Genomic DNA, 72,089 nt, shown 5'->3' on the forward strand with positions numbered 1-72,089 from the left:
GAGTCAAGCGCACATGCCTCAAGGCATACACTACACGGAAAGGTTCCCATTTTATGAAAAATACAGCAGAAATATACAGAAACAATTAATTATCCTTTTAAATATCCAAATATAATAAAACAAAATACACAGAAACAATTAATTATCCGTTTAAATATCAAATAATACGTATATCCAACACTACATGTTCAATTTTAAATATATTTATCAAACTTCTTCATTTTTGGACCAATTCCATTTAAATTTTAAATATAAACCGATGATAATGCCTTTTCAATATTTGTTCAACAAAAAAAAATTGTTAAAAATAAATGAGTTATGATTGGATTTCACGTCTGAAAAAGTGGATTTCACTTGTCAAAATGTGGATTTCACTTCGATTTCCGATCTTTTTTTCAAAATAGGTCTACAACTTTCTTATTTTTGGATCAATTTGGATAAAATTTGAAATATAAACCCATTATGAAGCCCTTTCAATTATTTGTTCTACAGAAAAATTAATTTGTTAAAAATAAATAAGTTATGAGTGGATTTCACGTCTGAAAAAGTGGATTTCACTTGTCAAAATGTGGATTTCACTTCGATTTCCGAAAAATTGGTCTAACTTCTTCATTTCATGATATATTTTAATAAAATTTGAAATATAAACTTTTCATTAGGCACTTTCCAAAATGTATACAAAAAATAAAAATAAATAATTAATAAAACTGAGTTGAGAGTGGATATCACTTCTCGAAAACTGGATTTCACCTCGATTTCCGATCTATTTTCGAAAAATTGCTCTAACTTCTTCATTTTTTGACCAATTTCAATAAAATTTGAAATATAAACCCTTTATGAGGCACTTTCTAATAAATATACAAAAACAGAAAATTATTTATTAAAATTAATGAGTTGCGAGTGGATTTCACTTCTCGAAAACTGGATTTCACCTCGATTTCCGATCTATTTTCGAAAAATTGCTCTAACTTCTTCATTTTTTGACCAATTTTAATAAAATTTGAAATATAAACCCTTTATGAGGCACTTTCTAATAAATATACAAAAACAGAAAATTATTTATTAAAATGAATGAGTTATGAGTGGATTTCACTTATCGGAATCTGGATTTCACCTCGATTTCCGATCTATTTTTGGAAAAAAATGAAAAATTGCTCTAACTTCTTTATTTTTTGACCAATTTCAATAAAATTTGAAATATAAACCCTTCACGAGGCACTTTCTAATATGTAGACAAAAAAAATAAATTATTAATTAAAATAACTGAGTTCTGAGTGGATTTCACGTTTTGAGTGGATTTCACGTGAAATCCACTGGATTCCTGTATCACCCCGCACCGTTAATTAAAGTGTAATCCGTTTTGACTAAAAACAAAATGGCAGCGCCCATGTGTCATGCTTAGATTATTATTATTTCTTAGAAAATCTGTTTAAACGTTCACGGAATAATTCACTATGGCTAAAACTAAGGGTAACGTATTAAACAAAAAGAAAAAGACACAATTACGTGGGAAATTTGGAAAGAAACCTCAGAAGGAATCTATTCTCAACAAAAAGGAGCCCAAATTATCGGGTAAATTTAGTAAAGATAAAAGTCAGCAATCTAAGAACGCAAAGAACACAAAGAAAGATGCTGGCAAAACGAAATTTAAGCGTAACTACAAAAAGAAAGATGTGGAAGGGTCTGACTCTTCAGACTTTGAGGAAGTAGAAGAGCGGTCATTGGTAGAATCAAAGACGAAGGTACGTGTGTCTTGTGTACTTGTCACAATACTACATAGTCTAAAATAATAGACGTGTTATACGGGATTCTTCCAATCCCTAACGTCTAAACGGGAATGTGCAAAAACAGGGGTGTTTTAAAAATATTGAAGTTGTTTTAAGTGAAGTATTTTATGGTTGAAATTGATCATAAAGAGTTATATTCATATTTTACCATGTAAGTGAAATGTTATTTTGCACTAAACAAGCATTTAGTGCATTAAAACAAGTTGTTTACCTTTCCAATAAAACGAAAGTTGACTGACACAGACAACAATTATGCGAAGGGGAACAACCCGATACAATCGTAATAGCTCGGCCTCCTCCAACAACGCTTCGAGATAGACCTAGTTATACAATCGTAGCAACTCGGCCATGGCCGAAATGTTCCGAGCGATTTAAAACTGTGCCCTAAAGCCTTGCAGGTGTCCTTCATGTATATATCGTTATGTTTTGACAGAATGAAATGAAAAAAAGCCGTCAAACTCATAATTATAAGTTAGATATTTATTTTTTTGTGTACGGAACTAATATAAAATAACATTATCTGGTAATATTTATTGTTTTTATGATATTTTATAGACGCTATATGCTTTAACCGGGAATCCTGATCGGAACAACTACCCACTTTTGATACTAAACAATTTGTACGTGAAGGATTTGCCATATCAAAAATCTAAAAAAAAATCCGTCAACGTACAATTATTTGGACTAAATACTACATTGCCATTTGACCGTAAAATTTGAAAATAAAATTAGATTTATTGTATGTATCCATGTAGTTATAAGCTACATATACTGTCGGCTGTTTTTGTGTGCATCCTTGAAAGATGCCCACATTTCTTACAGTAACAACTTATTTAAAAGTCAAATGTGCATCACCCAGGTGTAAAATCATCAATGTTAAAAACTCATATTGCAATTTGCACTTTAAAGTACTTTGACACCAGTATTTTAATATCATTTATGAGTTCTAATAATATATAAGAAAATAGTTCCCCAGTCATTGATGGTCAAGTGTTTAGTAAGGTAGTGTCTTTGCTATTGTTAACCTGGATAAAGGTCAGCCGCAATGTCACAGAAAAATCAAACCTTGCCCAAAATTTGCAAACCCTTTCATGTTTTTTTGGATGAATGCCCCACATCGATAAAGCGCTTCATGAGAATTGTGAGTTTGACCTAGGCTTTCAAGATCGCATAAATGCCCTAAAATTGTATTTATATCCTTAACGGATTTGTCAACTAACTCGGTCATCAATTATGGCAGCAATTATTGGCTTTGCTGACATATGAGAGTACAGACAGAAATTGATTCAACAAAATTTACTTTCGTCTTATTTTGTTATTTTATTTAACAAGTACTACACATGCTTTTTTATAATGAACTTCTTGGGACTCATTGTTTTAGCTAAGGACTCCTCCTTCCAAAATGGGCGAGTCTCATGAACTCATATCATCTGAGTTCAAAATGAATCATTGTACCTGACCTTTTTTGGTAGCACACTTCAGTCCTCATGGAGGGACACTTTTGAAGTCATAGAATTAAATGCTTAAGACTGTCAAATTATTCTTCAACTTATTATTTGATTTCAAATAATACAAACTCTACATATTTGACAGTTTAAACATATTAATTACTTTAAAAAAAACGTTAAAAATCAGAGAATGTCTTTTTAGAACAGCTACTTACATTGTGTGGCTTTTAAATATACTAAGATGTGATGGCTCTAGGTGGAGTCAAACCATAATGGAGTAATAGGACCCGCAAAGGCAGACCTGTGTATACTTTTGGAAACAAAAAAAAACGTGTGGTTTGTGGTACTATTAGTATTAAACATTACAAATTGCTCTTATATCTCCATCTATTTTCAAATCTGAACTTCTCTGTTTCAGGAGATTGAGATGGATTCTGGCAGTAGCAGTGAAGAGGAGGAAGGAGAAGTTCGCTCCCTTGTACAACAACAAAACAGGAAGAAGAAAAAGTCGGGAGGATTTCAGGCAATGGGTATACATTGAGATTATTCTGTTTTTATATTGATTTTACATCTACATAGGTAAAATTTGTGGGAGATTTAAAGCTTTGAGCACAAGGATTCATTAACGAATCAAATGCTGAAGTCCTGGTACTCCTGGTACATGTTTAGCTCTTCCATTCAGAATCTGAAATTGAAAGTATGAACTTCCTTGCCATTTTGATTTTTTTCCCCAAAACATGAAAGTTAATTAATTTTGTTGTATCTAGTGTTTAGTTGACCCAGGTGTTTTATAATGTATTACAGGTTTGTCCCATAATGTGTTCAAGGGCGTGCACAGGAAGGGCTACAAGATTCCAACACCAATACAGAGAAAGGTAATTTATTATTTTTTCAAATGTTATTTATCCTCCAGTGAACACGATTTATGAAAAACAAGACTAACTTGTATTTGGGTTGTAAACACAATTTACGAAAAAAAATGCATAATCATTATGATGTAAGTAATGGAATTTAGGATCATTATGATGAAAATGATTTTAATATAAATTTCTTTTGAAAGAAGTTTCAATAGCAAACTGCTTTTTTGAATTAAAATACGCAGGGAAGAGGCCTATTGCTGTTTGCTGAAAAAGTAATTAATATGCTTAATTAGTAAATAAGACATTCCACCCTGTTTCTTGTAGGCTATCCCTGTGATCATGGAAGGCCGTGATGTGGTTGCCATGGCTCGTACAGGAAGTGGAAAGACAGCTGCGTTTCTCATCCCAATGTTTGAACGCCTGCAGACACACAGCGGGCAGGCTGGAGCCCGTGCCCTCATTATGTCCCCTACACGAGAACTTGCGCTGCAGACTTTGAAGTTTGCTAAAGAGGTACACATTTTTGTCTATTGTTAGCTTGTTTGTTTTTCGAAGAAGGAAGTGTCGGTTTTGTTGTCATACTCATAGGCCGTGCCCTGCATAAACTTGAACATTTGGCATTAACTTTAAAAGCAGTTCAAAATATTTTCATGAAACTTACAAGTGTAGTACACTTTTTTCAGTAATGGTAAACATGATGTGTAGCCTTACTCTTAACTCTGGGCTAATAGTTGCCTTTTGACACTGGAAATGAATAGCAAATTCTTCTTGTGATAATTTTGTTTTCATCAGTTGATTGTGGCCATGCTACAGAGTATGCAAGATTTTGTTCAAATATTTAAGAGGTTACATACTACTATATTTGTTTGCATTATGTTAAATGTACACATTGTACAAAGTATGAGGAAGGCGATTTATGTGATTATCTATGAGCCTACAAGTACAAGTTAAACTTTAGAAAGATTTTAAAATCAACTTTAAAATTGAACTGCAACTTGAACGTGTACATGTAGGGACATGTATGTGAAGCTACTAATACAATTACCTAAACAAATCATGTTTTGCACCAAATATATAATAAGTACTTACCACATTATTCTATGTTGCATAAATGCAGTGTCCCAGGCTGTCACATTTTTGCAATATCCTAATTTTGTACATACCGGCAAGGACCATCAATTGGAGTGGGTGGCATCCCCCATAACACTATCACATTTTTGTGGCATCAGCGCCAAAAGCTTTTATAGGACATACCAATGCTAGTATTCCCTCTAATTCCACCCTGATGTGTTTCAGCTGGGGAAGTATACAGGACTGAGGGCTGCCGTTGTACTTGGTGGGGACAGGTGGGTTATGGTTTATTGAGTAGCTCGTGTAACAGGCATGGATTGTAATTGAAACAATGCATAAATCGGACTATGAATGCCCTCAAATAAAGACCTCCTTTAAGTGACAAAGAATGTATTTAATAGTACTCATGCATTTGTTTATCAAGGGATATTATGTGACTAGCAGATTTTTCCATTGGTTAACCAGTTATAAAGTTAATATTTAAATCAGGGTGGTTCTGTGTCAGGTCAATTGAAATTGATTATATAACACAATAATCATATAAGGTTATTTTTTTAAAGCCCTAAAGGTTTATTTGTTATCATTGCTTTCAAGATAGGCTTTTTGATGAGTTAATTATAATTTGGTACAACACAGAGATATTTAAATTTTAGTAACATTTACATTATATTGATGGAATTTTTGTTATTCCAGCTCATGTTAATTAACTTTATAATAAAAATATGGCATGTATGACTTTATTCTGAGGTATTTTTTATATTATAATTATGTTGTAGAATGGAGGAACAGTTTTCAGCGCTGCATTCAAACCCTGATATGTAAGTAATGACACATCTTTTGTTAAATTCCGAAATTTTAAGTCCTCTGGCCAAAGGCCAGAAGAGCTTAACCCATGACGTAGTGTCCATCGTCCATGTGCCTGTAAACAATTGATTGTGAAGGCAATACAGAATTTAGTTATGATTGTATCTCAATCAAACTTCTACCGTAGTATGATATCCACAAGAGCTAGGTTCTTTCTTTAACCAGCTTGTTCCACCCATACATAACTGCCTTAGCAAAGTATTTTTTAAGGGAGACATCTTTATACAGAGAGATGTTATTGTAGTAGTTCTTTCCCTTGGCATTAGCATAAGTATTTTTCTAAGGGAGAAATCTTTGAACAGAGTGTTGTGTATTATTGCAGTAGTTCTTTCACTTTGCCTGAAGCTTAAGTATTTTCTAAAAGAGATAACTTTGTACAGAAAATTGTGTATTAATGGTTCAATGATTGCTTCCGTTTCGAATGTGAGTGAAGGTTAATACCAAAAAAGTCATAGGCCTTTATTTGCCTCTTGTTTTATTTTCTAGTCCTATGGAATCATTGAATATATATATCTTAAAACTATATAAGACAGGGTCTTTGTATTATTTTGTTGAAGTGCCCTTCTTTTAGCAGGAGTAATGATAATGTCGGGATTAGCAACATTGGGCCAAGATTTTTTCATGATAATATTACCGATATGATATTAATGCAAACACACAAGTAGTGCATACACGATAATTTCTTTATTAATGGCATACATAAACTTAGAATGAAATTATAGTATCATTTCCAAGCCATAATTAATTGCTTATTTTTTCAGCATTATCGCCACACCTGGTCGATTTATGCATGTTGCGGTTGAGATGGATTTGAAGCTGAAATCTGTACAGTATGCTGTCTTTGACGAGGCTGACAGGTGAGGTTCTGATAGTTGTGAGTGAAAATTAAATGTGACAATATTTTTTCCTTGCTTTATTTGTGGTATAAACCTACAATACCAAATTTCTTTCGTCCTTTAGTTACTAAACTACCTGTATCAGCTGTGTTATTTGTAGATTATTTCTTAAGGCTCCTTTTAAGCCAATTTTCGGAGGTTGAGTATTTGCAAGAACCTTCTTTATAATAAATGACCACAAATGAGAGAGTCTATTTATATATATTCTAATTACTTTATGGTGCATTATACATAGATCGTTGCTATATAACTTCTTACATTAACAATGCTATTTATTTATGGTGTCAAATCAAAAGTTTTTACGCTAATTATGTGTATATATATATATATATATATAAAATATTTTAAGATGTTATTTAATCCTGGAGACCTCATTTATGATACAAAAGAACATTTTTGAAATGAAATACTTTATTTGTTATTATTTCGTTTTGAAGATTACTACTTTAATTCTCTTGATCTTGACATTTGTATAAAAATTATATACCGGTAGGGAACAATTTCTTTGTTTAATTGGGATATCAAATTTATTCCAGCAACAAAAGCCACTTATGGAAATGTGAACTTTCAATGTTCAGAAGATTGAATAAGATTGAAACAAATAAGTTTTCATTGATATTTGTCTCAGTCTATCAAAATGTTACATCATATTTTTCTCAAATATAATTCACTGATAAATTACTATAACCATCAGGAAGCATATTATGAATGTAAATCCTGTACCCTATCTCTTGATCAGGTTGTTTGAGATGGGTTTCCAAGAGCATCTGAATGAAGTGTTAAACCGGCTTCCAGAGTCACGTCAGACCCTCCTGTTTTCTGCCACGTTGCCAAAACTGTTGGTGGAGTTTGCAAAAGCAGGGCTTCATGATCCGAGTCTAATACGGCTGGATGTGGAGACCAAACTTAGTGACCAGCTTAAGGTAATGAATTTGTAATGGGATAGAACTGAAAGCTTTATATTTGTATTAAACCTTACTCCTACAATAAATTTTGAGCATTCCAGGGATAGAATTCAATATAATTCTTATCCTTATCCTAAGATATGCCTCAGCGATTCCATTCAGTCTATTGGTCAGTTATTTTTACAGACCAATCAAAAGACTCAGATTTTACTCTTAAACCTAAGTGAGATCTAAATTGGTTATTGAAGCTGGCTTACATTGTTTAAGTGCTGAGCATGTGCTAATTTCGACCATTGTTTCTTATTGCAGCTGTATTTATACTGATAAGCCCTGTCTGTTTTCAGTTGTCTTTCCTGCAATGTCGGCTTGATGACAAAGTGGCCGTTCTCCTGTACTTGTTAAAGCATGTGATCTCCCGGGGTGAGCAGACGGTCGTGTTTGCTGCCACAAAACACCATGTGGAATATCTCAATATGGTAAGCATTTATGTTTTATAATATTGAATTTATGTTTTATAATATTGAATTTATGTTTTATAATATTGAATTTATGTTTTATAATATTGAATTTATGTTTTATAATATTGAATTATTGAATCTTTCTTGCTTATGAAATTACCCATTAAGCTCAAAACAATATCACTTGTTACCAAGGATTGAAAATCCTCAAATAATATATATCCATCATTCAATATAATTTGTGAAGTCATTTAAATCAAATTTCTATTGAACAATAGAAATTAAAACTATGAAATGTGGTATATCCAGTTTGGCATATATGATTGCTGATTGATTCCACGTGGCTATCTTGTTCGAAATTTAAAATGCTGTGAAGAATTAATGGGAAATTAAATTTCAATAAAACAAAAGAAGAAATAAAATTGGGACCAAAAAATAAATTCGAAATAGCGATAATTTCAGAAAAACATTCAGATTAACGGTGTCTAAATTATTTTAATGCGGTATGCAAAATATATATAATTTCTCATTTCAGATCCTTGAAAAAGCAAGCATCTCGTGCACGTACATATACAGCTCCCTAGATCCTACGGCTCGTAAGATCAGCATTGCCAAGTTCCAGCATCGTAAAGTGCTTGTGATGGTCGTGACGGACCTGGCTGCCCGTGGTATTGATATCCCGCTGCTGGACAATGTCATCAACTTTCACTTCCCCGCCAAACCTAAACTGTTTGTACATAGAGTTGGTACGTTAGCTCTACAATAACTGTGTACTTTTACGTGAGTTTATATAATATGCAGGTGTTTTTTTTGTGTGTGTTTTTTAAAATTGTGTTCAAATGAAGTGTCATGTGTATTAATCTGTCACAATGGTTCTCAGGCCTTTATATGATGGCTACTGTATTATACACTATCACATTGCGTGTAAGAAGAGCTACATGGTCTCTCCAGCCCAGATTTTCTTCTAGTACAACCTGCATATGATAGTTATATGCTTTCACATCGCAGGTCATGTGGCATGGCAGGAAAAAGCTGCTTGGCCCCAGGAAGAGCATTCCTATGTCTGCAACGTTTAATTAATAACTTATGTATATGTTTTTTAACCACAGGACGTGTGGCTCGTGCAGGAAGGAAAGGCGTGGCATATTCTCTCATCTCCCCAGACGAGATTTCCCACGTGTACGACCTTCACGTCTTCCTCGGGAGACCGCTCAATTTCGTCCCTATTGGAAAACAAGCTGAAGGTCAGTCATTAAAATCAGCCTTGTTGATCAACAAGCTTTAGTTCTTATGCTTCTGCCCAAATATACCAGGGATGAAAAATGTTTTGGTTCTTCATGTCACTAATGGTACTGAATTTTTACAGGGGTTAAACATACTACTGGCCCTAATTTCTCAAAACATCACAGGCTTAATACACATAAAGTCTCATATTTCATTTAACAAATTACTTCCCATCTAAATTAAGGCCCACAGGCTGTGCTTTTACGGTAAATGTTTTTCAACTTACATATATACCTGTAAACACACCAAGGTTTGTGTTCAAACATGAACAAGACAAATACTTTTGTAAAGCGAATATGATGAATATGAACAAACATCATTGTTTACGTCTGGTAATGATCTTGATCATATAGATGATAAAACGCTTGAAATTTCTTTGGTATTCTACTTGAGCCTATTAAAATTACTGATCCAATTTTGGAAATTACAAGTTTAGACGATATGCAGTTTATTTTGAGAATCTTGGTAGAACCCATGACATAACCTCACGCACGGGTAACAGTTCATACTGTTTACCGGCCAATTATTCAAAACATTGTAATATTGATTACTTTTTGTCAAACAGTCCAAAATAGTTGATTGATTACATTTATATAGGGCATTGGATAATACTTTTTACTGTTAATTTTTATTGTGTTTATTCATGTTTTCATCTACCTACAGGTAGCAGCAGGTCCTGTCACTCTGGTTTATAATTTCTTTAGCAAAAACCGACAACAGGTAGACATAATGTCTCCTTGTTTCCTTTCCAGATGACGATGGGTTGTATGGTCGTGTACCCCAGTCTGTCGTGGATGATAGTGCCGAGTCGCTCCGGTCCATGCACGAGGACTCCTATGATATTGTGAGCTTTTTTCACCTGAAATAGTTGTTGCACTGCCAAGATTTATTTTCCAAAATGACCTCTTTAAGTGTATATTTGGCCACGTCAAAATTGTCTGTTTGGAAAATCTGAAGAAATAAATGCTTCTGTAATAATGTAATAAGAAGATTGCTTGTAACGATAAAGTCTCCTTTCACGGCTGATTTAATCAAATGTACTTCACTGAATAAATTGAAAAACACATCAAGGTGATCAGTTTATTTTGTTAAAATGAATTTAATGCCATAAATATAATGATGAAAAAATTATTATTAGGAAACAAAAATATTAGAAAAATAATATTCTGTAGTCCGATAACTACCGTAATTCACCTAAGAGTTCGGACACCTTAAATTAATAATTTTTTTCGCTGTCCGAATACATAGAAAATTACCATTTTTACATATTATTTACATGTTTGTTTAACCGGCCTTTTTTCTTCATGTCTGCATTTTACCACTTATTAATTTATCCGTAGTAATAAATGGTCATAAACTTATTTATTACGCCCATAAGTGTAAATCCTTCATCAAGTTAATTAAAACACCATTTTATACATGCATTGAACTGAATAGACACATTCTATCGGCTTCAGATCAAAGAGTCACACTGTGTGACGTCACATAACTTACAGTTATACCCACGAGGATCTCGTGGAGAGCATGGACATTGCTATGCAGGATTAATGTATAACTGTATGATTATTGCTTCATACAGTCAATAAGTGTGGTACAAAGTTGAAAGTTTATTGGCAGATCGTTTTACAAACATGTCATGTCTATGTTTTCTTAATCCCTTGATTGCCCTTGTTGTTTCTTTAATCCTCCAATAAATATATCACACTTCCTTTTCAACAGGCAATAAATCGTTTAGGATGGGTTACTGTAAGTAACTAATTAACTTGTCACAGTGGTGTATACAGTTAGGTAATCTAGCCAGGCATTGTAAAGATAAAAATCAATAATCTTCATCTGTGAAACTTGGAAACTGTGAAAGTTATGATTGATGTCCTTTGGGTGTCCGAAAATTAGGTACGCAAAATAAATTATTTTGGAAAATAATTATGGGTGTCCGAATATTTAGAGTGTCCGAACTCTTAGGTGAATTACGGTACGTCCATTGCATCACAGTAGGCAGATTAAACTGGACAAGTAAAATACCAACAAATTTTCAATTCATGGTGTCATTTGTTGTCAGCGAAACTGTTGTTACTGTTTATGGTTGTTTGAACATATTGAAGAACAAAGCTATCCTTTTTGTTTACAGTTTTTTCTATCAGGCAGAAAGTGATGTTAAGTAAACAAGTGGCCATATTCAGCCTACTTTTAATTCATTTATTCTTAATTATAAACAATTATACTGACCAAAGACAGATTTTTTTCTTAATGACATTTTCTGACATTTAGGAATTCATGACATCTGTTGGTTAGTGCAATATAAATATAGAACAATGGTTTGGTTTTCCAGAAAGCAATGGTTAAGGTGGTTGAGAATGCGTACGGCCATTATCTGCGATCCCGACCGGCTCCTGCCCCAGAATCGGTCAAGCGTGTCAAGGAAAGTGAGAAATTAGGTCAACAGATTGGTGTCCATCCGATGTTTGGTGAGATAACTAATGCTAGATTAGGTTTCTTTATTATTTAAGTTGTATATGTATTCCGAAAACCTGTTACAGTAGATGGTTATTTTGTGAGGGTTTAATATTCACAATTTAAGTAGAATTTTTCACGAATCAAATTCAATCAGGTCTCATATTTAAAACCCAGGGAACAAATGTGCGTGCTATATTAATCATTGAAAAATGGCTTTGCAAATTTGAGAGCTCATAAAATTGACTAAAATAAAAGAATCATGAAAAAATGGCCTTACAAATTATAAACATTCTACAGACTTATAACATGGTAAAAATTGATGCTGCAGGTATTGAAGAAAACAGCTTGGAGGCAGAAAGGCTGAAACTTCTGGATGCCTTGAAATCCTACAGAGGCAATACTGTAAGTGAAACAGAATATAATGGTGTCTGCCATGCTTCGTGCACATTTCCACTCAATAACTTAAAAATGACTTTGTATGTACATTGCTCATGGTCAGAAGATTGATCCCTCTTGTATTTTGAGGTCAGTAGGTCCAAGGTCAAGGTTGAAGTGACCTTTACTAGAAGCATGATTTCTGATTTATAACTTGTTGTAGAGTCCTCAAACTTTGTATGAACATTGGTCATGGTCTGTAGATGACTCCCACTGATTTTCTATTATTTGCCTGAAACAGCCATCTTTGATGTTCTTGTCAGTGTTATTTTTCTTTTTTGGGTGCCAAATGTTACAAAACTACACAAATATTCTTTGTGCATCTGGTGGGGATCTAACCCATGACCCCTGACTCTGCATGTGGTTACTCGACTGTATTGCTGTACAAGCTAGCTCTGTAGCAAGACAGTACAAGTGTCGCTATATATTCAATACCTGGTTACCGAAGTAAAAACTAGTGTTTCGTCTTTTATTAGAAAGACAGCCTGTGGTTTGAACCTAGCTAACATTGATACCATTGGACTAGGAACTTTTACCCCAACAGAAGAATTGGTTTAATTTTCAGACAATATTTGAAGTGAATTCAACAGCTAAGAATACAAGCTTTGAGGTGATGAAAAAGAAGAGGGATTTCCATGGCAGAGTTGTGGAGAATCGACAACGAGAAGTGAATGTTAACCAGTCTGCTGTACAAACTGTTGACCGTGTAACTTCAGGGAGCAGTCAACAGGCAGAAGAATCAGATTTACGGGTATAAATGCTTAAAACGGTTTTAAATATGGTAATGTAGTAGAAAATTAATACTTTCTCAGTCAATCTTGTTGTACTTTCAAAATGTTGATAATTTTTTTATGCTTGGGCAAAAAGCTGAGTACAACCTCATTAAAGCGATTTTTAGGGTGTCTGTGTTTTGAAAAAAAATGTTGGAGTATTGTGATAGCCTCAGTGTAGTTGTAGTCAATGTTGTGCAAAAGCTTGTCCATTATTCAAATTCTCTGTTGAGGATCTTCAACTGATACTTGGTACAGATGTAACCAAAGACAATACATACATGTACAGCATGACCCATAACTCTGCCTTGAATAAATTTTGAGTTGTGCCCCTTTTTTATTGAAAATAACAAGAACATAGAAGTGTGTTGTTTGATCCATGATGTTCTTGCTTTCCATAAACTTTCTATGGATTCTCAGATTTCAGTCGGCAGTATATTATTGATTATGCTCAAATATTGTACTAATTAGTGGTTTTATATCTGCATTGAACCATATTATCTTTGCATTATTGTGTCTCTATGTCTGAGAATTTTTACCAATCGGTTGTCCGGTTAGCGCAGTGGTTAGCGCACTCGCTTCTCACCTAGGCGACCCGGGTTCGATTCCCGGCTTGGGCGCATGTGAGTTTGGTATGTGGTCACCAAGCCGGACAAGTAGGTTTTCTCCGGGATCTCCGGTTTCCCCCACAACACAAGACCACACTCTCGCGTAAAATCGTGCCAACGAAAGTGATTAATATAATGTTGTAGTAACTTGTTTCACAATCGTTGTAAAATAAATATGTTTAAACTAATTTTTACCAATCAAAAATAGTATTCAAATAACCTTCCAAATCTATATTACCTTAGTCCAAATTGTGGGTTGAGAGCCAAAAGGTTCTAAGTGGCATTTGATAAAGAAGCAGATGAAACATTTATGCTTTTATCACTTGAAATACTCATTATATTGACAAATTGTGCAGAGTAGGCAACTAAACTCTACTGGAAATGTTTATAACGTTATAATTATATAGGTACTAAACTTAAATTAACAGGAAGCATTCAGTGTTGTGATTGGTGGAAAGAAGTCCAAGAATGGCCAATCAGAAGACAAATTAAAAAAAGGAGGCAACCAATCAGTGCGCGATGAGGAACACTACGTTTCATACAGACCTGCCGACTACCAGACAGAGCAAGGGTTAGTTTTAGTTTTCAAAAAAAACACCAGAGCAAGGGTTGGCAAAAGAGCCTGTATTCAAGTTTGATCACAAATACAAAATATATGTATATCTGATATATTTCTTTGAAACACCTCCTTTGTTAAAAACACTGACTGGTTGTATTTGTTATGTATATTTGTAAGTGTTGCCAAGGGGTGCCCCGATCCCTTGTAGCACATATATTTCAAGGGAGATAAAAGGGACTTCATTGGAGTCTCAAAAGGAATCTCAAAAAGAAAAAAAAAGCTAGATTCAAAAGGAAATAGTCCAGTGCAGCAAATTTTACATGGTTATAAAAAGATAAGATAGTTTTATCAAGTGAGATAAAGATAAACGATATCAAGTATTTGACACATTTTATACACCCTTTGGAAAAAGCAGTTGGCTTTGCACATGTAGATCCATAGGACAGTTGGTTGACACACCCAGATCTGATTGATAACTAGAGAATGCTATTGTCTATGGTCCACAAATTCAGCAGTGCAGTTATTAATGAGGTTGGTCATTAGGAGCAAATGACCCCTAAAATTATATTAACTTTACACTTATAAAACTTTGATCTTGGTTACATACTAGGGATAAAACAAAGATCGAGTATTCTCGAACATCAATCATTTTAGACTTAGGTTGTTGATAATCAGTTTTATAATCTTGTTGCTATGTGGGGGTTGTATTTATGGTTTTGATTACATAATTGCAAATTAATTGATTAAGCTTGTATTTTTGATGATCAAAAACGATTTCAGATTGATTTCCAATCCATATTACAGGCTTTCAAGTACCAGCAATGCTTGCGTTATAACAATGTAAAATTTGTGTTTGTTACAGATTACGATTGGGCAGTGGTTTTGACCGTGAGGCTGCGAGTGCGCTATTGGACATGGCCGGTGATGACAATGCTGTTATTAAAAAATCCCAGAACACAGTCAAATGGTGAGTATACTAAACAATGTTGCTGCATCGAAATTGTTGTTTTAAGATTATTTGGCCATATAATAAACGAGCATACGAAAACATATTTGTAATTTTGTGAAATAAAGTTGAATACCTGGCAAGTTTCAGAAAATTATATTCAAACTTAAATGAGCAAATTCAACAACTTAGATTGAAATTTCCAGGTTAACTATGATTCAAACAAAAATAACATACACTGTGTTTGTTGATAAGATGAACTTTTTGACCTCCATGTCATTGGTGAACTGTTTTCAAATGAAGGTACTTCAAGGTATTGTCCTTTGTCATGACCTTGGTGTTAATGATGGCATTGTGGGTAACATGATTCAGAAAACTTGAAACATTGGCTTTAACTTAAGAAATAAATAAAAATATTCACATGAAATTTAAAACACAAGATATGACTGACACATACAGGTATGGGGAGGACCTTAGCCATGGATATTATAATTATTGAGTGATGCCTCTTGCTACATAACGAGGTTTGGCATTGCTCATGCATACCAAATCATTGTGTTTATATACAGTCAAAACCCGTTGACTCGATATCGCTTGACTCCATTTCCTCTTTGGCTTGAATTTGATGTAAAGGACAGAATTATTTTTACTCTATATAAGCATTCCCGCTTGGCTCGATATTCGAGAGGCTCAAAGTATTTTGGGCGGTCCCTTGGAAGTGGTGACTAGTTTGTATTTCAAAGAAAACAATGTCGGGGTTACATGCTAGCTTGCTGTTGTGTCCTAAAGGGACTTTGGAAAAATTATGACTAGATGCCTGATACACACTACGAATATTTCAATCCTCATGTTTAATTCTAACTTGATGAACATTTTTTTTCATTTCATATATTTTGATTCATAAAAAAAGTTTCTTGGATATTTTCAGGGACCGAAAGCGCAAAAAGTTTGTTCGTGAAAACAGCAATGACCCGAGGAAGAAAAAGATCCGCACAGAGAGTGGGGCTCTTATACCAGCCTCATACAAGTCACATGCATATCCTTTCTTGAAACTACATTGTTTTTCAGTTGTTTTGTCCTTGTTTTATCAAAACTTAAGTTATAGTGAGGAATGCATAAATTTGGGAAACCAGACTCTATGGCAATGCTCAGGCGTGTGACTGTTAGTTTATTTATACTCCCACGCGAGCCTTGCCCATTCGACCAGTGCTCCGATAAGATTGTAAGTCATTTAAGATTTTTGGAGCGAAGTGCATAAACAGAAAGTAACACTGGTTATAGAATCCCTTGTTCTTTAACGTGCACCAGTGTATAGCACTGTCACACAGGCCCCATTTTACATCCCTCCCTGAAGACGATTAATATTTTTGTAGTGGTGCGGCAGGGAATCGAACCCATGACCCCTGGATTGACAGTCAAATGTGCTACTACAAAATCATAGATCCGCTAATGCTCGTGCCATATTTAATATAGTTCTTATTCTTATCTATTGACATGCCTCAGTGATTCCATTCAATCTACTGGCCACTTGATCCTGCAGTTTCCATTTTATTCCTCTAACAATCTTACATATTACATTATTACGTCCATGAAATAAAAGACTAAGGCCCCTTTCCAAAAGCAGAACAAAACCTTGGGGCTCGTTTTATTATAAGGTCTTATTCAAAAATCTTAAATCTGTTTAAACATTACAAATTGCACTGCTTGAAAGTAACCTCAGTTCAGACAAATATGTAACAAAATTATTTAAATACAATTAAAATATATTTTTAATCTACATTACAACTACTAATAAGATCTTTGTTGAAACACTGCCCTGCCTTTTACAAAACTGTTTTAAAGATGAATAATTATTTTACATTAATGGAATTACTATTATGAGATTTGACCTTGACCCTTGTCACCTACAAGGAGTGGGTGGGGCACAATAGACTGGATACCACTGTGGAGCGAAATACAGACGATGGCGGGGGAACCAGTCAACGTAACCATGGAAATGTCAAGCGGGGCCTTACTGTACTGGGAGGTGGCGACCCTCGGAGAAGTATGTAGCTAATTAAAGTGGCTTAGATTCTTCCTTGCTCAGTAGGCTTAGTATGAGACAGAATTTTTAGAAACTAAAGAACATTTGGTGCCCATTTTCTTTGATGCTGGTAAACTGTTGTTTTAATGTACATATTTTTGCCCCAAAACATCGTAAGGATGAAAATGTTAACTAAGCAATTAGAACAGTAATCTTAACCATACATGTGAACCTCTGGCTGTGCCAGATGCCAATTAAAACTTCAAGTCCAACAGACTGCAATGCATTGTGTTTTGTTATTGGACCTCCTACTGTTATAAGTAGTGACCAATTGGCATATAAAAAACTATCATAAACCTGGATTAAGTTGACACCTGTCTTAAGCAGCGACTCTGACCTGTTCCCAGAGATGCCCGTCTAATACTAGTTTATTGTACATGTAACTAATGGTTCTTATGACTAATATGTATGTTTGTTTAAATGTAGTCTAATCAAGTATTCAATATGTATAAAGAGGCACTTATACTGTCTTGCTATAGAGCTAGCTTTAATAGCGATATGGTCAAGTGTCTGCCTGCAGAGTGCAGAGGGAGAGTTCATGAGTTTGATCCCCGACATGTATGCACATAGCAATTTGTGCAGTCTGTTACATTTAGCACCAAACGTAAATATCTTGTGTTGCACATTAAGCCTCACAGTCATTGCAAATTGACCTAATCACCCTCTGTATATATAACAATCATGATGAGGAACATGATCTTATTGTAAATGATTCGTTCTGTAACACAGGACACAGGAAGGGCGCAGAGGGTGAAGTTCCGGGAAAGGTGCGCGGGAAGTTTAAACGAAAGTCAGAGTTGAAGAGACCGGAGCAGATTGTGAAGTCACGGAAACAGAAAATGAAGAAAGAGGCATTCCAGAAACAACGCCAGAATAAGCACAGCAGTAACAGGTCAAAACCGAGGAGGACCTAGACTCAATATGATTGCGACAGATATTTTGATAGAGAAAATTACGAATTCATAATCAACGGTGATCTACTATGACTTGAAAAATAAACTATGTTATGGAGTTGTAAGGAATGTATGTGGCAATAGAGATAACTGTATTGTCATGTATTATTAAAAACAGTAACGGTCAGAAAAGAAAATGTGATTAAGGCAAATGTTGGTAATAGACCATGCAGAAAATATTAAAAATAATTATACCAACAAGTGGCTATGGCCTCCTGTAGACCAATACCACACACAACAAGATTGTGGAACTCTTTGAAACTGGTGGAGATGCACTGTTTGTTAAAATAAATGTTTGATTAAACAAAAATTCAGCTGAATGAACTAATAAAAAAGAAATGTTTAGGTGGCAGAGATAATAAGACATACATTATACAGAGCAGTTGGATTATATGTGTAAATACATGTTATAGAGAATAAATAGATTAAAGCAAGATATATGTTGTGTAAGTAACATTGGTGATGTATTTGACATTTTAGTGTGACATTGAATTTTGAGTTAGAAGCCTGGGATCTATTAAAAACATCTTGGATTGATCTATTCTTAATCAAATTTCTAAGCAAAAAATCATTGGACTAAAAATAGATTGACCAATGCACTGAATCTTTCAACCTAGACAGCAGTTTTTGATCACATAACAACTGTCTAGTAAAATATTATTCTTGAGAATTTTGAGAATCTGGGGCATGATATTGCTGCCCATGAGAGTCTGTGTAGAAATTCATGAAAGTGCTTGAAACATAGTGTTAATTAAAAACACATTTGATCAGATTACGAGAAACATAGTGTTAATTAAAAACACATTTGATCAGATTACGAAGGTATGCCTGTGGTCACTGGTTATAATGTGGCTTAACCCCACCGTGACACCATCGTTGTTATAAAATAATGTATACATTTAATAAGCAACACGAGAGAGTGAGTTCAATTCCAAGCAGAGATATGGGCAGGTTTTAAGAAACGGATTGAGATCAGGGTGGGCTGTGCTTGCTCTTATAGCTCTTGGTTCTTTCTATGTACCTGGTGTAAAGCACATATACATGAGGAACAACTTCCATGGGTTAAACCACCCATCTACCAGGCGCCTGACAAGGGAGCTACTGGTGCCCATTTTTTACCTCATTCAGTAGGACGCAGTCGCGGACCTAACCCGACACCATCAGCATCCGAAGTGGTCACTCTACCAGCGCGGTTAATCGTTTTGTCGAAAAAGTGCAACTGCTTGTTTTGTATTACATGTCCCCACTTAGTGTGAAGACAATAGGTTTTAGATATTGGTGTCGGCATGCAAAGAATATTGTTTGCACTTTCTTATTTCAAAAGATTTTATTTTAACATGAAACTTGGTACAAATGCTCACGATGACATCAGGCACATAAGTGCATGTAGTAAGTACCATAACTCCGGCTAAACTGTTTGTGGTGTTGTTCCGCTTGAATGATTAAAAAACGGAAACTTGGTAATCATGCTCTCTATGACAATGTTTACATGTAGTAAGGGCCATAAATCTTGCTTAACTGTTTGTGAAGATGTTCTGCTTGATTGACAGAAAATCGGACGGGCGTGTACATGCGCATGTGGTGTTCTTGTAGGAAACCTGTTACTGTTTTGAGATGACACACACAAATATGTGCATCTTGGGTGCCTGGTGACCTCACATTATTTTGGTATGTTCTTAAAGAGTTTTATGTGTAGAAAAAGGATATAAAATATATTTTAAATGACCAACACAATACAGTTTGAACCCCAACCACACCACCCTGCCTCGCACACTCTATTTGTTTGTATATGCTTATGGAAATTGAAGTGTTTTCCTGTTTTCAGTTATTCTGTTTTCCGGTAATTCCACCATCCGCTTCAGTGATGAAACAAACAAGTAATCACGCCCGATTTCAGTTGAAAAAAGAGCAAATATATAAACTGTATTAACTGTATAGATAATGTATTTTTGATCGTTTAGCAACATACAATTAATCAGTAAGCTTTTTTCTTTATTTTTACCAGAATGACATGGAGTCTCCATAAAATACATGTACAATATTACAGTATATACAGTCGAACCCCGTTGGCTCGAAGTGTTATGGACCGGCGGAAATACCTCGGGAAAAATCGAGCCAAGCGGGAATGGTTACCTTCAGTATTAAGAAATCGATCCTTTACAACCAGTTCGAGCCAACGAGGAACTCGAAGAAATCGAGCCAAACGAGTTCGATCCAACGGGATTCGACTGAAGTTAACTAGCTTACATTTATTTGTGCGTTGGAGTTTTACAACAATACTTTTATGGACAGTAAACAGCTCACATTTAGCTTTCGTCTCGGGAATATTTTAAATAGTTTAAATCAAATTGCTGAAAACGTGCGATATGTTTATGTAAGTGAGTTGTCACGGTGATATCTAAGATCTTAGATTGGCATTGTGCTTTTCGCCAACGAAACACGATTGAACAAAATACTTTTCATACCTTAACCTGTCTAAATATGAACCAATCCAGAAAAAAGCAAGAAATATTACTATTTTTAATATGTAGTATTATTGTTGTTTTTGTTTCGTTTCTACATTTTGCCGAAAGGAATGCTATAAGTTTAAAAAGGTATGTTTTGTCTTGTCATCGGCATATCAGATTTCAGAGTTTAAAGTTCAATATTTCATATATTTTGTAAAAGGCAGTATATCTGGCCCTTCACATGAACAACTGCAATTATTTTGAGCGACCAATTATAGGCAGAATGATTATATACTTATCTTCTTCGGCTGTCAAAAGTTCACATAAAACCAGTGTCTATATCAGGCATAGGGTATACAGTGTAGCTTGAAAAAAGAAAGCGATTGATATTTAAAAAGGTATGTTTTTATGTATTTTATTTTACTTTGTGTATTTTCGTGATATTTACATGTGGGCCATTTTCTGTATACGAACTTCTATTATGGTTCTGTCAGAAGTAACATAACATATTCTGATGTCTGTAAAAAGTGTACAATCACTACAGACATACTACTTATTTCCAGTATGGCCCTCACACAAAAAAGTATTACAAAACACATATACTAACTTACATATTAAGCAACATACAATCACACTATCACTATCTCATGAAATTCAACATAATTAAACATGTATTCAACATTTCTTCGACAAACACAACTCAGTTTAATATGATGATTATAGATTAGAATAATTCCATCCTGTAAATAATGTAGATATATTCAGTAAAACCACATTCAATCAATATATTTTCAACATTTATATATTTGGTAGTATCCATTACAAGTTGTTGCAAGAATGTCATAAACGTACATTAACACAATTCATGTAAACAATGAACTATTTATTATAATGTGAATTAAATAAAGTGTCAAGATTTTTTTTATAAGTGATAATACTATTCTGCCAATAAGTAGCCTTTTAATGCATGTTTAAAGGCTGGTAGCTTATCTTGAAATTGAATGTATGTAGGAAGAGAATTCCAAATTTTCATTGCTTTATAGGCAAATGTATTTTTGATATAGTTTGTTCTAGGTTTTACAACAAAAATATCCTTGTTTTCTGATGAACGCAAGCTATAGTGCTCATTTTTGGCAAATGTTAACAGTTCTGTGAAGAACGAAGGAGTCAAACATGTCATGCTTTTGAAAACAAGTAATGAGATGTGTTGATAAATAGATTTTGTCGATATTTCAGAGAAAACCAATTCTAGAGCAAACAATATATTAAAGTTATTGTTAAAAAACAATGAATTGTACTCAAATACATTTTTGGCTGTATAATATATTTCCCTTGGAATCTTTACCAAAGGCCTTTATCAACATATTGTATGATAGAATGCACTTTTTTAAAGGTGTAAAAACAGAGATTGGTCTTAATTATTTTCGTGATATTAGGACCAGAACTATGTCTTTTTGCAAGGTCATGAGATAGTACATGTACCCATGGTTGGGATCGAACCTCTTGGCCAAGATGCGGACACCTATACCACTAGACCACTCTCACCCACGTGGGGCATCCAGCCCAAAACGTCTTGGGTGAAAGACGGACACTAGATTACTGTCATCCTTGTGGGAATCGAACACACACTCGGCCTATTGGTAGAGAGACGGGCACATATATATACCACTAGATCATTATAACCCTTGATAAATTGAAGATCGTTTACAAAACAAAGCTGATGTTATGTATGATTTGAAAACGTTTGATTTAAGCGTTAACAATGATAATGCTCCGCTAATGCACCAGTCAATTGTAACCACGGCCCCCCAGGTCCGGGGAATAGCGGGGACTTTGACTTTCGGTCCAGCCAACCCCGGGTAAAATCCCGCCAATAGGTAAGGCCAATTCCCCGGTATAATTAGCACGAAGACAAAACCACCGCATTCACCCGGCACTGCGGTGGCACCTGAAAGGTAAAAACCCGACCCATTTCCCCGGCTATCCCCGGTATACCCCCGGACCTGGGGGGAGGGGCGTGGTTACAAATGACTGTGCATGTGCATATGTGCATAATACGTTTCTTAAGTAAGGCCATTTGAGCATTTGTTTTACTTTGGAAATCGACAAGTCCACCTATAATCTTTAGCTTGCGTCGGAACCGGTGTCGAGTCAAGTACCAGAAACGCTCACTTTTGCACTCAAAGAAAACACTTATATTGTGTTGGAGTGGCACACGCATTCACCTCGGTCATCATCAGACAGATGACAAATGTCTATCCCGACGTTGCCACGCTATATTCTTTCGATTTATCTATAAAGTAAGACGTTATAAATAGCCTGTGTCCGCTCCCTGTGTAGAAACCAGTACTGTTGTCCTTTTTGAGAGACCAGCAGAAGGTACCCCTGGTGGGGATCGAACCCAAAAAACTCTTGTGTGAGAGGTGGACACAATTACCACTACACCACTGACAAAATAAAAGAAATGACTAGTGCATTTCTTAAATTTGCCTTTTGGGCTCGTAAATTTTGGCACATCTGTTGTTGTTGTTTCTTTGGATAGTATTGTAATGGTCTTGATGTGGTTGTCGGCGTCGTCGGGGGCGTTCAAATATTAACCTAGGCAATAACTAAAAAAACTGTTCAATATATATTCAATAACACTAGTTTCAATCCATGTTGGGATGTTCCGATTTTTTTTTACTTAAAACAAACAGACGTCCATCGGTGTTCGCTCCGCGGCGCTCTTGTTAGATTAAAATGATAGCCCTGCAATGAAGTTCTCTAAATCTGAGTCAGAATCAAAACACACCAAGAACGATGGCAAGACCTAAAGGAACCGTGGCGGCTAAACCAACACAGAACACACCGCAGCTTAAGAAAAACGCGGGAAATGTCAGAAATGGCGGCTATAAGCACGTGGCACAGAAACCCTCACCGAACAAGCCCAAGGACGTTGGCAGGAAGCACGACCAGCCACGTGATGTAGTGGCGGAACGTTATACTGACGTGTTCAAAGCGCCATATAAAGGTTGGTCGTCATTGTCTTAAAAATGATATTTATTATCTTAATAGATGAAACTAAATGTGTTTTCAACATATATGATAACCTTTGTACAGTCGAACCCCGATGGCTCGAACTTCTTGGGACCGGCGAAAATACCTCGAGCCTCGGAAAATTCGAGCCAAACGAGAAAACTTACATTCAGTGTAAAGAGATCGGTCCTTAACATTCAATTTGAGCCAACGAAGAATTCGAGCCAAGCGAGTTCGAGCCAACGGGGTTCGACTGTACTTCGCAAGAGCTACGGCTACATGCTAGAGACGTACACGCCCTCCTCTCCCCTCCCTTAAAAAATCGTCCAAGTTTACTATTTATGTAACGAAGAAAATGTAATACGTCCAAAATGCACCATTTCAGACTAGAATTTGTTCAAACTTTCTTAGGGTCATACCCATCAAAACTTCTGCCAAAACTTGGGTTCCGAAAGAGGACCGCAAGTTAAGGGTTACGCCCCTCTTACATCAAATTCTGAAACCACTCCTGCTGAAACCACTCCTGTTTATGAATGTACATGAGATGAAATAGAGATAATTTTGCCTTCAACATCATACTTTTATTGACAACAACACAGAGTCTGATAATGCAGACATTTTTAACATTGGAACAGTTTTATTTGAATCATTTTTTTAATATAATTTACATATGCTCACCTTTTTAGATATGGTCGGTGTCAAGGTTTTCAATGATATAGTCCGACAACCCATTTCCGACCCAATGTGTCAGCCCATTACAGACGTGTTAAAACAGAAGATATCCAGTCCCAATGCTCGGAACGAACCCACGCGGGTGAATAAGGGACACAGGGATAAACAGATTGCGCAGAAGTGGCGATCAAATATGAAAAACAAACACCAGGAAGAGAAGGTAACCATTTTGATGTATTTTAGCTCCTTACATGAATATGTGCACCAGGAAGAGAAGGTAACCATTTTGATGTATTTTAGGTCCTTACATGAATATGTGCACCAGGAAGAGAAGGTAACCATTTTGATGTATTTAGGTCCTTACATGAATATGTGCACCTGGAAGAGAAGGTAACCATTTTGATGTATTTTAGGTCCTTACATGAATATGTGCACCAGGAAGAGAAGGTAACCATTTTGATGTATTTAGGTCCTTACATGAATATGTGCACCTGGAAGAGAAGGTAACCATTTTGATGTATTTAGGTCCTTACATGAATATGTGCACCTGGAAGAGAAGGTAACCATTTTGATGTATTTTAGGTCCTTACATGAATATGTGCACCAGGAAGAGAAGGTAACCATTTTGATGTATTTTAGGTCCTTACATGAATATGTGCACCTGGAAGAGAAGGTAACCATTTTGATGTATTTAGGTCCTTACATGAATATGTGCACCTGGAAGAGAAGGTAACCATTTTGATGTATTTTAGGTCCTTACATGAATATGTGCACCAGGAAGAGAAGGTAACCATTTTGATGTATTTAGGTCCTTACATGAATATGTGCACCTGGAAGAGAAGGTAACCATTTTGATGTATTATAGTTCCTTACATGAATATGTGCACGCTAAATGGCAACGTATAATGTAGTTATTGCAGTATGTCATTTAATAAGTATTTATAACTTAATATAATATTTAATATAATATGATATTTGTGATGATTCAATGTGAAATTGAACGTATACAAAGATTGATTACAAATCGGTTTTTTTATCAATATTGGAAGAAACTTTTTAAATAAATCCCGTATTGAATGAAGACTCGTGTCGGTGAAATTCGTATGGCGTGAACATGGATACATTTAATTAAATCAATTCTTTGCAGAATACATTTGATATGATTCCAAACATAGCAGCTCCACAGATCTATAAAATTTATAATGCTTGTTGAGGCTTATGTGTATACGTATCCGGCCAATCGTAACAACTCGGCCATCTCCGGCAAGCTTCGAGATAGTTGGATAATGGCCGAGCTGTTCCGATTGGTCTCCGGAAAGACCACGAAACTGATGAGGCAAAATATTTGTTCTTCAATTTCAGAAACCGACGGCAAGTAGACGGACTATGGCTGGAGTAACGTCAAACGCAATACGTCATCAGCGTAACGTTCTACACATCCAAGACGTGTGACGTGTGACATATTATTTTGTTCGAACTTTGTTCAAATTGAATTATTTTTATTTCTTCTATTTACAAACACGGAACAGTAACTGTCGGATTACCATTTGAACAAAATGTGTAAATCAAAGTTGTTCAACAACGTAACTGACGGTTTTCGGCAAAATAACGTTTTTTGTCACATTTTTAAATCATTGTTAGAACGTTAGAGTTGATCATGCGTTATCATTGTTACAAGCTTTTCGTTCACAATTCACATGAACTTTTTTATTTTTTAAAGTCTGACCCTAAAAAACGTGAACGAATCCCTTTAAGTTCTTGACCAACAAATGTTGATAATATTTCCCTGTTCTGTTGTGTTTTCTTCACTTCCACGCAGATTCATAGGTGATTCCTGAATTTAAATTTCATGTATTTCTGACTTCATCGATAATGAATATATATGAAAATATGAAAGAAGTCTGTTGACTCTCAACTATGATAATGCATATTTTTTGAACATGCCTTTAATTTATATATTTTTTCTTGGATATTATATTATATGTTTAGAAATATAACACGAACATATTGATACATGATAGTATGAACTGTTTTTAAGTCTTAATAAACTGTCTGTTCTGTTCTTTTATTTTGTTTTCCTCAAAATTTAAAACCATTGGGTCACATGATATCAAATACCATTGGGTCAAATGATGTCAAAATACCATTGGGTCAAATGATGTCAAAATACCATTGGGTCACATGATGTCAAAATACCATTGGGTCAAATGATGTCAAAATACCATTGGGTCAAATGATGTCAAAATAACACTCGGTCACATGATATCAAATGCCATTGGGTCACATGATGTCAAATGTCATTGGGTCACATGATGTCAAATGTCATTGGGTCACATGATATCAAATGCCATTGGGTCACATGATGTCAAATGTCATTGGGTCACATGATGCCAAATACCATTGGGTCAAATGATGTCAAAATAACACTCGGTCACATGATGTCAAATGTCATTGGGTCACATGATATCAAATGCCATTGGGTCACATGATGTCAAATGTCATTGGGTCACATGATATCAAATGCCATTGGGTCACATGATGTCAAATGTCATTGGGTCACATGATGCCAAATACCATTGGGTCACATGATTTCAAATTGAAAATTGGTCACATGATGTAAAAATAGCAATGGGTCACATGATATCAAAATAACACTGGGTCACATGATAACAAAATGACTCTGGGTCACATGATGTCAAAATAACACTGGGTCACATGATATCGAAATAACACTGGGTCACATGATATCAAAATAACACTGGGTCACATGATGTCAAAATAACACTGGGTCACATGATAAAAAAATTACTCTGGGTCACATGATGTCAAAATAACACTGGGTCACATGATAACAAAATTACTCTGGGTCACATGATATCGAAATAGCACTGGGTCACATGATATCGAAATAACAGTTGGTCACATGATATCGAAATAACAGTTGGTCACATGATATCAAAATAACACTGGGTCACATGATATCGAAATAACACTGGGTCACATGATATCGAAATAACAGTTGGTCACATGATATCAAAATAACACTATGTCACATGATATCGAAATAACACTGGGTCACATGATATCGAAATAACACTGGGTCACATGATATCGAAATAACAGTTGGTCACATGATATCAAAATAGCACTAGGTCACATGTTACCAAGATAAGACCGGGTCACATGATATCGAAATAACACTGGGTCACATGATCTTAAAATAACACTGGGTAACATGATATCGAAATAACACTGGGTCACATAATGTCAAAATAACACTGGGTCACATGGTAACAAAATAACTCTTGGTCACTTGATATCAAAATAACACTGGGTCACATGGTACCAAAATAACTCTGGGTCACACGATATCGAAATAGCACTTTAATGGTCACATAAATAAAACTGGGTCACATGATATCGAAATTAAGGGGAAATAACACTTGGTCACATGATATCGAAATAACACTGGGTCACATAATGTCAAAATAACACTGGGTCACATGATATCGAAATAACACTGGGTCACATGATATCGAAATTAAGGGGAAATAACACTTGGTCACATGATATCGAAATAACACTGGGTCACATAATGTCAAAATAACACTGGGTCACATGGTAACAAAATAACTCTTGGTCACTTGATATCAAAATAACACTGGGTCACATGGTACCAAAATAACTCTGGGTCACACGATATCGAAATAGCACTTTAATGGTCACATAAATAAAACTGGGTCACATGATATCGAAATTAAGGGGAAATAACACTTGGTCACATGATATCGAAATAACACTTGGTCACATGATATCGAAATAACACTGGGTCATATGATATCGAAATAACACTTGGTCACATGATATCGAAATAACACTTGGTCACATGATATCTAAATAACACTGCGTCACATGATATCGAAATAACACTGGGTCACATGATATCTAAATAACACTTGGTCACATGATATCGAAATAACACTGGGTCACATGATATCGAAATAACACTGCGTCACATGATATAGAAATAACACTGGGTCACATGATATCTAAATAACACTTGGTCACATGATATCGAAATAACACTGGGTCACATGATATCGTAATAACATTGGATCACATGATATCAAAATTTGTCATAAAGGTTAATGGTGGATATAGGCATAGGATTTACTTGTGAGTCTGATTCCTTTTATGCCTGCACTATTTTTGTACCGGATACCTTCACACAAGATGTTTACTGCACATGTCATACACAATATCTTTGGTTACCAGGCGATAAGCCCATGGCAACCGTTACTTAACATCTGCCATTTGATCAAAAGGGTCATGCTGATTGATGATTGGATCAACTGTGTTCGTCGAGGATGCGGTCCTGCCACTTCCGGATGTTGAAGAGGGCCAGCGACCTCTGGACTGTTCCCACGGGGTTTCCAAACTGGTCTAGCTAGAAATGGAAATCGAACAGAATGTTATTTGACGATACAATATTGATTAAACTTATTTAACTTATTCATTTGAAAGATTGGGAAACAAGTTATTTAACAAGTGTGTTATAAAGGGGAAGGGAGGGAAGGCTATTGTCAGGCTTAGCGACTACTAAAAAAATAGCCAAGGCATACATGTATATATCGCCACTTCACACGCCTATACAGTGTACCTTTTCCTGGGGCTGTTCGTGAATGGCCCAGCTAGAATACGGGCGTTTCGTGAGAGGGTCAACATGGGCATTCTGCAACTCGTGGAAGCCAACTTCATGGAAACCCTTAAACTGGAACGACGGACCCTCCGGCAGTAGAGGCTTTGCCTAAAATTGAATAAGAATGCATGTGTTATGCGCAGTGTATCTTGCAAATAATTTTGAGCGATTGGGCCTTGGCAAGTTCGGACTGATACTTAAAGAGAGTTGAAATATTTACGGGTTCGAAGCCAACAAATAGCCACAGAATTGTGCAGGGACGCATTATGTTATCGCTTCTCGTTATTATTATTATAATTTATTATTATTATTATTATTATTATTATTATTATTATTATTATTATTATTATTATTATTAGAAGAAGAAGAAGAAGAAGAAGAAGAAGAAGAAGAAGAAGAAGTAGTAATAGTTGTAGTAGTGGTAGTGGTAGTGGTATTGGTAGTGGAAGTGAAAGCGGAGGCGGAGGTGGTGGCGGTGGCGGTTGTTGCGGTGACAGTGGTAGCGGTAATAGTAGTAGTAGTAGTAGTAGTAGTAGTAGTAGTAGTAGTAGTAGTAGTAGTAGTAGTAGTAGTAGTAGTAGTAGTAGTGGTAGTGATAGTGGTAGTGGTGGTGGAGGTGGTGGTGGTGGTGGTGGTGGTGGCGGTAGCGGCAGTGGCAGTAGTAGTTCTTCTGCTACAATCTGACAATACCCAATAAAAGAAAAGAAAACTAGAATATTTCGTTTGCAATGTATGTCTTACTTTCTGGAAGATGTCCTGCTTTGGTTGTAGTTTCTTCAAAGGGTCGACCATTCTGGCGTCTATGCTGTAGACAAAGGGAAACAGGTATAGAAGAGTATATTGTATTACGTTAAAATTTTATGTTAAAACGTTGTAAAATGTCAAAATGTAGCCTTATCGACTTGTTTTTTTAGATACTATTTATTATTATGTTAAAAACGTTGTGATGGCTTTACAATAATGAAGTCGTCAAAAGGTTTCAGGTTTTGATTATCACATATATTTCGAGCAAATGAAATCAGCTTTCCAAAAAGTACCATGCTCAATCGTTAAGACTTATAGTTTTACAACTTAATCCCGAAACCGTAATTTGTATAGTTTAAAATGTTGGCAGGGCGGGTGCGCCCCTGAACCCGCCTGTGTTCTTTACCAGCCAGCGCGCACGCGCGAACCGCTAAGAAACTCACTGAGTAAATTTTATGACTAAGAGACACGTGGCGGCTGTCTTCGTCAGAGGCTGTCTTCGTCAGAGGCTGTCTTCGTCAGAGGCTGTCTTTCGTCAGAGGCTGTCTTCGTCAGAGGCTGTCTTCGTCAGAGGCTGTCTTCGTGTCTTCGTCAGAGGCTGTCTAAAGAATTTAATTTGCCGTTCACAGTCGTAAAACAGTCGTAAACAGTCGTTCACGATAGTTAATGTGTGCGAGTTGGTTCCCCGCTTGCAGAGTATGCCCTATGACATAAAGGTATACAAAACAAAATCATTTGTTTATGTGAGTGACTTAGCCTAAACTGAACGCATGGTAGAATCCGACCGGCGATCTCAAAGGCGGAGACATAAGCGGTAACACTAACACTTTTAACAAAAGACATATAACGCAAATATTCTTGAAAACAGAAGATGTTTGATGCTAAAATCCCAATAAATAAATACTCGTACCTTCTTTTTAAATAAATCCGTAAACGGAATAAACACTCGTGGAGGACGGAAGTGCTTAATACATTACGATCATCAATAGAATTGATTGGAGTTATAATTAATTGCGACGTATTAACAAAAGAACGAGATATAATGGGTATACAGGGTATGTATTGTTTCCAATATTAGTTCAATAAACCGCCGTAAGGATGTTTGAAAATATTGGTTAAATATAAACAGAGTTTATGATTAAAACAATTCATACTGATATCATTTTAAGCCGTCTTGTAGTCTTCTATTTCCTAAAGCATGCATACTTTATGGAGGGGAGATATTTCGAACCATCCTACAATTGGTTGTCCAGTTAGCACAGTGGTTAGCGCACTCGCTTCTCACCAAGGCGACCTGGGTTCGGCCGGAACCTGGTCAAATAACCCCCAAGTCAAATAGCCCCGAAGTCAAATAGCCCCCATTTTGGTCAAATAGCCCCCACACTTTTGGTCAAATGCGAAAAAAATGGTCAAAAAGCCCCCAATTTGGTCAAAATGCCCCCATTTTGGTCAAATAGCCCCCACTTCTTTTAATTTTAAAATATATTCGAAAGTAAGTTGTAATAATTTTATGATATTTAAATGTAAGTTGTAATATTTTTAAGATATTTGAATGTATGTTTGAAGGTAAGTGCTAATATTTTTAAGATATGTGTATATATATCCGCCTGGTCTCAGAACAACGTGTCAAGCGTAACTAGAAGGCAGCGTACAGGTCCTTGCGATCTGACCGACACCGGCCTGCTAAAAAAGATTTCCTCTATATATGTGCACACCGTCCCAAAAACAAATGAAACAGAAGATTAGTGACAGCTGCTTAAGGACCTTATTACTATGTATTAACATATAATATACATTCTCCATCTATGTTAATGTATATTGTATTGTTCAATGAGAATGCATAATACATTTTACCATACATTGTAAATGTGTATTTAAAAGATGTGAATAATGTGAAAATTATTTCAAAATGAACAAAAGTTAAATTATATAATTCTTGTTGTTTCTTAATTTTGGAACCAGCCGATATTTGCGAAAATGCATGGAAACCAGTTAAATAAGAATGTTGACCAAAAAATAGATTGCAGATTTTTATATTCAAGTTCAAAAAAATGATGTTTTAAGCCTTTCAGTTTTAGCCATAAAATGTTACTTTTCGAACGGAAATATGAAAATCTGAAATCTGATCTTTTGTCAGCAATCTTTTAGCACTGGTTTGCAGATATTTACGCAAACATTTGCTCTTTCCAAGACAAAAATTAAAAAAAGTTTTCAAAACGGTAAATCTGTGAGAGTGCAGCTTTAAGTTTGATGCTTAATCAATATTAAAATAAAGAAAAACACCAAAAACTAAAAAAACTTATGACTTTTAACATTTAAAATGTAGATTTGATGTAATAATCTATTATTTATAAGATATACTTTAAAACGTTTGTTATTCTTACATGGTAAAATTTTCAGATTTATTAATATACAAATAATGTTAATTGCACTTCATTTTGTAAAAAAATAATGGTTAAAAAGTGTTTTGGAATAACATAAGTATGTATACATACATGTAAAAAAAAAAGTGGGGCGTTTTTGGGGGCTATTTGACCAATTTTAAAATGTGAGTGGGGGCTATTTGACCAAAATGGGGGCTTTTTGACTTGGGGGCTATTTGGGGGCTATTTGACGAGGAAGCGTTCGGCCTGGGACTGCATGTGAGTTTGGTTTGTGGTCACCAAGCCGGACAAGTGGGTTTCCTCCGGGTACTCCGGTTTCTCCCACGACAGAAAACCACACACTCGTGCAACATCGTGCCCACGAGAGTGACTAAGTATAAGTTCATATAACGTTCTTCACAAACTTTGTTAAACAAATAACAATTAAAGTAAACTATTTGTCAAATTTAGATATTACACTCACTTTTTCCGAAATTATAAGCGTAGGGAAAACTCCATAAGGCGTAAATAATATCAATAGCTTTCGATGTCATGGCCAAAACATACAGGGTAGGTCGGTCGTGATATTTATTTTTTCGTTTTTTTGATGTTGTTGTTTTGCTTTTTTTTTTTTTTTTGGGGGGGGGGGGAGTCGTGTATAACACCATTTTCACACTAACAACAGTTGCGTCTACACTGTGCGTGTATACTAATAGATGAAATAAATAACCGACACTGTCAGATAAAAATACCCTTTGAACATCAAATCACTAAACCGCCCTTTGGTATAAAGTAATGATTATATTTTATTCTCTTACATGTATCAATTACATTCAAGTAGGTAGATAACAATGCCATCTACCATCAGATATGCGAGGCAATTGTACTGTGATTGCATGGAGTCGATGTAGTCGTTGTATTGTTTAATATAGTCGTTTGAGAATCCTATATGTATTTGTAATCCATATTTATATTTGTAACGATCTTGTTCACTGGAATAATTTGTATACAGGTAACACTTTATTGCACTCCGCCGGATGCCATGTATAATTCTCTTTATGCGTGTGTCATCCTGTTCACCTCTTGCATCCGGATTTTCAAACTCAGATTATTATTGTTTTAAAAATAGAAATCTTATGATTCCGAACTAAAAATTTATATTTGTTCATGTTTTTCATAAATATGCACTTTATATAGTCTATATTAAAAAAGAGAGAAAAGATATGGATAGTACAAAGGGCATATTTATGAAGAAAAATAATCAATAATATTTCAATTTTTGGCATCGTTATTTTTAGTTATGGTGTGATCAAACGAGGCTTTAAAGGGACTTGTTCATGTTTTGCAAGGTTAGTATTGAAAAAAATATCTTGTGAAGAGTGAACAAACGCTTGGTACAATTTAAAATTAGAGTCCGACTGTCAATCTTTATTTTATTTTTTTTAAAAAACACATGAAATTACAGTATACATGATGTATGGTGCCGAAAAATGTAAGAAAGGTTATTGAACTCGATTTATTTAAAGCTTGGATTGACGAAATTCTGCTCAATGGATACCTGTTAGCTCGTTCATAAAAGTTACTCATTTTCTACAAAGATTTAATACAAATCATTGCCAAATACCAGTCTGAGAGTTATTCCCTTTCAAATGATTAATACTTTATGTGATGTAACAAAGCTGTAGATTAAGAACAAGTTAGTGTTTAATTATATGTTACTAAATCATTTATTCGGCATAAGAATGGCGCGGCAAACTACCGAATAAATTGTTAAGTGAAGCAAAACTAGATAAATTATTTCTAACGCTAAATTATTTCTGACGCTAAAATAATTATGATATTGTAAAACAGTTTTATTCACACCATACTAGTATGAACAGGAAAATGTATAAATCTTTATACCTTCAGGCTTCACATAGGTGAATGGACGACCCACTGAAGAATCGAAAGTTACCTGACGTGTTCAGCAAGCCGGTGACGTCGTCACTTTACGTGAAACCGGTGACTGACGTCATGAAAGCGCCGATGAGGGACGTCGTCACGGAAAGCGGCGCCAATGATTCCATCTTGGACCGACCAAGTCTCAAAATAGAAGAACACATCCCTGATGTGATCCATCAACACGCATACAGTCCGTTTGAGAAAGTAAACGACCATGACCCGTTAAAAACGGCGCACATTGATGTTCTTGACCACCAGGAAAATAGACAATCGGAGAAACGTGAGGTAGTCACGCGTCTTGCATCAGGTTTAAAGCTGCACTCTCAAAGACTGACCGTCTTGACAACTTTTTTATTATTTTATCTCGGGATGAGCCAAGTTTTAAGTAAATGTCTGACAACCAGTGATATAAGACTGTTGATAAAGATTCAGACCGCAGCAAAATAAATATATAGATGTATTAATATCTTAGCTCGAAAATTGATGTCTACCTCTCTAAGAAAAATGAAAAATTCGGCAGTATTAAAAAAATGAGATCTATTCTATTGTGTGTTATGCTATTTGTCTGTTTTGAAAGCACTGATGCCAAAATCAGCTGATTCTGAGATAATAAATAAATAAAATCGGTCAATATATGAGAGTGTAACTTTAAACAGGGTCATGTTCTCGAGTTACGATTATTAATAAAATAATTTCGTTATATAGGCCAATGTTATTTTGATAAGCCAAATAAATATGATTCAGTGATGTCACACCATTGCTTGAAACCTGGCTCTTTATTGGTATTGTTTTTATGTATATATGTCTGCTAGAGTTTAGCAAAGGAAGACAATTTAATTTAATTGAAAACACCACTTTCTATATCCATATTTTACCCTCCCATAGAACACCTTTCTGCTGAATGATAACCTGGAAATTATAATTAATGAATAATAATCATTATACGGTTAACATATTTTTATATGCGTTTTACCATTTTATTCTGTAGAAGAAGCACGTGGACAAGTGGTCGATCTTGACCTTGGAAGATGTAGAAGTTGATGAAGAGGAACAAGCACGAGTACAGCGGAACCTTCATCATGTTCAAGACTTTTAACACAACCCTTGCAAGCTTGCAGGATTATACAACGGAACCTTCATCATGTTCAAGACTTTTAGGACAACCTTGCAAGCTTGCAGGATTATACAACGGAACCTTCATCATGTTAAAGACTTTTAGGACAACCTTGCAAGCTTGCAGGATTATACAACGGAACCTTCATCATGTTCAAGACTTTTAGGACAACCTTGCAAGATTGCAGGATTATACAACGGAACGTTCACCATGTTAAAGACTTTTAGGACAACCTTGCAAGATTGCAGGATTATACAACGGAACCTTCATCATGTTAAAGACTTTTAGGACAACCTTGCAAGATTGCAGGATTATACAACGGAACGTTCACCATGTTAAAGACTTTTAGGACAACCCTTGCAAGATTGCAGGATTATACAACGGAACCTTCATCATGTTAAAGACTTTTAGGACAACCTTGCAAGATTGCAGGATTATACAACGGAACGTTCACCATGTTAAAGACTTTTAGGACAACCTTGCAAGATTGCAGGATTATACAACGGAACCTTCATCATGTTAAAGACTTTTAGGACAACCCTTGCAAGATTGCAGGATTATACAACGGAACGTTCACCATGTTAAAGACTTTTAGGACAACCTTGCAAGCTTGCAGGATTATACAACGGAACCTTCATCATGTTAAAGACTTTTAGGACAACCCTTGCAAGCTTGCAGGATTATACAACGGAACCTTCATCATGTTAAAGACTTTAAGGACAACCTTGCAAGCTTGCAGGATTATACAACGGAACCTTCACCATGTTAAAGAATTTTAGGACAACTTTGCAAAATTGCAGGATTATACAACGGAACCTTCATCATGTTCAAAACTTTTAGGACAACCCCTAAAAGCTTGCAGGATTATACAACGGAACCTTCATCATGTTCAAGACTTTTAGGACAACACTTTTGCAAGATTGCAGGATTATACAACGGATACTTCATCATGTTCAAGACTTTCAGGACAACCCTTGCAAGCTTGCATGATAACATTATGTTCGTGACTTTAAGGACAGCCCGTGCAAGCTTACAGTATAATATTTTGTTCGTGACTTTTAGGACAGCCCTTGCAAGCTTGCAGGATAATATTATATTCGTGACTTTTAGGACAGCCCGTGCAAGCTTACAGTATAATATTTTGTTCGTGACTTTTAGGACAGCCCTTGCAAGCTTACAGACTAATGTTATGTTCATGACTGTTTAGGACAGCCCTTGCAGGCTTGCAGGATAATATTATGTTCGTGACTTTTAGGACAGCCATTGCAAGCTTTCAGGATAATATTATGTTATTGACTTTTAGACCAAGCCTTTCACTACTGCAGGACCTCAATTATGTTCGGTACTATTGAACAGCTATTGCAGCAGTGCAATATAATACAACCATATCTGATTTATTTTTGTTACTTTTAGTATATCCCTTGCAACACTGCATAATGAAATAACTTGCAAAATTGCAGGATTATACAACGGACCCTCATTCATGTTTGAGACTTACAGAACGACTCTTGCAACATTGTAGTATAATACGACATAACCTCATGTTCGTAACTTGAAGGACATCCACTGAAGTGTTTGTGAATTTTTGGACATTCCTTGCAACATTGCAGGATTATTTAACGTAATCTGAATTATGTTTGATACTTCTATGATAGCCCTTGCAATATTGCAGAAATTTAAAACAGAAGCTCAGTCTAGTTCACGATTTTAAGAACAGGCCTTGCAATAGTGCAGACTTATATAACAGAAGCTCAGTCTAGTTCACGATTTTAAGAACAGGCCTTGCAATAGTGCAGACTTATATAACAGAACCTCAGTCTGGTTCACGATTTTAAGAACAGGCCTTGCAATAGTGCAGACTTATATAACAGAACCTCAGTCTGGTTCACGATTTTAAGAACAGGCCTTGCAATAGTGCAGACTTATATAACAGAACCTCAGTCTGGTTCACGATTTTAAGAACGGGCCTTGCAATAGTGCAGACTTATATAACAGAACCTCAGTCTGGTTCACGATTTTAAGAACAGGCCTTGCAATAGTGCAGACTTATATAACAGAACCTCAGTCTGGTTCACGATTTTAAGAACAGGCATTGCAATATTGCAGAAATTTAAAACAGAACCTCAGTCTGGTTCACGATTTTAAGAACAGGCCTTGCAATATTGCAGAAATTTAAAACAGAACCTCAGTCTGGTTCACGATTTTAAGAACAGGCCTTGCAATATTGCAGAAATTTAAAACAGAACCTCAGTCTGGTTCACGATTTTAAGAACAGGCATTGCAATAGTGCAGACTTATATAACAGAACCTCAGTCTGGTTCACGATTTTAAGAACAGGCCTTGCAATATTGCAGACTTATATAACAGAACCTCAGTCTGGTTCACGATTTTAAGAACAGGCATTGCAATATTGCAGAAATTTAAAACAGAACCTCAGTCTGGTTCACGATTTTAAGAACAGGCCTTGCAATATTGCAGAAATTTAAAACAGAACCTCAGTCTGGTTCACGATTTTAAGAACAGGCCTTGCAATATTGCAGAAATTTAAAACAGAACCTCAGTCTGGTTCACGATTTTAAGAACAGGCATTGCAATATTGCAGACTTATATAACAGAACCTCAGTCTGGTTCACGATTTTAAGAACAGGCATTGCAATATTGCAGAAATTTAAAACAGAACCTCAGTCTGGTTCACGATTTTAAGAACAGGCCTTGCAATATTGCAGAAATTTAAAACAGAACCTCAGTCTGGTTCACGATTTTAAGAACAGGCATTGCAATATTGCAGACTTATATAACAGAACCTCAGTCTGGTTCACGATTTTAAGAACAGGCATTGCAATATTGCAGAAATTTAAAACAGAACCTCAGTCTGGTTCACGATTTTAAGAACAGGCCTTGCAATATTGCAGAAATTTAAAACAGAACCTCAGTCTGGTTCACGATTTTAAGAACAGGCATTGCAATATTGCAGAAATTTAAAACAGAACCTCAGTCTGGTTCACGATTTTAAGAACAGGCCTTGCAATATTGCAGAAATTTAAAACAGAACCTCAGTCTAGTTCACGATTTTAAGAACAGGCCTTGCAATAGTGCAGACTTATATAACAGAACCTCAGTCATCTTCGTGACTTTTAGGACAACTCTTAAAATATTGCAATATTATCTTGTATCTGTTTTTTTGTAATTGTATGACAGTTGTATACAACAATATAAATGTGCTCAGAATATTCGATGACATTGTGAATTTTGTGACAACTCTCAAACCATCGCAGAGTCCTATGTTGTGAAATTGTTTTTATCTTTGGACAAAATACATAAGGGGACCCAATTGGCCTCAAGTATAGAGGAGTATCGATCACGTGACTATTATGACAAGCCTTTAAAATATCGCTGAATAGAAATGTTTTCCTTTAACAAAAATAACTGTAGACAGGTCAACTCCACCCCAGCAGTCCGTTTTGTTTTGTCTCTTGTGCTGTCCATGTAATTGTAATTCGTTCAGTCCATGTGATCTTCATGTATGTACAATGTTCTGTATATGGTGATGTCTTAAAAAAGGTTTTATATATTTAATTTACAATTTCATCGGTCGATATTTATATCTTCCCTGCACCAGACTAACCTATGTTTTCCTCTAATAATTCATGACTTTAACGTCAAATTGCTATGTGCACTATACACTATCATTTACAGTAGTGTATGGTGCACATAGCAATTTGTGCAGTCTGTTACATTTGGCACCCAACGTGGGACCCGTGTCGCACGATTAGCCTCAAGGTCATTGCAAATTGACCTTTGTCTCCGATATTCGAGGACGAATTTCAAAATAGGAGGGGGAATGTGTAACCGGGTATACGATATGTATATAGCGGCAGTTATACTGTCTCGCTTTTGACCTAGCCTTTATAGCGACGCGGTAGTGTCCGCCTTCAGAGCGAGAGGTCGTGGGTTCGAACCCCGACAGGTGCAAATATCGATTTGTGCAGTCTGTTACATAACCTTAAAATACAGCGTAACTTCTAATTTTCCAAACTTCTAAATCATTTTCGCGACTTTTTAGACACCCCTCCCCACCAAAAAACTACAGACCATCAGACGTTCTGTGACTTATAAGGCAGAACCATTTAACGGGAAACCATTCAATTGTTTTCGCTACCACTGAGACAATCCCAACGGAAACCACGAACTTTAATCACTTCTAGGGATCGTCAAGTGTTCAACCTACCAGTGACGGTACCAGCGCTATCAATGAACTATAAAATGTGTTTATCAAATTTATTTCCTTTTCACATTTATACTTGACAACGAATGGTAGACGTATGCATAACAGATATTAAACGAAAAACATAAATATTAAAAACACTGATCCAGTTTAAGTTGCATGCTGAGCATTTTTAACATAGGATTATGACTGATCAAGTCGTGTCCACGTTTACCCTGCAAAATCTGAAACAGTTTTAATATTCATTATCCTCACATGCATGTATTGTTCAGACATCCGCATAACACTGACAGTATATACATTGTCTATGCATTATCTACAAATGCACATAATTATTATATACAAATATTTACAATCATATGTCATTGACTAGAACATAGAATATAATTATGTAACTTGATATCAAGGGGTCTCAATAATAACCTCGGGGACAGTAAAATTAAGTCTAGTTTTCAGACTGCATTTCCAAGCGTCCAAGTGTCTATCCCATGATGCTGGTGAGTGACGGACGTGGCTGAGGAACGGGTGGCTTGACCTCCAGGGTCCGCGACGCCCGTCGCCCATCGTCCGCTGTCCGTCTGTCCGCGAGCCATACGGCGATAGCGGTGAGCACGAGACTGAGGCCCGCCAGTCCGACGCTCGTTCCCACCAACTGGTAACGCATCCCTAAAACGTAAACAGACGTGGACGTTAACACGCTACACTAGTATCGCGATTGGAGCGAAAATATTTATGGATTTGGTAAATAAAAACAGCAAATTCACTGAAGTGCAAAATATGCATGTTATTTTTTAACTTATTTGTTCATTTTTTGAGAATAAGAGATATATTATTAAATTGTGACTCTTCATCGCACAAGGAAATGGTTAATCTTATACGTGCAACATAAATCAGAGTACGCTCGGCTATTGTCGGAGCTTTCCGGAGATGGCCGATTAACAAGTATGTATGAGGATACTCACTTTCTGTGTCGATCACAGTCGGAGCACACTCGACTATTTTCGGAGCTTGCCGGAGTTGGCCGAGTAACTTTTCAACCCTGTCAAGGGTACTCACGTTCTGCGTCGCACATAATCGGAGCACAAACGGCTTTTTTTCTGAGCTTGACGGAAACGGCCGAGTAACTAACAACTCAATCCTGTGAAGGGGTACTCACTTTCTGTTTCGAACACTGTCGGAACACACTCGGCTATTTGCTGAGCTTGCCGGAAATGGCCGAGTAACTACTCAATCCTGTCAAGGGTACTCCCTTTCTATGTCGAACACAGTCGTAGCACACTCGGCTATTTCCAGAGCTTGCAGGAGATGGCCGAGTAACTTTTCAATCCTGTTTGAGGGTACTCACTTTCTGTGTCGAACACAGTTGGAGCACAATCGGCTATTGCTGGAGCTTACCGGAGATGGTCGAGTAACTACTCAATCTAGTTTGAGGGTAATCACTTTCTGTGTCAAACACAGTTGGAGCACAATCGGCTATTGTCGGAGCTTGCCGGAAGTGGCCGAGTACTATTCATTATTGTCAATGGTACTTACTGTCTGTATCGTAGAGGGAACAAGCTCCCTTAGCTCCGCATTTACTCGTCCATACAGAACAGAACGAGTCAAATATCTTCCCATAAACCATTGGCGCCGGTAGGAACACTGTAAAAAACAACAACGTATAAACGCAGCTTATTTAAAGCGACAAATACAACCGGTAATGTGTATAAAGCCAGCTTATAAACAACACGGACCGTTACATGAGGCATACTTTATATAAGCAGCTCGTATAGCTATGGAAACTGCGAAAACACAGCTAACTTATATGTTTAAGATTATATATTTCAAGCTAGAGTTAAACAGTTATTGTGAAACATTTAACTAAAAACCTAGCGACCTGTCCATGCAAGCAAGTTTGGTAAATAAATGCAATGTTCGGTTAAATGAACACTTTAAATTTAAAGGAGGAGAATATTGATTAGGTTTCATACCGACTAGAGACATAAGGAAGGACATGAGACCCACAGCCATCGCCCGGTCGTTCTGCTCCACTGACCTGCGGAAATGACGTCATGAAGTTAACACTAGGTAATTAAAATCAACAAAAAACAATGATAAATGTCATCGAGTGATAGGAAATATTTCTATATGAAAATGAAAGAATGTGTCAAAGTTTCCCAACCTAGACGTTTTTTCGTACCCGAACCTATTTATCTTTTATTGCCAGTAGACAACTTTTTCTGACCGTTTTTTTGTTGTTCTCCTGTAGGGAATCATTTTCGGTAATTACTCGCTCAGGAATAACAATGTAAAAATAATAGCTAGTTGTCAACTAAAAATGGAATAATTATTAGTAGTCCAACTGTTACCTGAGTACGATAATGAAGATTGGGGCTATAGCTGACGTTCCTATGAGGGAGGCGATTCCACTGACGGCCACATAGGGGATCAACATGGAACATCCGGTTGCGCAGATACCAGGGTCCGCCTGGCCGCTTACCGTACCGCTACAGTTAGCGTACATCTGCAAGCGTCAGTGAATAAAATATATCAATGAAAGAAAAGAAAACGTCAATAAAAGAAAACGCTAGCGAAAGACATACGTCATTTAAATAAAAGAAATAAAAAATGTGTTAGAAAAACGACAATAAAAGACAAGCCAGTGTAAGTAACCGTCAGTGAAAATGAGATAAGATAGTGAAAGAAAAAGTTCAATGAAAGAAATACCATTGTGAAAGAAATACGACAATGGAAAACTACGTTAGTAGGAAAAACAAATATATAAAGGAGAAGATATTTTAGTATATTAAACACTTCAGTAGCCGAAATACGTCACGATATAGACGATGAAATCACACTGAACGTTTGTGGTAGCTTTCAAGCCCGACTGTGGCACCAAGAAACAATAGTTAACCTTAAATACACGCTGAACAAATCAAACTATCTTAAAGCTTAAAACAGGCTACACTATCAACCTTTTATGAAGCAACCAAACAGGCTACAATATCAAATAATTATGAAGCACCAAAACACGCTACACCATGAACCTATATTGTAGAATCAAAACACGCTACCCCATGCAGCTACCCCACTGCCATAGAGCTAAAGAACACGCTACCCCATGAAACTACCCCACTGTCATGGAATTTAAGAACATGCTACCCCATGAAACTACCCCACTGTCATGTAGCTTAAGAACACGCTACCCCATGAAGCTACCCCACTGCCATGGAAATAAAGAACACGCTACCCCATGAAACTACCCCACTGTCATAGAGCTTAAGACCACGCTACCCCATGAAGCTACCCCACTGTCATGGAAATTAAGAACACGCTACCCCATGAAACTACCCCACTGTCATGGAAATTAAGAACATGCTACCCCATGAAACTACCCCACTGTCATGGAGCTAAAGAACACACTACCTCATGAAGCTTCCCCAATGTCATGGAACTTAAAAACACGCTACCCCATGAAAATACACCACTGTCATGGAGCTTAAGAACACGCTACCCCATGTAGCTACCCCACTGTCATGGAACTTAAGGACACGCTACCCCATGAAGCTACCCCACTGTCATGGAACATCAGAACACGCTACCCCATGAAACTACCCCACTGTCATGGAGCTTAAGAACACGCTACCCCATGAAGCTACCCCACTGTCATGGACCTTAAGAACACTCTACCCAATGAAACTACCCCATTGTCATGAAGCTATAGGACACGCTACCCCATGAAGCTAACCCACTGTCATGGAACTTAAGAATACGCTACCCCATGAAACTACCCCACTGTCATGGAACTTAAGAATACGCTACCCCATGAAACTACCCCACTGTCATGGAAATTAAGAACACGCTACCCAATGAAACTATCCCACTGTCATGGAACTTAAGGACACGCTACTCAATGAAACTACCCCACTGTCATGGAACTTAAGAACACGCTACCCCATGAAACTACCCCGCTGTCATGGAGCTTAAGAACACGCTACCCCATGAAACTACCCCACTGTCATGGAGCTTAAGAACACGCTACCCCATGAAGCTACCCCACTGTCATGGAACTTAAGAACACGCTACTCCATGAAACTACCCCACTGTCATGGAGCTTAAGAACACGCTACTCCATGAAGCTACCCCACTGTCATGGAACTTAAGAACACGCTACCCCATGAAACTACCCCGCTGTCATGGAGCTTAAGAACACGCTACCCCATGAAACTATCCCACTGTCATGGAGCTTAAGAACACGCTACCCCAGGAACCTACCCCACTGTCATAGAGCTCAAGAACACGCTATTCCATGAAACTACCATACTGTCATGGAGCTTAAGAACACGCTACTCCATGAAGCTTCCCCACTGTCAGAGAGCTTAAGAACACGCTACTCCATGAAACTACCCCACTGTCATGGAGCTTAAGAACACGCTACTCCATGAAACTACCCCACTGTCATGGAGCTTAAGAACACGCTACCCTATGAAACTACCCCACTGGCTTAAGAACACGCTACCCCATGAAACTACCGCCACTGTCATGGAGCTTAAGAATACGCTACTCCATGAAACTACCCCACTGTCATGGAAATTAATAACACGCTACCCCATGAAACTACCCCACTGGCTTAAGAACACGCTACCCCATGAAAATACACCACTGTCATGGAGCTTAAGAACACGCTACCCCATGTAGCTACCCCACTGTCATGGAACTTAAGGACACGCTACCCCATGAAGCTACCCCACTGTCATGGTACATCAGAACACGCTACCCCATGAAACTACCCCACTGTCATCGAGCTTAAGAACACGCTACCCATGAAGCTACCCCACTGTCATGGACCTTAAGAACACGCTACCCCATGAAACTACCCCATTGTCACGAAACTATAGGACACGCTACCCCATGAAGCTAACCCACTGTCATGGAACTTAAGAACACGCTACCCCATGAAACTACCCCACTGTCATGGAACTTAAGAATACGCTACCCCATGAAACTACCCCACTGTCATGGAGCTTAAGAACACGCTACCCAATGAAACTATCCCACTGTCATGGAACTTAAGGACACGCTACTCAATGAAACTACCCCACTGTCATGGAACTTAAGAACACGCTACCCCATGAAACTAACACACTGTCATAGAGCTTAAGAACACGCTACTCCATGAAACTACCCCACTGTCATGGAGCTTAAGAACACGCTACTCCATGAACCTTCCCCACTGTCAGAGAGCTTAAGAACACGCTACTCCATGAAACTACCCCACTGTCATGGAGCTTAAGAACACGCTACTCCATGAAACTACCCCACTGTCATGGAGCTTAAGAACACGCTACCCTATGAAACTACCCCACTGGCTTAAGAACACTCTACCCCATGAAATTACCGCCACTGTCATGGAGCTTAAGAATACGCTACTCCATGAAACTACCCCACTGTCATGGAAATTAATAACACGCTACCCCATGAAACTACCCCACTGGCTTAAGAACACGCTACCTCATGAAATTACCGCCACTGTCATGAAGCTTAAGAACACGCTACTCCATGAAGCTACCCCACTGTCATGGAACTTAAGAACTCGCTACTCCATGAAACTACCCCACTGTCATGGAACTTAAGAACACGCTACTCCATGAAACTACCCCACTGTCATGGAGCTTAAGAACACGCTACTCCATGAAGCTACCCCACTGTCATGGAGCTTAAGAACACGCTTCCCCATGGAGCTACCCCACTGTCATGGAGCTAAAGAACACGCTACCCCCATGAAACTACCCCACTATCATGGAGCTTAAGAACACGCTACTCCATGAAGCTACCCCAGTGTCATGGAACTTAAGAACTCGCTACTCCATGAAACTACCCCACTGTCATGGTACTTAAGAACACGCTACCCCATGAAACTACCCCACTGTCATGGAGCTAAAGAACACGCTACCCCCATGAAACTACCCCACTGTCATGGAGCTTAAGAACACGCTACTCCATGAAGCTACCCAGTGTCATGGAACTTAAGAACTCGCTACTCCATGAAACTACCCCACTGTAATGGAACTTAAGAACACGCTACCCCATTAAGCTACCCCACTGTCATGGAGCTTAAGAACACGCTACTCCATGAAACTACCCAACTGTCATGTAACATAAGAACACGCTACTCCATGAAACTACCCCACTGTCATGGAACTTAAGAACACGCTACTCCATGAAACTACCCCACTGTCATGGAAATTAAGAACACGCTACCCCATGAAACTACCCCACTGTCATGGAAATTAAGAACACGCTACCCCATGAAACTACCCCACTGTCATGGAGCTTAAGAACACGCTACCTCATGAAGCTTCCCCAATGTCATGGAATTGAAGAACACGCTACCCCATGAAAATACACCACTGTCATGGAGCTTAAGAACACGCTGCCCTATGTAGCTACCCCACTGTCATGGAACATCAAAACACGCTACCCCATGAAGCTACCCCACTGTCATGGAGCTTAAGAACACGCTACCCCATGAAGCTACCCCACTGTCATGGACCTTAAGAACACGCTACCCCATGAAAATACCCCAGTGTCATGAAACTATAGGACACGCTACCCCATGAAGCTAACCCACTGTCATGGAACTTAAGAATACGCTACTCAATGAAACTACCCCACTGTCATGGAACTTAAGAATACGCTACCCCATGATACTACCCCACTGTCATGGAAATTAAGAACACGCTACCCAATGAAACTATCCCACTGTCATGGAACTTAAGGACACGCTACTCAATGAAACTACCCCACTGTCATGGAACTTAAGAACACGCTACCCCATGACACTAACACACTGTCATAGAGCTTAAGAACACGCTACTCCATGAAACTACCCCACTGTCATGGAGCTTAAGAACACGCTACTCCATGAAGCTACCCCACTGTCATGGAACTTAAGAACACGCTACCCCATGAAACTACCCCGCTGTCATGGAGCTTAAGAACACGCTACCCCATGAAACTATCCCACTGTCATGGAGCTTAAGAACACGCTACCCCAGGAACCTACCCCACTGTCATAGAGCTTAAGAACACGCTACTCCATGAAACTACCCCACTGTCATGGAGCTTAAGAACACGCTACTCCATGAAGCTTCCCCACTGTCAGAGAGCTTAAGAACACGCTACTCCATGAAACTACCCCAATGTCATGGAGCTTAAGAACACGCTACTCCATGAAACTACCCCACTGTCATGGAGCTTAAGAACACGCTACCCTATGAAACTACCCCACTGGCTTAAGAACACGCTACCCCATGAAATTACCGCTACTGTCATGGAGCTTAAGAATACGCTACTCCATGAAACTACCCCGCTGTCATGGAAATTAAGAACTCGCTACCCCATGAAACTACCCCACTGTCATGGAGCTTAAGAACACGCTACTCCATGAAGCTACCCCACTGTCATGGAGCTTAAGAACACGCTACCCCATGGAGCTACCCCACTGTCATGGAGCTAAACAACACGCTACCCCATGAAACTACCCCACTGTCATGGAGCTTAAGAACAGGCTACTCCATGAAGCTACCCCAGTGTCATGGAACTTAAGAACTCGCTACTCCATGAAACTACCCCACTGTCATGGAACTTAAGAACACGCTACTCCGTGAAACTACCCCACTGTCATGGAGCTTAAGCACACGCTACCCCATGAGACTACCCCACTGTCATGGAGCTTAAGAACACGATACTCCATGGAGCTACCCCAGTGTCATGGAACTTAAGAACACGCTACCCCATGAAACTACCCCACTGTCATGGAGCTAAAGAACACGCTACCCCCATGAAACTACCCCACTGTCATGGAGCTTAAGAACACGCTACCCCCATAAAACTACCCCACTGTCATGGAGCTTAAGAACACGCTACTCTATGAAGCTACCCCAGTGTCATGGAACTTAAGAACTCGCTACTCCATGAAACTACCCCACTGTCATGGAACTTAAGAACACGCTACCCCATGAAGCTATCCCACTGTCATGGAGCTTAAGAACACGCTACTCCATGAAGCTTCTCCAGTGTCATGGAACTTAAGAACACGCTACCCCATGAAACTACCCAACTGTCATGGAGCTAAAGAACACGCTACCCCCATGAAACTACCCCACTGTCATGGAGCTTAAGAATACGCTACTCCATGAAGTTACCCCAGTGTCATGGAACTTAAGAACTCGCTACTCCATGAAACTACCCCACTATCATGGAACTTAACAACACGCTACCCCATGAAGCTACCCCACTGTCATGGAGCTTAAGAACACGCTACTCCATGAAGCTACCCCAGTGTCATGGAACTTAAGAACTCGCTACTCCATGAAACTACCCCACTGTCATGGAGCTTAAGAACACGCTACCCCATGGAGCTACCCCACTGTCATGAAACTTAAGAACACGCTACTCCATGAAACTACCCCAGTGTCATGGAACTTAAGGACACGCTACTCCATAAAACTACCCCACTGTCATGGAGCTTAATAACACGCTACCCCATGAAACTATCCCACTGCCATGGAACTTAAGAACACGCTAACTCATGAAACTACCCACTGGCTTAAGAACACGCTACCCCATGAAATTACCGCTACTGTCATGGAACTTAAGAACACGCTACTCCATGAAGCTACCCCACTGTCATGGAGCTTAAGAATACGCTACCCCATGAAACTACCCCACTGTCATGGAGCTTAAGAACACGCTACTCCATGAAGCTACCCCACTGTCATGGAACTTAAGAACTCGCTACTCCATGAAACTACCCCACTGTCATGGAGCTTAAGAACACGCTTCCCCATGGAGCTACCCCACTGTCATGGAACATAAGAACACGCTACTCCATGAAACTACCCCACTGTCATGGAGCTTAAGAACACGCTACTCCATGAAACTACCCCTCTGTCATGGAGCTTAAGAACACGCTACTCCATGAAGCTACCCCACTGTCATAGAGCTTAAGAACACGCTTCCCCATGGAGCTACCCCACTGTCATGGAACTTAAGAACATGCTACTCCATGAAACTACCCCACTGTCATGGAGCTTAAGAACACGCTACCCCATGAGACTACCCCACTGTCATGGAGCTTAAGAACACGCTACTCCATGAAGCTACCCCAGTGTCATGGAACTTAAGAACTCGCTACTCCATGAAACTACCCCACTGTCATGGAACTTAAGAACACGCTACTCCGTGAAACTACCCCACTGTCATGGAGCTTAAGAACACGCTACCCCATGAGACTACCCCACTGTCATGGAGCTTAAGAACACGCTACTCCATGGAGCTACCCCAGTGTCATGGAACTTAAGAACACGCTACCCCATGAAACTACCCCACTGTCATGGAGCTAAAGAACACGCTAACCCCATGAAACTACCCCACTGTCATGGAGCTTAAGAACACGCTACCCCCATAAAACTACCCCACTGTCATGGAGCTTAAGAACACGCTACTCCATGGAGCTACCCCACTGTCATGAAACTTAAGAACACGCTACTCCATGAAACTACCCCACTGTCATGGAACTTAAGAACACGCTACCCCATGAAGCTATCCCACTGTCATGGAGCTTAAGAACACGCTACCCCATGAAGCTACCCCACTGTCATGGACCTTAAGAACACGCTACCCCATGAAACTACCCCATTGTCATGAAACTATAGGACACGCTACCCCATGAAGCTAACCCACTGTCATGGAACTTAAGAATACGCTACCCCATGAAACTACCCCACTGTCATGGAACTTAAGAACACGCTACCCCATGAAACTACCCCATTGTCATGAAACTATAGGACACGCTACCCCATGAAGCTAACCCACTGTCAGAGAGCTTAAGAACACGCTACTCCATGAAACTACCCCACTGTCATGGAGCTTAAGAACACGCTACTCCATGAAGCTACCCCACTGTCATGGAACTTAAGAACACGCTACCCCATGAAGCTACCCCACTGTCATGGACCTTAAGAACACGCTACCCCATGAAACTACCCCATTGTCACGAAACTATAGGACACGCTACCCCATGAAGCTAACCCACTGTCATGGAACTTAAGAATACGCTACCCCATGAAACTACCCCACTGTCATGGAACTTAAGAACACGCTACCCCATGAAACTACCCCATTGTCATGAAACTATAGGACACGCTACCCCATGAAGCTAACCCACTGTCAGAGAGCTTAAGAACACGCTACTCCATGAAACTACCCCACTGTCATGGAGCTTAAGAACACGCTACTCCATGAAGCTACCCCACTGTCATGGAACTTAAGAACACGCTACCCCATGAAACTTCCCCACTGTCATGGAGCTTAAGAACACGCTACCCCATGAAACTACCCCACTGCCATGGAACTTATGAACACACTAACCCATGAAACTACCCACTGGCTTAAGAACACGCTACCCCATGAAATTACCGCTACTGTCATGGAGCTTAAGAACACGCTACTCCATGAAGCTACCCCACTGTCATGGAAATTAATAACACGCTACCCCATGAAACTACCCAACTGTCATGGAGCTTAAGAACACGCTACTCCATGAAGCTACCCCACTGTCATGGAGCTTAAGAACACGCTTCCCCATGGAGCTACCCCACTGTCATGGAACATAAGAACACGCTACTCCATGAAACTACCCCACTGTCATGGAGCTTAAGAACACGCTACTCCATGAAACTACCCCACTGTCATGGAGCTTAAGAACACGCTATTCCATGAAGCTACCCCACTGTCATAGAGCTTAAGAACACGCTTGCCCATGGAGCTACCCCACTGTCATGGAACTTAAGAACACGCTACTCCATGAAGCTACCCCACTGTCATGAAACTTTAAAACGCGCTTCATCAGAAAGTCATCATGAAGAATTTAAACACGCTACATATTTAATGTAGCTATATACGTATCATTAAAACTATTTATATGGTACGTACCTGCGAGGGCTCTTTGGCAATACATCCCGCGTGACACGGGGAGAAAAACGTTTGGCCGTCCGCGCATACCGGCACATACGAAGCCCCCGAGCAGTCGCACAACGTCGGCATGGAACTGAAGACGTTAATGATAAAATAATCATAAATTGTATGTATAAAACGTTCCCTCCGTCCACGCACTTAGGGACAAAGTGTAGCGGATCTGCAGCCACACATCATCGAACCGGAACTGAGGAATAAGATCAATAAAACTCATGTGTAATAAAAGAAATGGAATTTCATAATTAAATAATTCATTTGATATTTCTCCGTGCGCCCAAGTTGCTGAAACCAATCTTCAAATTGAGTAAAAGGATGTCTTACCACTTAAAAACTAGTTTGAAAACTCTGTGTTAATACCTATTTCCAGCGCTGAAATCATCCACAACCGCTACCCCGTTCTGTAACGACAGTCCCACAATGTGTTCCGGGTTCGGACAACCAAACAGGAAGTTGAAGCAGCCCAACAGGAAAACAATTATGCGACAGACCAGTACCATGCGTGCGCATCCGGTAAGTCCAAGCCCGAGCCGCCGCGTGATTATGCCGCCCCCAAAGGTCCCCACTACCATTGTGACCAGCTTGTCGATACCTGCAGGACAAACAACATAGATACTGTACATTAAAGGAAAGTAATAAAATAAGCTTAAAATGCACCATTTCAGACTAGAAAAAAAATAAAAATATTCTTGGGGAGTATCCCCAAACCCCATTCCCAATACTTTGAACCATTTTTTTGGTTCTGAGGAAAGGCGCCAGTCAGAAGGTTATGCCCCTAAGTTACGCCCGCCTCTAACATGGACTCCTGGAGCAGTCCCTGCATGAAATATTGCAATAATGAATAGGGTTTGATCGTTAATTTTCAGGAGTTACCTTTTTTGGCGTTTCAATAAATTTATGCACCAGTCAGTTGTAACCACGCCCCCCTCCCCCAAGGTTCGGGGAATAGCGGGGACTTTGACTTTCGGTCCAGCCAACCCAGGCTAAAATCCCCGTCCTGCGGGGACAAACAGATGGTAAAATTCCCGCCAAAAGCCCCCCATCCCCCTAGGTAAGGTCCATTCACCGCTATATTTAAACTTTTATTTTTTTTAAAGCGAAGACAAAATCACCGCATTCACCCGGCACTGCGGGACCACCTAAAAGGTAAAAAAACAAGGCCCATTTCCCCGGGTATCACCGGTATACCCCCGGACCTGGGGTGTGGGGGCGTGGTTACAATTGACTGGTGCATTATCGTATGGACATTTATCCGTAACCGAGCACCACGCGTATAAGCGTTACAACTATCTTATAGAAACGGGGCCCCAGACTCGAAACTATCCGACTTACAAACCAAACGTACCCATTACGATGTTCGCTTTCCACGTGGGCAGGTGAAACTGGTGCTCGATGTACTTGGGGCCGAACGATCCGAACGCCATCGCACCAAACAGGTACGTCAGTAGTGACGTAACCGTGCACAAGTACAGTGCCGTTCTCAAAACGCGCCACACGGACTTTGGAAGATCTGCACGGGTAACAAGTGATGGTTAGAACAAATCAAATCAACGCTACTAATGACTAGTACGGTCAACAGAATGAGCGTGCACGAGAAGCGTGTAAGATCTGCACGAGTGACATGTGATAATAAGAACAAATCAAATTAACGCTATTGGCGACTAGTTTGTGGTCAAAAGAATGAGTGTGCGCGGAACGCGTGCAGAACGTGCGCGGGTGACATGTGATGGTAATTATATACGTAGTTACCATATGTATGGCTATTACGGCTAAGATAACTCGTGTGCACGCGAACACCATCGCCCTTACCTCGCGCCTCACGCACGTGCGAGAGATACCTTTATCACGTGTTAAACATTTAGCATTAATGGTTTTCTTTAGGGGCGACGATTCTATTTTAACTCCTTTCCTTATGTATCTAATATTGTCAATACTGTAAACACTACTTTTTTATGACATAATAGTTCATAAACTTATTTTAACTTGCATTTTAGATTGATAAGCAGTTTCAGAGAAAAGAGATTTATGTAAACTTCATTTTTTAGTAAACAATTTAGGTCATACCCTTGACTAAGTCTTGTTTAACAGGTCGTTGCATGGCGGCGGTGTTGGCGTACTCAGTCGGCGGCGCGGGAGGGCGTCGCCTCAAGGACGCCGGCAAGCAGAAGACTGGGCCGGCCACTAGACACGCGCCGCCCCCAAACACGAGAAAACCCAACCACCACGCTCCAATCCAGCGGGGATCCTCCGGCGACAACCCGTTATCTGAAAGGTCAAGACCACATATCGGTTATATCACACCGACTTCATTAAATGCACTAGCGGACTGGGGGAGCATACCCGACGCCCCCCCCCCCATCATTCCCTAAAATCGGTCCAAGTTCACTTTTTGTTAATGTATCGGAGTAAATAAAAGCAATAAAATACGCTCTGAATGAATCATTTTGGACTCAGTCCTATTACACTTTAGGCACATATTTTTTATTTGTTAACACTAACACCCCTCACCTAAAGACATGATAGGTGGGTAGGAATAACTCTTCTTTCCAACTAATTAATAACTACTCGGTAAACTCATGTGCTGTTATAAGTAACATTTAATCTTCTTTCAAATAACGTATACGAAAAAGTTTATGGGGTAGCAACATATATACCTCCAGAGAGCTTGAATTGCTAGGCCCGTGTTATGTGGTTACTAAGCAGCAAACATATACCTCCAGAGGGATTAATTTCCTGAGCCCGTGTTATGGGGTAACCGAGCAGCACACACATATACCTCCAGCGGGCCTGAATTGTTGAACCCGTGTTATGGCGTTACCGAGCCGCAAACATATATCTCAAGGGGCTTGTATTGCTGGGCCCGTGTTATGCGGTTACCTAGCAGCAAACATTAACCTCCAGAGGGTTTGAATTGCTGGGCCCGTGTTATGGGGTTACCTAGCAGCAAACATATACCTCCAGAGGGCTTGTATTTCTGGGCCTGTGTTATGGGGTTACCTAGCAGCAAACATTTACCTCCAGAGGGCTTGTATTGCTGGGCCCGTGTTATGGGGTTACCTAGCAGCAAACATTTACCTCCAGAGGGCTTGAATTGCTGGGCCCGTGTTATGGGGTTACCTAGCAGCAAACATTTACCTCCAGAGGGCTTGTATTGCTGGGCCCGTGTTATGGGGTTACCTAGCAGCAAACATTTACCTCCAGAGGGCTTGTATTGCTGGGCCCGTGTTATGGGGTTACCTAGCAGCAAACATTTACCTCCAGAGGGCCTGAATTGTTGAACCCGTGTTATGGGGTTACCTAGCAGCAAACATTTACCTCCAGAGGGCTTGTATTGCTGGGCCCGTGTTATGGGGTTACCTAGCAGCAAACATTTACCTCCAGAGGGCTTGAATTGCTGGGCCCGTGTTATGGGGTTACCGAGCAGTAAACATTTACCTCCAGAGGGCTTGAATTGCTGGGCCCGTGTTATGGGGTTACCGAGCAGCAAACATATACCTCCAGAGGGCTTGAATTTCTGAGCACGTGTAATGGGGATACCGAGCAGCAAACATATACATTCAGAGGGCTTTAATTGCTGGGCCCGTGTTATGGGGTTACCGAGCAGTAAACATTTACCTCCAGAGGGCTTTAATTTCTGGGCCCGTGTTATGGGGTTACCTAGCAGCAAACATTTACCTCCAGAGGGCTTGAATTGCTGGGCCCGTGTTATGGGGTTACCGAGCAGCAAACATATACCTCCAGAGGGCTTGAATTTCTGGGCACGTGTAATGGGGATACCGAGCAGCAAACATATACATTCAGAGGGCTTTAATTGCTGGGCCCGTGTTATGGGGTTACCTAGCAGCAAACATTTACCTCCAGAGGGTTTGAATCGCTGGGCCAGTGTTATGGGGTTACCGAGCAGCAAACAAATAGCTCCAGAGGGCTTGAATTTGCTGGGCCCGTGTTATGAGGTTACCGGGCAGCAAACATATACCTCCTGGGGCATGAGCTGTGCTGGGCCCGTGTTATGGGGTTACCTAGCAGCAAACATATACCTCCTGAGGCATGAGCTGCTGGGCCCGTGTTATGGGGTTACCTAGCAGCAAACATATACCTCCTGGGGCATGAGCTGATGGGCCCGTGTTATGGGGTTACCGAGCAGCAAACATATACCTCCTGGGGCATGAGCTGCTGGGCCCGTGTTATGGGGTTACCTAGCAGCAAACATATACCTCCTGGGGCATGAGCTGCTGGGCCCGTGTTGTGGGGTTACCGAGCAGCAAACATATACCTCCTGGGGCATGAGCTGCTGGGCCCGTGTTATGGGGTTACCTAGCAGCAAACATATACCTCCAGAGGGCTTGAATTGCTGGGCCCTCGTTATAGGTTAACGACCAGCCAACACGTACAACATTAAAGCATATTTTCTGTTTTCATAACAAACACAAACTTTATAAGTGAAAGTCAGTTACCGTTATATTTCATGATATGTTTAAGATTTGTTTAAGAAAATGATAGATTTTAGACATATCAATTTATCACTTGTGGAAAAACAACTAGATAATTTTATGTGACGCAATTGGCGAAAAGCACGCCTCTAACGAAAATGATATATTGCAAGAAATCACGTTTTATAAACACGCTAATTATTTTAACGTGACTTTAGTTTCATTTTTAATACATGTATCTCTTTGTTGGTTGACATAAAATATTAAACCACAATTACGCTTTTATAATCACAACAGCAGGACTGATATTCACAAAGCATCTTTGCCTTTTTTAATTCACTTTCTTAATTGTGCCTCATTGATCATATGATAAAAAAAAACTTTATAAATTCAAAAAGACATTATTTACATTGACCTTGTTCACCAACCCCCATACTTTAATGTTATAACTCAAATACATTTCTTTTAAAGCTGCACGCTCACAGATTGAACGTTTTGGCAACTTTTTTTTATATTTTTTTGTCTTGGAACGAGCCAATATTAGCGAAAATGCATGAAAACAAGTTATATAAAACTGCAAACAAAAAATAATATGGCAGATTTTTACATTTAAGTTCAAAAATGGATGTCTTATGCATTTTTCTTAAACCGTTACTAACGGTTTAAGCCATAAATCATTAATTTTCGAACGGAAATATGAACATCTGCGATCAAATCTTTTGTCAGCATTTTTTATCGTTGGATTGCAGATATTTACACAACAATTTGCTCTTTCCAAGACAAAAAGTAAAAAAGTAGTATAAACGGTTTATCTTCGAGAGTGCAGCTTTAACATAACGTGTCTATGAACAATTTAAGAAATCGACTTAAGTTAGGAAATGACTTAAGATCCTTTATGAATACAGTCCTCGAGTACCTTGTAGGTCCACGGGTATTTTATTGAAGAGTCCGCCAACTATGATGGCGACAAATGGCCCGAAGATGGTAAAGGACGATAAAAGACCTGAAATTGGTGAAACAACGGAACAGTGCTATTTTTAGATTTGCAAGAACGGGCTTATTAGTTCGACATATTTTATCATTTATGAATATACAATAGGTAAAAATATCCGTTTGTAGCGGTGATAATAATCCATTTAATATACCGTAATTGATGATCTTTATAATAAATACAAAGGTTTCCAATACCGTTTTGACCGATGTCCAATAAACTTATACTTTTCAAGTACTTCTGCAGAATAAATCTACACAAATCATTCATTGAAAAGCTTTCACAAAAAAACTGTGTTTAAAAAAGCTATGAAATGGTACTTCCTTTCCCATTTATATGCGTTATTTTCGAAAAAGACGTAAATTGCATCGAATGATTATGAAAACAACACAAAGAGCACCGCCCTTAAGTGCGCTCTGTCTAGACACATTTCAGTATGCTTTGTTTAGACACGTTTAAGTATGCTTTATTAAGACCCATTTGTGAATCCTTTGTTTAGACTCATTTGTTCATTCTTTGTTTACACTAATTTGAGTATATCTTTAAAGATATATTCGAGTATGCTTTGTTTAAATTCATTTGAGTATGCTTTGTTTTGACATTTTTGAGTATGCTTTTTTAAACTCGTTTCAGTATGCTTTGTTTAGATATTAGCAGACCCACCTATGTAGAATCCGGTCCGCCGTTTACTGGAGTTGTTGTCAATGTAGAGTGTGGTCAGTGAGGACCTCGGTGCCTTGGCAACGCCCTGTACATATAATAACATTTGTAGTACATGCCAATACATATATTCAATCAAAGTTTACTGGCATGCGAATCTTACTGACGTTGTGACAGATAACGTAATGCGTTAGTAAGATATCGCTATTTATTTTCGTTTTTACCTGTAGAAGCATCATCAGCCCGATGAAGATGACAAACCAATCGTTCTTTTGACCAGGGGTTGGGGCTGAGCGCGCGCCTGTCTGTAAGGAACACTCCTAGGAAAATATACAAGAACACTTGTGTAGGATCAACATCACTAGCGAGACAAGTATCGGTGTAACAAACAACAACAACAACAACAACAACAACAACAACAACAACAACAACAACAACAACAACAACAACAACAGCAAACATATAAACAACAACAGCAACGAAAACAAACACAATCACAATAAAAACACAACAAAAAACATTAAGTCGTCACGTCAATTATAACAACTTGAATTTCTCTTTAACATCCACATTAAGATCATTAGCAACAGTAGAACCATAATGATAAAATATATCTGATTTTCCATACCTGATTGTAGCTATCATTAGCCAGGCAGAGTGCTTTGTTGACCCGGGACCCATTGATGTTCTTGTCGCCTGACGCGGCGTGGCTATAGTCGGCAAAGAAGTGTGGCAGGCTTGTTAGTAGTCCGGACACCCCAAACATTAGCATACACCCCGACAGCACTCGTGGAATGTGGAAACTGTATATGAAGAGTAAATCCATTAAAGGAATCAAATGATACTTAACGGTTCTATTTGGTGAAAATATGTTGTAGACTCGTTTGCAGTCCGGTTACTATGCACAGCAGGATAAGTCCCGACAGGACACATGTACTATTGAAACGGTATGGAAACATATAGAATGTGGGGAGATCAGAATAATTAAATGATGGAGCAATGAATTGAAAGGGTAGAAGTGTTGTAGAAGCGTTTTCTATACAGACATCCCCGAACAGTAGAATAAACCCAGACATGACAAGTTGAATATGGATATTATGAGGAGAGGCATTTGAACTGAATGCGATATCTAAAAAAAACTATTATATTATTATTATTACAAACAACTTGAACCAGGTAAATTATTGTTAGCCATATTTATGTGAAATACTACAACAAGCTCAGTAGCCAAATGTTTAAACAAAAAACCCGTTTAATGACACAGGGTAAACGCCAAAGACGTAGGACACAACAAAAAAAAACACAAACAAGAAACATGGAACAACAGCACAAAACACCACAAACAACACAGTGCATATATACTATCTTAAAATGGTATGTTTATCAAGGATTGTTAGGTACCGCCAAGAAGAAACATCCATGTTATATGTATTCTTACCTTTGGACCCACAAGCCAACCTTTTGGACCGACAAGTATTCTTTGGAGGGGTTGGGGGGTATTGTATATAAACTTAATGTCTCTATATACTACCATAAATATGAAGTTTTAAGTTGTATACATAGGTTCGAGGAAGGCCTCTCTACTTCCTTGTACTTACTTCTTTAAAAAGTGACTGACCAGCAACACAGTCACAACAAATCCAAGATCGTTGGCACTTAACAAAATTCCACTTTGAGTGCTGCTGAGACTGAATGCCCGTTCTAGTACCGTGATTTGGGACGATAAATACACTGTTATACTTTGAGAAAACAGTGATCCAATTCCGAATACCAAACAAAAAGGGACTAGACTTTTGAAATCATTATCATCGTCACTGTCAATTTTAGAACTGTCATCGTCTTTGCCTGAACATTTGACAGATTTGACCGAAATTTTGTCTGCGTTAATTTGGGTATCTTTGCCGAGCGTAGTTTCTGTTTCACTGATAAAGTTTGGGTTCACAATCCCGTTTGAGATGTCGTCATAATTCCCTGCCTGGTGCCCGTTTGACGTCATATGCATCGCGTGTCCATTGCTTCCCCTGTCGTCGCTGCCAAGCCAACCTCCGCTACTGTAAAAACGAAAAATTGCGGTTCAGTTTGAGTAAGAATGTAGATATTTTTTGACAATATAAAAGCTGTAAAGCATGACTTGTCCGAGAACATGTACGTACAGCTACAGGTGCAGGTTCACGTTTCTATTATAATTCGTTTCTGGAATTTCTTACAGACTCGCTGTTCTATGGTTTGTTACCGCATAAACCACTTTTTTCTTGCAATGGTACATATCATTATTAAATTGTACAATGTACACATACTGTAATGACATAGTGCACTGAAATATAATATATAACACGCGAACAACCTGAACTCAAGAAAAACCATTATATAACACGCCACAACCTGAACGCAAGAAAAACCATTATATAACACGCGCACAACCTGAACGCAAGAAAAACCATTATATAACACGCGCACAACCTGAACGCAAGAAAAACCATTATATAACACGCGCACAACCTGAACGCAAGAAAAACCATTATATAACACGCGCACAACCTGAACGCAAGAAAAACCATTATATAACACGCGCACAACCTTAAATGTACACTAAAATATGTGACATAAGATTGACCTTAAGTAAAGAATACCGTTATATAACAGACGAGTGAAGAACACAAAATTGTACAACATTCTATGACACACGAATTATCTTAACTCGAGCAGAAAGCACTTATACGACATTATATAACACATGAGATACATAAACTCGAGACGATCACACAATTGTACATAAATATCTCGAGAATAACGGTTAAATAGCACACGAGTTACCTCAACTCGAGAGAAAAAAATAAATAACACAAGTAAAAACTTCACTTGACATAACTTATATGACACGACCTTACCCCAAGAAGAACAATTGTACAACACACGAGTTACCTTAACTCAAAGAAATCCTCAAGATCAACGAGAATGTCGTCAATGTCCAGCATGGTTTCAATGTTTGATTTAATTGAGTTTAATAATGAGTTTGAAACTAAAGTCACATTTCATACGTTTCATGTTGTAAAAGATTAAACAAAGATACGTCTTAGGTGAAGATGCGTTGAGTTGTTTTCGCAACAATCTGATGTTTCTTAGAATTGGTTTGAACCCCATAGGTTACTGCGAAACTGTGAAAATGGTTAAAGGTCTACGGATGACAGACAACACTATATGTTTACATATTCTCTATAACGATCCTTGTTTCTTATATTAGCACCTTTCAAGTGAGATGTACCGGGCTGACAACCACAGGTGCTAGTATTAGTCAGGGCTGATGAGTCACAGTTTTGGATTATTATTTTTATAGTGACAATCTTATTCAAAATCAATACATACAAATATGTATAACAAACATAATTTTTGAGAGATTAACCTTTAACTACTTACTACATAATGCATTTATGGAACATATTAATTACTGATATTGTATGTTATATGATATGCACAGTGTATACTGTTTTACGCAATAAACTTTTCTTATCGTATTGATAACAAGATTGTAACCGTGTATACAATAGCAAAAAACCTAAAAATATTAAATGATTGGTGAATGCTAAAATATTTACTGCGATCAACTATCGTCTCATAAAGAAGAAATGCCATGTTTTCTGCAGCTTTCTTTCAAATTAAACTCGGTATCCTTCATAAGAACCATTTTTTGACATGCATTCATCCTTTTATGTCTATTTAAAAAGTTGTATTTATTGTCGTAATTCTTGTTTGGGACTAAGAGTGCATCTTTAATAATTGTTTTTATTTCTGAATATAATGATTCACCATTTTGATACAATTTAAACTCAGCTAGACGCGTTGTTTCTGCAACTGCTAAAACTCACAGTCTGAGATATTTCAGAGTATTACCTACAGTTACAGCCAATGAAATCATCTTACAACCTTCAATTAGTACCACGCTTAATCGCGAAGAAGAACTTAATAAAATCGCATGCCGTCATATCTGGTTTCCTGCATGCGTAAATGAATTAAGACGTTTTAAATGGTTTCGTATGTACTATTTTAATAAGTATTAAGTGACTTTTAGTCAGAGGCTGTTCTGTTTATCCAAGAAATACTGCTCATTTTTCATAGTTTGTGTTTTTAAAGTATTTTAATTTGTTACATATCATACCAATGATAATAAAGTAAGAAACTCTGCAATCAACATTCCTGTGTGGCATATTACATCTTGTATTATACACTCTCATGTCAATTAAATAATTATTTTGTTTTCTGTGTTTGTATCATTATCTATGTTATTGTTTGACTGTACACCATTTACATACATGTATGTTTGAACAAATTGTGTAATTGATAATAAGCTGTACATGCTTACATCAGAATTAACTTTATGTTATGTTATGGTATGTTATGATAAAAATGATTAATTGGTTTTAATTAAAATACAAATGGTTACAATGACATACAAATGACTTTTCTGTGTCTTAAGGTAGTCCACTCACAACTTAGTGAATTATCTGATAGTTTAAACATTATATATTTTACAACGATTGTGAAGAAAGTTATGAGAACTTACATTATAGTTGGCACGATGTTACGCGAGAGTGTGGTCTTGTGGTGTGGGGGAAATCTGAGTGCTTTGAGAAAACACACTTGTCCGGCTTGATGACCACTTACCAAACTCACATGCGCCCAAGCCGGGAACCGAACCCTGGTCGCCTTGGTGAGAAGCGAGTGCGCTAACTACTGCGCTAACCGGACAACCTTTCTGATAAACCATAACCCATGCAATTGATATCATTTGAAGGGGTAATGCTTGCTGATCGCTTATATTCAGATGATGTACCAAACTTTATTAAGCATAAATGTATTCTAATTTGTTTATTTGCTTTTAATTTCAGCTTAATTTTGGCGTAAAATGACCTTTTTGTTCAAGGCCATAAAGCTTGTTTGTAATATTATTTTTGTCTAAATTCTACATTTTCTGCCTCTTCTCATTCACAGGATTTTGTATGGAATTCGGCCACATAGGCCTATGATCTTCTGATAAATAAATCTTCTGTTCTGTTCATCATACCAAAAACAGTATGGAGTGGCCAGGAATATAACATTGACATTCATTTGTGGATCGGATATCTTAACTGCTAAAAAAATGTCAATTGTTTGAAAGTGCGAATGACATGTGAATGAAGTGTATGTTTACAGTGTTGACATGCTCAATTGAACCATCTATCCATAACACGCTTGTCAGCAGTATCAAACCAAGCAGATCTTTACGTTAACGTTGATATATCAACGTAACGCTATATACAGTTTCCAAGCTAGGAAAACAATTAGCGCCTGTCACGTTAATTGTGATAAATCGTCACATTTTGACGATGTTATAAAACGCGACGGGCAGCAGGCGTGTAGCGTGGGGACTGCAGAAAAGTGTCAGTGGGATATACGAAAAAAACCGTACCAAATAATCCCTAAACTTTCAACCAGTATACCCCGGTAAACCGAGCTGAGCGGTATTCACCGAACACCGCTAAGTCAGATCGAACTTGCGATAATGAGACATGGGTGTGTCAATATTAACATCATTTTCTCTAACATATCGCCCAGACAGACGCCCCCCCCACCCCGCCCCTCGACGAAATAAATCCCCAATTTGTTGTTTTTGCATAAGTGGAAATTAAAACTCAATGCTAATGTATACCAACTTTTGGTGGAGTATTTTGTTCATGTGGAGGAGTCCGTTTTGTATGCTGTTTATCGTTCTTTCGTTTGTGTATTTTATCCATTTTTCCTTTTTTATTGTCCTTAATACTTTTAAATTTCATTGTCGCTAATGGTATACCCGAAAACAAGAAATGAATATAATTAATGTGTTTTCTTTACTGTAAGTTTGAAGTAAATATTTATATCGTCAGAATACTCAAAGTGTAGGCGCAGTTTCAAAGACCCCTTCAAAAACCCCTTCAAAGACTCATGCAAAAAACCCTTACGAACGATGTTATAAAGTCAGGGAGTATGATTGGTTTTGAACTGTTTTGAAGATATAGGTACGATCTATTCAAGTGATCCATTTGTAAAAACAAATTACAAGCAATCACAACTAAAATCAAGTGCACACGCATAGCTTGATTATTTTCATTTGATTTGAAAGATTTGCAAAATCCTTTTGTTGTGAATATTTTAGCATAATAAAGGCACATATTTTAAAGACTTTTATAAAAAAAAAATCGAACAAACAAATAAATCCGAATAAAGTTTTGTAAAAGCAACGAAGAATAGAAAACTCAATTACTGGTATGAAAAACTTCTATACACATATGCTAACAACAATACCCTCGCTGGTTCCTGGAACAGCTATCACCTAAAGTTTACTCTTTAATGGTAATGTGCGTTTTTCTGATTGTACTACAGTCGAACCTCGTTGGGTCGAACTCACAGGGACCCAGCCTACCTAGAAAAACTCCTACATAGATTATACTAAAAGGTTTTGCTGAGTTCAATTTTATCAGCTGATTTACATGTGACACAAAATTCATCTGTTTACTGTAAGAGACGGACACATTTTTTCTTTCACTCAATGATTATTTTAAAATATTTTATATATTTCATAGATCTTCACATATGATTTTCCATTAAAATATCGATACATTTGTTAAGTTCCATTGCGACGTTTACATGCATGACGTATTTTGAATTATTTATAAATGCACTTATCCTTTTAAAGACAACCATATAATATATTCAACTACCTTTTACAGAAAAAATGATCTTTATAAGCTTTTAGCTTCCAGTCAAAATAAATAATAAGAATAAAATATATGTTGTCACTTGTATATTTCCATGGAATAATATGTTTAAGCCAACAACTTCTATAGCTATTGCTGAAAAAATATTCAAAAACTTACCTATTTCTGTTCTCCATTTAAAATCAATCTGAGTATACAATTAACAAAACAGAAGAAGAAAAAAACGTGTTGTCACAATGTATACATCCACTCTGATAAAGAAATCACTCCATTTTCATTACCGCCTCATAAAACAGTCACGACATTGAAAACGCCGTTGACAAGCGTGCAAATAATGTAGAATTTGGTAAGAAAGGTCATAGTAAACACTTTATTGTGTATATCTATGTCAATCTGTGTCATATATACTAAACAGTTCAGGGCCATTTAAATCATATAAAGTTAGGCATGTGAGTCCATGCCTATACCCACATACTGTAACATATTACCGCACCATGACATAGTCTGAAATTTTATGGGCATGAAAGTCTGTGGCTCTAACCATCATGGCAGATTCTGAAGTTCAAAGGCACGAGAGACTATGGCTCTAACCATTCTGAATTTTTAAGGCATGCGAGTCTCTATTTCTAACCATCATGGCAGATTCTGAATTTTAAAGGCATACGAGTCCATGGCTCTAACCATCATGGCAGATTCTGGATTTTTAAGGCATACGTCCATGGCTCTAACCATCATGGCAGATTCTGAATTTTAAAGGCATGCGAGTCCATGGCTCTAACCATCATGGCAGATTCTGAATTTTAAAGACATACGAGTCCATGGCTCTAACCATCATGGCAGATTCTGAGTATTAAATGCATACGAGTCCATGGCACTAACCATCATGGTAGATTCTGAATTTTAAAGGCATACGAGTCCATGGCTCTAACCATCAAGGCAGATTCTGAATTTTAAAGGCATACGAGTCCATGGCTCTAACCATCAAGGCAGATTCTGAATTTTAAAGGCATGCGAGTCCATGGCTCTAACCCTCATGGCAGATTCTGAGTATTAAAGGCATACGAGTCCATGGCACTAACCATCATGGTAGATTCTGAATTTTAAAGACATACGTGACCATGGCTCTAACCATCATGGCAGATTCTGAGTTTTAAAGGCATACGAGTCCATGGCACTAACCATCATGGTAGATTCTGAATTTTAAAGGCATACGAGTCCATGGCTCTAACCATCATGGCAGATTCTGAATTTTAAAGGCATACGTGACCATGGCTCTAACAATCATGGTAGATTCTGAGTTTTAAAGACATACGTGACCATGGCTCTAACCATCATGGCAGATTCTGAGTTTTAAAGACATACGTGACCATGGCACTAACAATCATGGTAGATTCTGAGTTTTAAAGGCATGCGAGTCCAGGGCTCTAACCAACATGGCAGATTCTGAATTTTAAAGGCATACGTGACCATTGCTCTAACCATCATGGCAGATTCTGAATTTTAAAGGCATACGTGACAATGGCTCTAACCATCATGGCTGATTCTGAATTTCGAAGGCATACGAGTTCATGGCGCTAACCATCATGGTAGATTCTGAATTTTAAAGACATACGTGACCATGGCACTAACCATCATGGTAGATTCTGAGTTTTAAAGGCATACGAGTCCATGGCTCTAACCAACATGGCAGATTCTGAATTTTAAAGGCATACGAGTCCATGGCTCTAACCATCATGGCAGATTCTGAATTTTAAAGGCATACGAGTCCATGGCTCTAACCAACATGGCAGATTCTGAATTTTAAAGGCATACGAGTCCATGGCTCTAACCAACTTGGCAGATTCTGAATTTTAAAGGCATACGAGTCCATGGCTCTAACCATCATGGCAGATTCTGAATTTTAAAGGCATACGAGTCCATGGCTCTAACCAACTTGGCAGATTCTGAATTTTAAAGGCATACGAGTCCATGGCTCTAACCAACTTGGCAGATTCTGAATTTTAAAGACATACGAGTCCATGGCTCTAACCATCATGGCAGATTCTGAATTTTAAAGGCATACGAGTCCATGGCTCTAACCAACTTGGCAGATTCTGAATTTTAAAGGCATACGAGTCCATGGCTCTAACCAACATGGCAGATTCTGAATTTTAAAGGCATACGAGTCCATGGCTCTAACGAACTTGGCAGATTCTGAATTTTAAAGGCATACGAGTCCATGGCTCTAACCATCATGGCAGATTCTGAATTTTAAAGGCATACGAGTCCATGGCTCTAACCAACTTGGCAGATTCTGAATTTTAAAGGCATACGAGTCCATGGCTCTAACCATCATGGCAGATTCTGAATTTTAAAGGCATACGAGTCCATGGCTCTAACCATCATGGCTGATTCTGAATTTTAAAGGCATACGAGTCCATGGCTCTAACCATCATGGCAGATTCTGAATTTTAAAGGCATACGAGTCCATGGCTCTAACCATCATGGCAGATTCTGAATTTTAAAGGCATATGAGTCCATGGCTCTAACCATCATGGCTGATTCTGAATTTTAAAGGCATACGAGTCCATGGCTCTAACCAACTTGGCAGATTCTGAGTTTTAAAGGCATACGAGTCCATGGCACTAACCATCATGGCAGATTCTGAGTATTAAAGGCATACGAGTCCATGGCACTAACCATCATGGTAGATTCTGAATTTTAAAGGCATACGTGTCCATGGCACTAACCATCATGGCAGATTCTGAGTATTAAAAGCATGCGAGTCCATGGCACTAACCATCATGGCAGATTCTGAGTATTAAAGGCATACGAGTCCATGGCACTAACCAACATGGCAGATTCTGAGTATTAAAGGCATACGAGTCCATGGCACTAATCATCATGGCAGATTCTGAGTATTAAATGCATACGAGTCCATGGCTCTAACCATCATGGCAGATTCTGAGTATTAAAGGCATACGAGTCCATGGCACTAACCATCATGGTAGATTCTGAATTTTAAAGGCATACGTGACCATGGCTCTAACCATCAAGGCAGATTCTGAATATTAAAGGCATACGAGTCCATGGCTCTAACCATCATGGCAGATTCTGAGTATTAAAGGCATACGAGTCCATGGCACTAACCATCTTGGTAGATTCTGAATTTTAAAGACATACGTGACCATGGCTCTAACCATCATGGCAGATTCTGAGTTTTAAAGGCATACGAGTCCATGGCTCTAACCATCATGGCTGATTCTGAATTTTAAAGACATACGTGTACATGGCTCTAACCATCATGGCAGATTCACCAAGCACTTGACAGCGATCTTCGTCGTTTTCTTCTTTATCATTAATTGTTAGCATTGCAGCTTTCTGAGTTTCGATTAGCAACTTCATGTCTGTGTCCAAGTCTGCTCTCTGTCTTTGTTGAGCAGCCCTCTCTACAGCTTGTTGTTGCTCCATATCCGCTTTTGCCTTTTCTAGACGAGCTTCTTCTTGAGCAAACTGGTAAAGAAGCTTTGCCTTTGCTGCCGATGTTCTCGATCTTTTTGACCGATGGGATGATGTGGATAACTGTTCACTTAATTCCACAATTCTCGAGTCAATTTGTCTTACTTTTACTTTTATTAACTTCTGCAAGTCTCTGTTGCTTACAACAAGATTTTCAGCTTGTTGCTGACTTATGTCTGTTGCCGTTCTCTTTAAAAAGTCCAAGAAATCATCATGAACGTTTTCATACCTTTCTATAACTTGATCTAAATTCTTTTTAAGGTTGGTGAGCTGTTTTAAGTCTAAACTGTCTATAGGCGAGGATGCAATTGCAGTGATTTCTGACACATTGTTCTCCAGTTTAGCATTAAATGCCGTCACTCTTTCTTCAAATTGTTCCATACCTTTTGCTGTTAGTGTTCTTTTAGTTCTTGTATCCATAAAGTCTACAGTTCTTTTACTGTACTGCCCCTTTATAAGACGGTGCTTTGTCGATTATATTGGGCAGTAAGAATAAACCCACACATCCTAGCTTGTTATCGATTCTTTATTCTAAGATGTGCATATGATGATAAAAGACTGAAAAGAGACAATGAAAATACCATAAGAATTCTAGAATAACATGCCTGTGTAACAAATAGATATAGATCTATAAGCGTAACATTAATATGCATGAAACAGATTTAGAAAGTGTATAAGCTGATGGAAACTGTAATCACGTTACATTTCTTATAAACTGAGTACAATAAAACCTTAATTTTCTAAGTCAATACTGTATTTCTCTACATATTAAACCTTATAAATCTTTAAATATGACATAATACTCTGTAAGACAGTCTTAGCTGAAGAAAACATATTCGAGCATGTGGTATTTCTACAGTAAACATTGCTAAAATAACACGATGGGCTTATAAACAAATGAGTACGAAGTGATGCGAGTGCGAGAACACTCGGGAATTCGACGATAACGTTATTATGCTCGTGTTACAAGAAACATTCTAAACATGATATAGATAAAACTATGACAAAGTGAAGTGCCAAGAAAAGTACTTACACTGTGTGCAGGACAGATAATATTTACTTAAATTGGCGAGAAGGAGCTTCTCTCAACGTTTGCGGGAACCGCAAGGCTAAATACTCTCTTAATGGAGATACGGAACTGAAGTCCGGCTCACTCTATGAAATGTTATAATGACAAACTTAAACTGGAAACCAGAGTAACATGTGCTATTGAAGCGAATCGTCAAAAATGAGCGAAAGTATAAAACTAACGAAATTACTATAACACTACGCTCTTTCATATAGATCCATGACAATCATGGCAGATTCTGAATTTCGAAGGCATACGAGTTCATGGCTCTAACCATCATGGCAGATTCTGAATTTTAAAGACATACGTGACCATGGCTCTAACCATCATGGCAGATTCTGAATTTTAAAGGCATACGAGTACATGGCTCTAACCATCATGGTAGATTCTGAATTTTAAAGACATACGTGACCATGGCTCTAACCATCATGGCAGATTCTGAGTTTTAAAGGCATACGAGTCCATGGCTCTAACCATCATGGCTAATTCTGAATTTTAAAGACATACGTGTACATGGCTCTAACCATCATGGCATATTCTGAGTATTAAAGGCATACGAGTCCATGGCTCTAACCATCATGGCTGATTCTGAATTTTAAAGACATACGTGTACATGGCTCTAACCATCATGGCAGATTCGGAATTTTAAAGAAATACGTGACCATGGCTCTAACAATCATGGCTGATTCTGAATTTCGAAGGCATACGAGTTCTTGGCTCTAACCATCACGGCTGATTCTGAATTTTAAAGATATACGTGACCATGGCTCTAACCATCATGGCTGATTCTGAATTTTAAAGGCATACGAGTTCATGGCTCTAACCATCAGGGCAGATTCTGAATTTCGAAGGCATACGAGTCCATGGCTCTAACCATCATGGTAGATTATGAATTTTAAAGACATACGTGACCATGGTTCTAACCATCATGGCAGATTCTGAATTTTAAAGGCATACGAGTCCATGGCTCTAACCATCATGGCAGATTCTGAGTTTTAAAGACATAAGAGTCCATGACTCTAACCATCATGGCTGATTCTGAATTTTAAAGACATACGTGACCATGGCTCTAACCATCATGGCAGATTCTGGATTTTTAAGGCATACGTCCATGGCTCTAACCATCATGGCAGATTCACAATTTTAAAGGCATGCGAGTCCATGGCTCTAACCATCATGGCAGATTCTGAATTTTAAAGGCGTATGAGTCCATGGCTCTAACCATCATGGCAGATTCTGAATTTTAAAGGCATACGAGTCCATGGCTCTAACCATCATGGCAGATTCTGAATTTTAAAGGCATGCGAGTCTCTGTCTCTAACCATCATGGCAGATTCTGAATTTTAAAGGCATACGAGTCCATGGCTCTAACCATCATGGCAGATTCTGGATTTTTAAGGCAAACGTCCATGGCTCTAACCATCATGGCAGATTCTGAATTTTAAAGGCATATGAGACCATGGCTCTAACCAACATGGCAGATTCTGAATTTTGAAGGCATATGAGTCCATGGCTCTAACCATCATGGTAGATTCTGAATTTTAAAGGCATACGAGTCCATGGCTCTAACCATCATGGCAGATTCTGAATTTTAAAGGCATATGAGACCATGGCTCTAACCAACTTGGCAGATTCTGAATTTTAAAGGCATACGAGACCATGGCTCTAACCATCATGGCCGATTCTGAATTTTAAAGGCATACGAGTACATGGCTCTAACCATCATGGCAGATTCTGAGTATTAAAGGCATACGAGTCCATGGCTCTAACCAACTTGGCAGATTCTGAATTTTAAAGGCATACGAGTCCATGGCTCTAACCATCATGGCAGATTCTGAATTTTAAAGGCATACGAGTACATGGCTCTAACCATCATGGCAGATTCTGAGTAGTAAATGCATGCGAGTCCATGGCTCTAACCATCATGGCAGATTCTGAATTTTAAAAGCATACGAGTCCATGGCTCTAACCATGATGGTAGATTCTGGATTTTAAAGGCATACGAGTTCATGGCTCTAACCAACATGGCAGATTCTGAATTTTAAAGGCATGCGAGTCCATGGGGCTCTAAACATCATGGCAGATTAAGATTTTTAACTGCATGCGAGGCTTTATCTCTAACCATCAAGGCAGATTCTGAATTTTAAAGGCATACGAGTCTATGGCTCTAACAACATGGCAGATTCTGAATTTTAAAGGCATGCGAGTTCATGGCTCTAACAACATGGCAGATTCTGAATTTTAAAGGCATACGAGTTCATGACTCTAACCATCATGGCAGATTCTGAATTTCGAAGGCATACGAGTTCATGGCTCTAACCATCATGGAAGATTCTGAATTTTAAAGGCATACGTGACCATGGCTCTAACCATCATGGCAGATTCTGAGTTTTAAAGGCATACGAGTCCATGGCTCTAACCATCACGGCAGATTCTGAATTTTAAAGACATACGTGACCATTGCTCTAACCATCACGGCAGATTCTGAATTTTAAAGACATACGTGACCATGGCTGTAACCATCACGGCAGATTCTGAATTTTAAAGACATACGTGACCATGGCTGTAACCATCACGGCAGATTCTGAATTTTAAAGACATACGTGACCATGGCTCTAAACATCACGGCAGATTCTGAATTTTAAAGGCATACGTGACCATGGCTCTAACCATCATGGCAGATTCTGAGTTTTAAAGGCATACGAGTCCATGGCTCTAACCATCATGGCTGATTCTGAATTTTAAAGGCATACAAGTTCATGGCTCTAACCATCATGGCAGATTCTGAATTTTAAAGACATACGTGACCATTGCTCTAACCATCATGAATGATTCTGAATTTTAAAGACATACGAGTCCATGGCTCTAACCATCATGGCAGATTCTGAATTTTAAAGACATACGTGACCATGGCTCTAACCATCATGGCAGATTCTGAATTTTAAAGACATACGTGAACATGGCTCTAACCATCATGGCAGATTCTGAATTTTAAAGACATACGTGACCATTGCTCTAACCATCATGACAGATTCTGAATTTTAAAGACATACGTGACCATGGCTCTAACCATCATGGCCGATTCTGAATTTTAAAGGCATACGAGTCCATGGCTCTAACCATCATGGCAGTTTCTGAACTTTTAAGGCATGCGATCTCATGGTTCTTTCCATCATGGCAGTTTCTGAACTTTTAATGCATGCGAGTTCATGGCTCTAAGTTCTATGTACTGTTAGTGTTACAAAGTACCGCATCATGGTAGATATGATACTTTATTCTAAAAATTATAGAAATGCCACTTGTTTGCTTTGTCAACGACTTCTTACATGCATTAAAAAATAGTTGGCCTTTTTAGAACGAATTTATATCATTTGACTGGTAAAAGTCAATTAACTTTTTGTCGGATTTCTGTCGGTGTAAATATTACACACATATACAAAGCTTCAAAATTCGTTCATTGCATCTTTTATATCTTGTTCTTATTTGTCACGGGACATGTTACAATAATTTAACATCATAAAAATGTTACCTATTTGGCATAAATTCTGTAATTATTATACTAGTACAGCTATACCTATTATAGGCTAACCTTCAGCCGTAATGTGTACGCAAAATTGTAACGTCTCGGTTATGACGTCATGACTTCATATTTATTTTGACGCTGCTTATCTCATTTTTTTAGCTGCTTTCACCCGATGAAGTTTAATTAAGCCGAAACGCGTTGTGGGAGTGGAATTATTTAAAAAAATAAATATATATAAGACATGAAACTTCATGACTGACCTAGCCTAATCCACAGGTGGGGGTAACAACCTTAAAGCTGAAAAGGTGCATTCTATATAATGTCTGAACTCTTGCAACGCATATATTACTTGATTTGACACACTTATATGTTTGTGTTTATTTCTGTAGCTTAGATCAAGGCAAGTGCCATGAGCAATAGAAGTGAATGCAACGTTTTGCCTTTACTGTTTAAATTGTACAGTGTCACGAATTGAGTCTGGACGGCGCATTAATTGACTACATAATGTTAATGCTGCTACTTATAACCTTTATACACTTGTAACAAAGGTAAGTGTATTAAAGTGACTCGCTC

At 38.1% G+C, this 72,089-nt stretch overlaps 4 protein-coding genes across 7 annotated transcripts; 3 read left to right on the forward strand and 1 right to left on the reverse strand.

The window, feature by feature from the left end:
- The first annotated feature begins 1,371 nt into the window (after positions 1-1,371).
- Positions 1,372-18,834, forward strand: LOC128204169 (ATP-dependent RNA helicase DDX54-like). The gene is made up of 20 exons (XM_052905541.1): positions 1,372-1,742; positions 3,654-3,765; positions 4,040-4,110; positions 4,420-4,608; positions 5,392-5,441; positions 5,943-5,984; positions 6,792-6,887; positions 7,666-7,849; positions 8,176-8,307; positions 8,825-9,035; positions 9,399-9,533; positions 10,326-10,417; positions 11,903-12,038; positions 12,356-12,429; positions 13,028-13,213; positions 14,269-14,411; positions 15,262-15,366; positions 16,274-16,380; positions 17,249-17,389; positions 18,158-18,834. Exons 1-20 carry the CDS (start codon positions 1,455-1,457, stop codon positions 18,340-18,342), a joined length of 2,679 nt encoding a protein of 892 aa, XP_052761501.1. The 5' UTR covers positions 1,372-1,454; the 3' UTR covers positions 18,343-18,834.
- A 2,348-nt stretch (positions 18,835-21,182) lies between these two features.
- On the forward strand, positions 21,183-26,551 carry LOC128206989 (uncharacterized). The gene is made up of 4 exons (XM_052909762.1): positions 21,183-21,226; positions 23,607-23,838; positions 24,530-24,735; positions 25,878-26,551. The coding sequence occupies exons 2-4, from the start codon at positions 23,628-23,630 to the stop codon at positions 25,965-25,967; spliced, it is 507 nt and encodes a 168-aa protein (XP_052765722.1). The 5' UTR covers positions 21,183-21,226; positions 23,607-23,627; the 3' UTR covers positions 25,968-26,551.
- Positions 26,552-30,792: 4,241 nt separating this feature from the next.
- On the forward strand, positions 30,793-36,771 carry LOC128206411 (uncharacterized). Of its 4 annotated transcripts, none has more exons than XM_052908824.1 (4): positions 30,793-31,013; positions 33,620-33,670; positions 34,230-34,547; positions 35,251-36,771. In XM_052908824.1, the coding sequence occupies exons 3-4, from the start codon at positions 34,245-34,247 to the stop codon at positions 35,356-35,358; spliced, it is 411 nt and encodes a 136-aa protein (XP_052764784.1). In that variant the 5' UTR covers positions 30,793-31,013; positions 33,620-33,670; positions 34,230-34,244; the 3' UTR covers positions 35,359-36,771. The 4 variants fall into 4 exon arrangements, with proteins under 4 accessions (XP_052764784.1, XP_052764785.1, XP_052764783.1 ...); XM_052908822.1 differs by lacking the exon at positions 30,793-31,013 and adding an exon at positions 33,261-33,333; XM_052908825.1 differs by lacking the exon at positions 33,620-33,670.
- A 2,869-nt stretch (positions 36,772-39,640) lies between these two features.
- Positions 39,641-63,727, reverse strand: LOC128206436 (solute carrier organic anion transporter family member 2A1-like). The gene is made up of 14 exons (XM_052908858.1): positions 63,586-63,727; positions 58,297-58,749; positions 57,327-57,501; positions 56,923-57,018; positions 56,702-56,786; positions 55,964-56,050; positions 52,682-52,882; positions 51,963-52,127; positions 50,978-51,209; positions 50,579-50,693; positions 41,950-42,104; positions 41,572-41,636; positions 41,135-41,242; positions 39,641-40,267 (listed from the first exon to the last, which is right to left on the reverse strand). The coding sequence occupies exons 1-14, from the start codon at positions 63,600-63,602 to the stop codon at positions 40,083-40,085; spliced, it is 2,139 nt and encodes a 712-aa protein (XP_052764818.1). The 5' UTR covers positions 63,603-63,727; the 3' UTR covers positions 39,641-40,082.
- Between the last annotated feature and the right edge of the window lie 8,362 nt (positions 63,728-72,089).

Source organism: Mya arenaria, chromosome 10 (genome assembly GCF_026914265.1).
Source record: "Mya arenaria isolate MELC-2E11 chromosome 10, ASM2691426v1".
Classification (NCBI taxonomy): Eukaryota; Metazoa; Mollusca; class Bivalvia; order Myida; family Myidae; genus Mya; species Mya arenaria.

Excerpts from the sequence above, each read along its gene's own strand:
- LOC128206436 (XM_052908858.1), bottom strand. Across the intron at positions 57,502-58,296 it reads GTCAGTCACTTTTTAAAGAA|TTTCCACATTCCACGAGTGC; the intron begins GTAAGTACAAGG and ends CTTCATATACAG. Across the intron at positions 52,883-55,963 it reads AATACCCGTGGACCTACAAG|ATAACGGGTTGTCGCCGGAG; the intron begins GTACTCGAGGAC and ends TTGACCTTTCAG.
- LOC128204169 (XM_052905541.1), top strand. The coding sequence starts at position 1,455 with ATGGCTAAAACTAAGGGTAACGTATTAAACAAAAAGAAAAAGACACAA. Across the intron at positions 13,214-14,268 it reads CAGAAGAATCAGATTTACGG|GAAGCATTCAGTGTTGTGAT; the intron begins GTATAAATGCTT and ends TTAAATTAACAG. Across the intron at positions 14,412-15,261 it reads GACTACCAGACAGAGCAAGG|ATTACGATTGGGCAGTGGTT; the intron begins GTTAGTTTTAGT and ends TGTTTGTTACAG.
- LOC128206411 (XM_052908824.1), top strand. The coding sequence starts at position 34,245 with ATGGACGACCCACTGAAGAATCGAAAGTTACCTGACGTGTTCAGCAAG. Across the intron at positions 34,548-35,250 it reads GACAATCGGAGAAACGTGAG|AAGAAGCACGTGGACAAGTG; the intron begins GTAGTCACGCGT and ends TTTATTCTGTAG.
- LOC128206989 (XM_052909762.1), top strand. The coding sequence starts at position 23,628 with ATGGCAAGACCTAAAGGAACCGTGGCGGCTAAACCAACACAGAACACA. Across the intron at positions 23,839-24,529 it reads GTTCAAAGCGCCATATAAAG|ATATGGTCGGTGTCAAGGTT; the intron begins GTTGGTCGTCAT and ends TCACCTTTTTAG. Across the intron at positions 24,736-25,877 it reads ACAAACACCAGGAAGAGAAG|AAACCGACGGCAAGTAGACG; the intron begins GTAACCATTTTG and ends CTTCAATTTCAG.